Raw genomic sequence first — 72,089 nt, 5'->3', positions numbered from 1 at the left:
TCCGTTCCGACCCCTCAGACTCCATTTTGTAAACGGCATCCATCTTGTGTCTTGCCCTCATGATAAGTCAATTGAGTAAGGTCGAGCTTGATCTAAAAGGACACGTCCACCTCTCCCTGACTCCCCCCTGACCTGTCCCAACTGACTCCCTTGCCTCCAGCCAAACCTGTTTGGGCAGCTCCTCGCCCAGTGGCCGAATACGATAGCATCAATGCATAACATACCACAAACCATTCACCGCGTACAGATCATGTTTTCTACACACACACCTGTCCGCGTTCCTTGTTTATGGCCAGTTTTATGACTAGGAGGTGCCCTTCTTTATTGGGGTTTCATCGATATCTGATGGGAGTTCCGGGACTGGCTGGGTAATCTATCACGAACGGGACGTCCAAAATATAGGCTTGCCTACATGACTTCGCTCTTTGTATTATTGTAGAAATATGTGTACAGCCATATCATAAACTCAAGAATTCTTGCTTGCAGCTATTATTTCTGTATATAAGGAGAAGGCTTGTTCTGTAAAAACGAACAGTCTCCTGAGAACACACGATCCGCGTTGTCGTGCTTCTAGGACACATGTTACTTGGTAGCTGCCAATAAAACTTGATCTCTGACTGCGACTAGAAGACTCCGTGTTTCTGTGGTCCGGAACAAGGGAGAACTCAGAGGTCTTCGGGTGTTATTCCCTGGCACCACCGGGTTCTTAAAAACCCGGCACCTCAGTTGGCGCCTAACTCGGGGCGGTATCAAGCGGCGACGGTCCAAGCCAGATGTTCGTGAGGAGCTTCGTGTGAAAATTCCAGAGGACGGCCAGCCACTTCAGCGACCCCTGTATGTCGACGTGGTTCCGAAGGTCTTTGCTGCGAGGTTCCCCGCGTCCCGACGGCTACGAAGGACTGCTGCCCTGACTATCGCCTTGTTTTGGACCCAGTGATCCTTGGTAGAGCGAAACGATAGACGAGTCTTCTAGCGACGTCATCGATCTTCAAATACTTCAGTTAAGTATAAGTGGAGCGTCTCCCAGGCCTTAGTTTGATCCTTAGTTTTTGGTATCCTTGAGATATGCTTTGATTTGGTACTTGCAAGCCCCAAAGCCGAAGGACTCGTGTTTTCACGAGAAATATCGTAATCGATAATCCTTTGAAGTTTGAAGCTAAACGAGTGAGCAAAGATGCCTTGCTTTAGCGGACTTGGAAACTTGTTTTGTCTTGGTTGTAGTAAGGACTCCCGATTAGAGGATTCTTGTCCGGTTCCTCCGATTGGAACTCCAACGTATGAGCTCTATGTGAAGCATGGCGTAGGTCCTATCACATATAATGAAGTGTGGATAAAATACACCCGCAAGGATGGTGTTTTAAAGTGGCCCCAATATGGTAGTTTTGACACAGAAATCTTAGACAACCTAGAGGTCAAATTGTTCAAGAAAAAAGCCCGGCCGGCGATGTTTGACTCTTTTCGCTTATGGCGCAAAGAAGCCAAACAGAAAGAAATAAAATTAGCAAAAAGGACTAAAAGAGGTATGTCAATGGTGCAAGCTGCCGTTGCATACAGGGATAACGAGGAAGAGCAAGAAAGCGAACAAATACTTAGGAGCAAGAAACTAGCAGTAGATAAATGCTACCCGATGTTACCAAATGAGGGACGAGGTCAAGAGGAAAGATCCGTTAATGTCCCAATTATTGAGCTCACCTCCACCGTATGCGTTAGACGCTACCGCACCACCAAAGCATTTTACTATACTGCGCCCCGGCGCACGTAACCCAGCTCTTGCACGAACGCCAGCTCCTCTTCAGCTGGTTTCTACTTCTCCGGCGCAGCCTTCTTAAGGGCCGCCATCTTTGCTACATACTCCATCTACTTCTACCACTTTGCCTACAGCTCCAACTGTTCCCTATGATACTACGTCTGCCACTGTTTCAACTTCCTCTGCTATGGCCTCGATTTCTTCTTCGCCTCAGCCTGTCTTTTCTGATGCATTTGCCCCTCCGCAAGCTTCTCCTTCTATTAGACAAAGAGTGACAGGTACCGTCACTGGTCTGCTTTCACCTTTCTTCGGGTCGCCTAAAACGACCCCTAAAACAGAAGACAGACAGTTACGTAGTCAACTGCCTGATTACGAGGAAAGAAAAGTGCTGAATGAACTAGCACGCCAATGGATTGCGGATACTGTTAGATATGATGTTCAGTCTGTTATGGAAGTTTTCCGTCAATGGAATGCACCCACTCAGAGATACGTATTCGAAGAGATGTGTGTATATCTGTGCGAAGATTTGGAGACGAATGATCCCAAATACACAATGGACGAACTATGGCGTACGCGTTTTAAGTTCCATGAAGGTATGATTACAGGTGCAGATGTTGAGAAAGCGATAGAGTTGTTGTTCTCTTATAGGAGTAAGGGAAACGTCTCTAGATCATTGTACCAAGACGACGTATCAGGTAGGAAAAGAGCGAGACAGTACCCCATGAGAGAGGTTCCTCCGGTTTGGAGGGAAGGCGATGCAAATGTAGTACCGCCAATTCTGCCACATTTCCAGCGTGTATGGGTACATGTCCCCTGGAAAAGATCAGAAGTTTTAGCGCTCAAGCAGACACTACCTGATCCCCGTAAAAACCCGACTGGGTATTATAAGGAGTTATCGCAGACTGCAAACTCATGCATAATGAATTTAGCAGATGTAGACATGTTGTTTGGGAATGTTGTCCCACATCCTTTATGGAGTAAAATTCGTCATACGGACCATGACCAAGAACTAGGTGATTCATGGGCTAATATTACCGCTATAGATGCTAGACAAATTGGTGGTTCTAAACCTGAGCCGTTAATAGCCGAACTTCCCGGTAGAATTATCACGTACATGAAAACATTTAATGCCTGAGTTACGGGTAAACTGGGACAAGCTATCTGCGTGCAAGCAGAAGAAGGATGAGAATGTGTCTGACTTTTTCACGAGATTTGAGGAGACTTTCACCGATCATAGTGGTCAAGATATGGCTACCGAGGGTGGTCAAAGATTGTTTGTAGACAAATTCGTACATAATTTGCTTCCTGAACTGTGTACTAAACTAATAGATTCAGAGAGTGCTTGGGCTGTCTCTACGTCAGCGCAGATTTTAGCTACAGCCCAGTACTATGAAAATAGGCGCAAAGACGAGCTAGATAAGGTAGATAAAAAGACAAAAGATTTGAAAACTAAGGTTCTTCTCCAGCAGGCCTATCCGCCTCGCACGGCTAGTCAGCCCAATTATCAACCACAACAGCAGTATTCGAGAAACGCGCAAGGAAACGAGTTTTCCCATCAGCGTCTTCCGTATGGCCCGAATCAATGTGCGTATTGCAAGGAAGAGGGTCATTTTAAAGGTAATTGTCCGGCTCTTGCGCGACGTTTAAACGGTGTTTCAGGTATAAGGGGAAGAGGTGTTCAAAATGTTCATAAGGGTAGGGGCCGTGGAAATTTTTCCCAGAACACAGCTTCTTTTCCGCCTCAGAATTCCATGAACAGCTTTGACCAACAGAATATTGCATCATCTAGGTCAGCTCAGTACTATGCTGACGACTATTACACCGAACACGAAAATGAGGGTAATGATTGCTAGGACAGCCATGGACAAAGAGAGGGAGTCGTTTCAGTTCCAGTAGATCAGAATGGACCTTATGTCGAGGTGATTGCCTCAGGAGTGTCAGAGCCATTTCTGCTGGATACTGGTGCTACAAAAAGTTCTATTATGCACTCAAAACTTCCTGGCGCACCTTTGTCTGGCGAAATGAATGTCTCAGTAGGTTTCTCTGGCGCCCCTGTTAGAAACCCGATCTCTAGTCCCATGTCCCTTTCTGTTGGCCCATGCGAATTAGAAGCACCCCTCATTTTGACAACAGGTTGCGGTGAAAATTTGTTAGGTTTGGATTTACTAAAGAGGTTGTATGCGACTTTGTACTGTTCTCCCTTGGGAGTAAAGCTTACTTTAGGTAAGAAAGTCGTTTCTCCGATGTATGTGTCAAAAGAAAATATTGCAACTGAATTGTCGTGTCTTCCTGATGTACTCTGGGCTAATGGTTCTGATGATGTAGGTCGTTTGGAGATATCACCGTATGTCATAACATTGAAAGCCAACGTTAGGTTGCCACGTATTCCCCAATATAAAATATCCAGCGAATGTGAAAAGGCGTTATTGACGATTGTTTATGACCTGATTGATAAAGACGTCATCGAAGAAACAACAGGAAATGTTTGTAACAGTCCAGTTTTACCGGTCTTAAAGCGTACCGATCCTTCACAGCCCCCTGTGTACAGGTTCGTGATCGACCTCAGAGAAGTGAACAAGGTAGTTATCCCACAGTTTCCAGTTGTCCCCGACATTACTGACTTGTTGACGATGGTTCCAGCTTCAGCAAATTGGTTCTCGGTGATCGACCTGAAGAACGCTTTCTTCAGCATCCCGATTGCTGAGGAGAGTAGAGATATTTTTGGATTCAATTTAGGAGGACGAAGCTTCCGCTTCAAGTGCGCTCCTCAAGGCTACTGCGAAAGCCCATCAATATTCAGTCAGGCCCTGAAAACACAACTGGACACAATTGTTCTACCAGATGGGTCAACTCTGATTCAGTATGTAGATGATCTGCTGATCGCTGCAGACACTGAAGAAATTTGCAAACAAGCTAAGCTGTCATTATTGCATCACTTATGTGACATGAAGCACAAAGTCTCTCTCTCCAAACTACAATTTTGTCGACAAGAAGTTACCTACCTAGGTCACATCTTGTCGAAGGAGACTGACACCAGAAAGAATACAGGCAATAGCAGAGCTGAGTGCCCCAAGGACACAGAGAGAGGTTCGAGCCTTCTTGGGCATTACATCGTACTGTAGACAATGGATACCGAATTTCTCACTACTAGCCAAACCCTTGCTGGCACTACTCTGTAAAGACACGCCCAATCCTATGCCCTGGTCTGAAGATTGTCAGACGAGTTTCCACGAGTTGCGTGATGCATTGTGTTCGGCTCCTGTGTTGGGAAACCCCAATTACAGTAAGCCTTTTACATTATACGTCCATGAGAAGGAAGGTTGTGCATTATCAGTCCTAACACAACACTTTGGGGACAAACAGCGCCCATGCGCGTATTTTTCGGCAACTCTAGACCCTGTGGCTAAAGCCCTACCAAGTTGTCTGAGGGCTACCGCCGCAGCAGCTGTTTGCATTCGACAGTCTGCTGGATTAGTCATGAATAATACTCTGATCGTTATGGTCCCGCATGCAGTAGACATTTTGCTAAACAGGACGAGGACACAACATCTTACTAGCGCTCGACTATCCAGTTACGAACTTACACTGTTAGCAAGTCACATCCACATAAAGAGGTGTGATACACTCAACCCCGCTACGCTACTACCCATCCCGACAGAAACAGACGAGATTGATAAACATGACTGCTGCTCTAGGACAGAAGAAGAGACAAAAGGGAGAGTAGACTTACAGGACACTCCCCTTCCTGAATGCAATGATACTTTATGGGTTGATGGTTCATGTTTCAAGTTGCCAAATGGTGATACGACTGCAGCCTATGCCGTAACAACATTACACACCATTATAGAGACCGCGCGCATTTCCCACAATTCTGCACAAGCTGCAGAGCTAATTGCACTTACAAGAGCATGTGTGTTGGCGAAAGGAAAGCGAGTGAATGTGTACACTGACAGCCAATACGCCTTTGGTGTGGCTCACAGTTTTGGGAGATTGTGGCGTGAACGTGGATTCCTGACGTCACATGGTGCAAAGATACAGCATGGTCAGCTAGTTAATGAGCTCCTCGAGTCACTGACCTTGCCACTACAAGTTGCCATTGTGAAATGCAGTGCACACAAAAAGATTCAAGATGATGTTGGCCGCGGGAATGCATTTGCAGACGAGGTTGCGAAAGAGACTGCAAGGACCACAATGAGTCGGATGTATGTTGTAGGTCCCGCTAGATGGATTACTGATGTGGGAATGTGTGAGGACACCATCGAAAGCGTGAAATCTATACAAGCCGAGGCAACTGAGAAAGAGGTGAATGAATGGAGAGAAAGTAAGGGTAGGTTAGATGCGAATGGTTGTTGGGTCGAATTGTCAGAACACCAGCGATGGCTATTACCTAACGCCTACGTACTTGCAGTAGTAACAATGGCTCATGGATTTGCGCACATCAGTTCGAAAGGAATATGTAAGCTATTGGCCCCAGTATGGCAGAATAGCAATATCCCAAAATATGCAGAGAACGTGGTCAGAAAATGTATGGTGTGTTTGAAGCATAATCCCGGTAAGGGAACCCCAACTCCAGCTGGTCATTTTGCGCCTCCAACGTATCCGTTCGAGGTTTTGCAGCTCGATTTCATCCACATGGAGAGGTGCAACAATCTGAAGTATGTGCTCGTTGTTGTTTGCGCTTTTTCAAGGTGGGTGGTAGCATACCCCCTTAAGGACAATACTGCCCTGTCAACTGCCAAAACCCTTGTCAAAGAATTCTTCCCTAGATTCGGCATGCCTAGAATGATCTGGAGTGATAATGGAAGTGAATTCGTAGGACGTGTGATGAGGAGAGTGTGTGAGTGTCTAGGCATACGCCAAAAGTTCCACGCTGCAAACCACCCCCAATCAGCTGGATTAGTGGAGTGCTACAATGGCACATTGAAACTCAAACTAGCCAAGGTCCAAGCCAGCACAGGTCTTAAATGGCCTGACGCCTTGCCTCTAGCACTCCTGTCGACCAGAATGACCGTCCATTCTAGATTAGGACTTAGCCCCCATGAAATAGTGTTTGGCCGCCCAGCCAACGTCTGGGGCGTGCCAAGGCCAAAGAAACTCAGCGAAATAGAACACCCCATACTGCTTGACTATTTGTGCGAATTGACAACTAAATTGCGTGTTTTACACCAACAGGTTCACAGTTCCTCTCCACCAGCCTCTGATGATCCAGGTCACTCCATCGAACCCGGCACTTGGGTTCTGGTGCGGAATTTTCGGCGCACAAACAACGAACAACCCAGGTGGACCGGACCGTACCTTGTGCTTCTTTCCACGAGATCAGCCGTTCGGGTGGAAGGAAAGAAAAGTTGGATACACGGGACCCACTGCAAACGGGTCCCTCTGCCCCTTCCATACGACCGGTGGGTCAACGAAGGAATTGCCGACTCTGAGACAGAATCCATACCTCGCTTCATCCCTTTCAGCGATGCACGTTTAAAAGAAACTGGTACCGAAAAGGAGAGTGATCATATTTTACAAGGACTTGTGCCACCGTCAATGCAGTTGGACACTTCAGAACCTAAGACATTGTTTGAAGACCACACCGTACCTGGGAAACAACAATATAATCTAAGGTCAAGACAAAGAGACTAATAAAAAGCAAATTAATGTGATTTCCCTTCCCCCAAGAACTATTTTTGATTTTTCAGCTCTCTCACTCTCAGGGAACTTGGTCATTTTTGATTTTCGAACCGCCATGCGGTTCTGCTGCTAGGGTCGCGGTTGAAGTCTGGGGAGTGCAGCTGGGGACGTTTAGGTCAACGGTTCTGGTTGGTCCAAGGGAGTTACCCCGGACTGAACAGAGTGCACTCCCTGGCAGAATCAATCTACCACCGCGGGCAGCAACTAGAGGATGGAGTTTCCTAGGGTAAAGAGACCTACCAGATTCACGAACATTGAAAGACAACTATGCACTGTACTGGCCAAAAGAAGGTTTTTGATAACATGTATTTTAATGTTGTGTAGCATAACGATGTTTTTGACTGGTTATACTCTATTCGTATTCCAAGTTACTTTTTCAAATGACACCCGGCCACCACCTCCTCCTACTATCTCTCCACACTACTTTCACCCTCTACCTGAACAGGAGTCTGTCGGAAGACTCTAATTTGTAAATAACTCATTTATTCAACTCCTACACCAACACCAGTCCATAATGAACACATCGAACTGTTGGATATGTGGACTCATGCCACATACAACGGATAAGGGTATCCCATACTTCATCCTGCCATTCAGTTATTATGGTTCTCTGTGGGCTTTCCAGACCATGTTCCTGTTCGCCCTAGAACCATACCCGACCCGTTCCATTGAAAGCGATTCCAACAACAAGGCACTAGTGGCAGGGATAAGAAATATGAGTAGGGAGTTCGACACATATCAAACGATCCCCAAAGATGAACTCACTCCATACAGTCGTTGGAACATAACTAAGAATGGGATTTCCCTGAGTAAGGGACAGACAGCAAAGAAATCCCGCCCAGTTTGGATAGTGCCCCACAAAGGTCGCTTATGTCTACAAGGTATCGGCAGGGATCGAAAAGCACAATTAGGAAAGAGCATATACACGGAAACATATGTATTCGCTTCCCGAACTTCCCCCCTATTCTTAGCAGCCAAAGGCACGTATTTCGTCTGCCACGACCAAGCCTATACATGGTTTCCCCCTGACTTCTCAGGCACGTGTTTCATCTCATTTCTGCTGCCTCCCACCTACACGGCCAGAGCAGATTACCATCGGACAAGGACAGCTAGAGGTGTCGTGAGTAAAGACGACACCGCGGGTCAGGAATTTGCAGACTTCGCAAAGGGTTTTCTGCCATTTTGGGGGCCTATGGTGAACAGCAGGAATATTCGCCAGTTATCGAGGATAGTTGAATCCGCCGTGATTACAACGGCCGGAGCCCTTGACAACTTGACAACCGAGCTTCAGTCGGATCGACTTATGACCCTTCAGAACCGAGTTGCCCTAGATATCATACTCGCCGATCGTGGTGGTGTATGCAGAGTGATCCAATATAGTTGCTGTATTTTCATCCCTGATAATGCACCGACAGTGTACCAGGCCATCTCCAAACTACACGAAATATCTGGTTCCCTTCACGTGGAAAAAGGAGATTGGTCCCTTCTAGGGTGGTTCTGGGGCCTGATCACTGCCTGGGGATGGAAAACACTGATCTTCGTTGGGATGATCTTAGCGCTTCTGTTTATGTTCTGCCTGTGTGTACAGTGCGCTCCTGCACTATGTGGCCTCTGTGCTACCCCATGTGTAAGGAAGCCTGTGTCAAGGGATGAACTGAGCAACAGAATGATGCTACAGCAACATCTCCACAAATTCATTAATACAGATTTGGACTCAGATTAACATGAGTTATTGCCTTATCTGAGGGCAAAAGGAGGGGCTGTGGTTCTGAAATTCTGGACCCTACTGTCATCCCAGTATCGAGATCCAATGCCCGTGCCACAAAATATCAACATCCCATGACGAATTTGGTGTCAACGGACCGGTAATGATTATGACATCATCCCTGTATATTTGCGTCATGATTGAGGAATGCCAACACCCCTAAATCGTAGTTTCCGTTCCGACCCCTCAGACTCCATTTTGTAAACGGCATCCATCTTGTGTCTTGCCCTCATGATAAGTCAATTGAGTAAGGTCGAGCTTGATCTAAAAGGACACGTCCACCTCTCCCTGACTCCCCCCTGACCTGTCCCAACTGACTCCCTTGCCTCCAGCCAAACCTGTTTGGGCAGCTCCTCGCCCAGTGGCCGAATACGATAGCATCAATGCATAACATACCACAAACCATTCACCGCGTACAGATCATGTTTTCTACACACACACCTGTCCGCGTTCCTTGTTTATGGCCAGTTTTATGACTAGGAGGTGCCCTTCTTTATTGGGGTTTCATCGATATCTGATGGGAGTTCCGGGACTGGCTGGGTAATCTATCACGAACGGGACGTCCAAAATATGGGCTTGCCTACATGACTTCGCTCTTTGTATTATTGTAGAAATATGTGTACAGCCATATCATAAACTCAAGAATTCTTGCTTGCAGCTATTATTTCTGTATATAAGGAGAAGGCTTGTTCTGTAAAAACGAACAGTCTCCTGAGAACACACGATCCGCGTTGTCGTGCTTCTAGGACACATGTTACTTGGTAGCTGCCAATAAAACTTGATCTCTGACTGCGACTAGAAGACTCCGTGTTTCTGTGGTCCGGAACAAGGGAGAACTCAGAGGTCTTCGGGTGTTATTCCCTGGCACCACCGGGTTCTTAAAAACCCGGCACCTCAACATGCAGACATGGATGCTGGGGCATGGGTACACATCACCACGGAGACACAGGTATGGTCATAGACACATGAACATGCAGACATGGATGCTGGGGCATGGGTACACATCACCGCGGAGACACAGGTATGGTCATAGACACATGGACATGCAGACATGGATGCTGGGGCATGGGAACACAGTGACATGAATACACAGGAATGGACATAGACACATTGACATGCAGACATGGATGCTGGGGCATGTGGACACAATAACATGGAGAGACAGAGATGGACATAGACACATGAACATGCAGACATGGATGCTGGGGCATGGGAACACATCAACACAGAGACACAGGTATGGTCACCGACATGCAGCCATGGATGATGGGGCATGGGGACACGATGACACAGAGACACAGGTATGGACACAGACACATAGACATGCAGACATGGATGCTGGAGCATGGGCACACAAATACACAGACACACAAGTATGGTCATAGACACATGGACATGCAGACGGATGCTGGGGCATTGGAACACAATGCCACGGAGACACAGAAATGGACACAGGGACTCAATGACATAGGGATACAGATATGGACATAGATACATGAACATGCAGAGATGGATGCTGGGACATGGAGGCACAATGACACGGAGACACAGGTATGGACATAGATACATGAACATGCAGAGAAAGACTCTGGGGCACGCAGAGACGACATAGAGGCACAGGGATGAGCATAGCAAATTGACAGGCAAACATGGATGCTGGGACATGGGGACACAACAACACTAAGACACAGGTATGGTCATAGACACATGGACGTGCAGACATGGATGGGGGGGCATAGGGACACAACGACACAAAGACACTAATATGGGCATAGACACATGAACATGCAGAGATGGACGCTGGGGCATGAACTAAGGGACACTAACTGGGAATCGGACACAAACAGACAGACATGGACTCTTGGGCAGTTGGACACAACGACACACAGATAAAGCTGTGGACAAAGATTTGCAGACAAGGACGTTGAGGCAAGGAGAAACAACACCAAGACAGGAGTATGGACGGAGACACTTGGACATGTAAACATGGATGCTGGGACTAAGATAAGTACCCTGGGGCTTCACCCTAGATAGAAGGACAGCAGCATACATTGGCACTAGCACACAGAAAACAGACACCATGGCGTGGAAGCAAAGAGAAGGGGGGAAAGAGGACACAGAAGCATTGACACTAGGACTCAGAAAAGGAGCCTGGACAGGTGTACTGACACAAACAAAATGACACACACTAATGCAGGGACATGTAAACAAATTGTGGAAAACAGGTAATGAACAAGCATTGGTAAAGCAAAAGGTCTTCCCAACGCAAGCAAGAGCTATTAGCTTTGTCAACGTTTTTTTTGAGCCACGTTGTACAGCAGTGCGGCTGCTGTGCAGCGTGACTGAAAGAAAAACAGAAGGCTATGACGCCACCAGCGATCTGCCAATGCATGTTTTATTAACTTAGGGAAATGAGGGTGTGCAAAGCTAAACCCGCCCCCTTCCCCATCCTCCAAGCCAGGGCCCCTTCCCTGACAGAACCGACAGTTGATTGATATGTCCGCGAGGGCTGTCAGACCTTGCATTTGACCTTGCAACCAAAAGCACTATCATGCAGCTGCATCATAGCACTTTTAGGTCGAGCCTGGGCAGCGCTTGCGCTGCTCTGCGAGGCATGCTGTATTTGAGTATGGACTTGAAGCCCCGCCCACTCTCCACCCATATTTTTCATTGGCTTGTGTCATTGTCCTTTGTAAATGCTGGCTTCTGATTTCTTACTAGGCTTGTTAGTCCCTCCTTAGTACAGCCTTGTCTTCATTTGTAACCTCCCATGAGGACCCGCCGGATGTACGACGGTACAACGCGTGGTATTACCACGCGTACCGTTACAACGTGTTTTTTACAACGCAAGTCATTACCATGACTTGCGCTGTAGGGGTGCTGGACTTAGAATAGTTAAATGTACTACTCCAACAACAGCCTACGTACAGTAGGGAAGGTGTTGGAATAGTAAATCTACTATTCCTTGTCCTTGAGTGCCCTCCAGCGCAAGTCGTGGTTACGACTTGCGTTGTAAAAGACGCGTCGTAACAGTACTGCGGGGTAACATCCGCGTTGTAAAGGATGTTCCCCGGACCGGCCCTTTTACGTCTGTTGTCACACGGTATGTCTTATAATGAGTTTTTCCTACTGACGGCAAAACATGCTTTCCAGCAACAATCAGCACGCCATGCGTGCTTTCACTTTCCAAGCAGCCTGGGACAAAGGCGGCTGCTTCTTGGAAATGCAATAGGTCTCGCATTTCCAAGAGTTTGAGCTATTGGCATTGTAAATGACAATGCCTTTTATTTATGTGTTAATTATCAAAGCAGATAAATAAAACGCATTGTCATTTACAATGCCAATAGCTTTAACTCTCGCAAATGCGAGACCTATTGCATTGCAAATGCTTTTTTGTTGTGCTGGTGGGTGGGGGCCGAGTCAACGCAGAGAGCGGAAGTAGGGCAGGTGGATGAGGCAAGAAGCACAATGGACAGCAGAAGGAGCCGGGAGGGGCAATCAACATGACGGACAGTGGGAGGAGAGCAGGAGATGGCCAGCAACATGACAGACTGTGGAATCACATGCACTCTTATGGAGTGCTTCTATAACAAGACAAAAAGTAGCTCCGAAAGCACGAGCTGTGGAAGGACACTAGGCATGGAAGCTGAACTTGGAACAAACTCTGGAACATGAACACTTGGACACGGACACTGGAGAATCAACACTGGGGGACACAGAAATGCAACCTCAACAATCAGACACAATCACTTAAACACATAAACATGGGGTACACAGACACTGGAACATGAACAACTGGACATAGAGACTGAACATGAGCACTCAGACTTTGGAATATGAACACTAGGGGACACAGGCACTGTAACATGAACATGAACACTCAGACAGAGACACTGGGGCATGAACATGAACAATCGGACACAGATCCTACGGAAATCACATGCGGAGTCCCACAGGGGTCATCACTGAACCCGACCCTTTTCAACATTTACATGGCCCCCTCACAGCCATCGTCCGACAACACTGCCTAAACATCGTATCCTATGCCGACGACACCCAGCTCATTCTCTCCCTCACCTGAGACTCCACCACCACCATACTCAATTTCTAGAAAGGAATGCAAAACGTAGCAGTCTGGATGACCAACAGCTGCCTTAAACTCAATGCAGAGAAGACAGAAGTCCTCATCCTTGGAAGCACCTCGTCAGCATGGGACAACACCTGGTGGCCAACTGCCCTCGGAAGCCTACCTACCCCCTCAGACCATGCCAAGAACCTCCGCATCGTACTCAAAGCAGCACTCACCATGAACCAACAAGTCAACGCCGTTACATCCAGCTGCTTCAACACCTTCTGCATACTTTGCAAGAGCTTCAAATGGGTCCCCCTGAGTCAAGGAAGACGGTCACCCACGCACTCATCACCAGCAGACTAGACTCCGGAAACGCACTCTACGCCGGAATCAACAAGTCCCTACTCCGCAAACTCCAGACTGTGCAGAACACCACCGCCAGACTCGTCCTCGGCATCCCTCGGCACAAACACATCAGCCAACACCTATGAAAGCTCCACTGGCTCCCCATAGAGAAAAGAGTCACCTTCAAAATCCTCACTCACGCCTACAAATGCCTACTCAACAATGGACCCAAATACCTCAACGGCATAATCAACTTCTACGCACCCAAAAGAAATCTCCGATCTGCCAACCCCGCACTGGCCCAAACCCTGTGCATCGACAGGGCCAGAGCAGGTGGAAGATCCTTCTCTCACATTGCGGCCAAGACATGGAATGAGCTACCTGCAGACATCAGACGCGCCCCCTCTCTGAACACCTTCAAGAAGACTCTCAAGACCTGGCTTTTCAGTTAAATGGGCCTGCTGACCGCCCCCCCCCCCCCACACACCCCCACCCCCAGCGCCTTGAGACCCCCACGGGTGAGTTGCGCACTTACAATCCCCTGATTGATTGATTGAGAAACTGGAACATGAACACTTGGACACAGACACTGGAACACGAACAATCGGACACAGACACTGGAACATGAACACTCGGACACAGACACTGAACATGAACAATCGGACACAGACACTGGAACACGAAAAATCGGACACAGACACTGGAACACGAACACTGGGGAGACACTGACACTGGAACATGAACAAGCAGATCACACTAGAACATGAACACTTGGACACAGACACTGGAACACGAACAATCGGACACAGACACTGGAACACGAACAATCGGACACAGACACTAGAACATGAACACTGGGGAGACACTGACACTGGAACATGAACAAGCAGATGACACTAGAACATGAACACTTGGACACAGACACTAGAACACGAACAATCGGACACAGACACTAGAACATGCACAATTGGACACAGACACTGGAACACGAACACTGGGGAGACACTGACACTGGAACATGAACAAGCAGATGACACTAGAACATGAACACTTGGACACAGCCACTGGAACACGAACAATCAGACACAGACACTGGAACACGAACAATCGGACACAGACACTGGAACACGAACAATCGGACACAGACACTGGAACATGAACACTGGGGAGACACTGACACTGGAACATGAACAAGCAGATGACACTAGAACATGAACACTTGGACACAGACACTGGAACACGAACAATCGGACACAGACACTAGAACATGAACAATTGGACACAGACACTGGAACACGAACAATCGGACACAGACACTAGAACATGAACAAGCAGATGACACTAGAACATGAACACTTGGACACAGACACTAGAACATGAACAATCGGACACAGACACTAGAACACGAACCCTCAGACACAGACATTGAAGCATGAGCAGTTGGATACAAACAGTGGAACATGAACACTCGGGTGCAGACACTGAACATGAGACTTGGACACTGGAGCATTAACACCACAATACAGACATAACATGAACAGTGGGACACAGACACTGGGACAGAGCCACTGGGACACTGGAACACTGACACTGAGGCACAGCACCTTGAACATGAATCAGGGGACACAGACACTGAAACATGAACATTCGCACAAAGACACGGAAAGCCTGATGCTGGGAAGCAGACGCAGGTAGTGGGTGGGCATGGACATGAGGCCATGCATGTGGGGACAAGGGTACAGGGGCATAGATATTGAGTCATGGGCACAGACCCGGGAGAAGGAGAAGGGCACAGACACTGGAGCATGAACACCCACCCACATACACTGGAATACTGCCATATAGACTAGGACAGTAACACTGGGTCAAGGATACACACACGAGCGTGGATATGGTCACAGACACTGGTACAATAGGGCAACAACACTGAGAACTAGACACTGGGGCACATAAATAATCACACTGACATGTGACTGACTCTGCCCCAGCACTTCTATCCTTTCAGAGGCATAAACATGTTTTTCTCTGGGTCCCACTCCACCTTTGCAGGTGCATACACTCTCAGAAATTCCCAGTGTTCAATAATTAGAACAAAGTTGAAAGCAGTGCGACTGTGCCTTTACTCAACTATGTTAAGCATGTGACCTTTTCCCTCCCTCCCTCCTCCCTTCAAACCCACGGTTCATGTTCCCACGCAGCCCATTCACACACCAAAAAAAAGGTGGAAATGCGATTCCGGTACAAGAGAGGAAAGGAATGTCTCAATTTCTGCCCCGACTGCATTCCTCAGCATACCTGTGGAAAACTGAATGTGCCTAACCGTGCTAGCACCAGCCACAGCATGAACCGACACAAGGCAGTTCAGCCCACGCCCAGTCGCCGCAAACTCGAAGAGAGGCTGTTCGCTTATTTACAAACACGATTTGTTAAACTCCGCGACAACCATGTCGAAGGATGAACTCGTCATTCTTAAGGTGCAGATCTATAAGGCAATCAGATCCAAGATTATTTTGGTTGTGTGGGTACTTTTTCCTGTGCTTTTGAGTTTTGGGCCAACACAAAGATGTCTATAGAGATGTCCCAGCATGCTGGCTTTTGACAAGCCAGATGAGCAATCCTTGAAGGAACTTTTGAGTGCTTGGGTGGGCCACATGAAGATATTCAAAAGGCTTTCCAACTCACCTACAATAGGTTCCCTTTTCCAGCTTTGCCCTGAACATAAATGTAAATATTTAACTCCCCTCCCTGAGTAGCGACACACATCCCCACAATTGTCTCATCATTACATCTGGAAGATTTCCCTTTTTTGAGGGAAAAGAGATTCACCGATTTTGTTTGTAGCTTTTGTCTTAAAGTATGGGTTTATAATGCTGACTCACTTCTTACCATCCTCAGTTGCCCCATAGACGTAATTAGTCTCTCACTCTCGGTCAGTTGCATTGGCACCATATACATGGGTGCCTTTAACTAGGTCTCCTGGCCAGCTTAAACACATATGTAGACTTTAAAAGGCTCTGGACAGCCTCAAGCACCACATAGAGTTTAATGAACCAGACCCAATTTTGGAAATAACATAAATTCTTCTTGACAGCTTGTTATTCAAATCCTGGAATCGCTCGTCAAATAGTACTTTATTTGCTGCTAAAATCAGTTCGTATGTTTGGGGTCAACAGAGAAGGTGGTTTGTTTTACGCTTTCTTAGTGTATTACAAAAAAAGTTTTAGCCTCATATTTCTCGAGATACAGAAGAAGACATTTTATGCCTACATGGTCTCGGTCTCTGGTGTTTCACCCTATAGTATGTGGCTCCTTTTCACGTGGGGTGTTTTCCTTTTTACACGTTGAGCCCACAGTCCCCCACAGAAGGGGATTCCCTCACTTGTTTGATCCCCTGCCGCACTCTAAAATGGTTTTTTTTCTCTCAGGTTTTGAACACCCCTACCTGGGATGTTTTATTTCAAATTGCTGAGAAACCCCTTATAACCAGATTCACACGTACATTTTGTGCCCCACATGAGCTGCTCACTTTTATGGCCTTCTCTGTTATTTCCCTGTTATGTTGTGTCTGCTCCTCACAGGGCTATTTGCCCTTCTTTTAATCAGGCAAATATTTATATGTTGTGTTTTCCCTTCTCCTACAGTGCCCCCCCCCCCGGATATTATTAAAGGCCCTCCCAGTACCCCTGAACTTTGCATGCCCTGCACTTCCGGTCTTCTCTGTTATTTCCCTGTTATGTTGTGTCTGCTCCTCACAGGGCTATGTGGCCTTCTTTCAATCAGGCAAATATGGCAAATATTTCTATTTTGTGATTCCTCTTCTCTGCAGTGCCCTCCACCCCCGGATAGTATTAAAGCCCCCCTCAGTACCCCTGAATTTAGCATGGCCTGCAGTTCCGCAGAAGGGTGTTTCCTCTTTTTTTTCATCAGGCAAATAGTTCTATTTTGTGATTCATCCTCCCTGCAGTGCCCCCCCCCCCCCGGATATTATTAAAGCCCCCCTTAGTATCCCTTAGTACCCCTGAACTGTGCATGCCCTGTAGTTCCTCAGAAGGGTGCTTCCCCTTTTTTTGCATCAGGCAAAAATTTCTATTTTGTGATTCATCCTCCCTGCAATGCCCCCCCCCCCTCTAGATATTATTTAAGCCCCCCTCAGTACCCCTGAACTTTGCATGTCCTGCACTTCCTCAGAAGGGTGTTTCCTCTTTTTTTGCCTCAGGCAAATATTCCTATTTTGTGATTCCTTTTCTCTGCAGTGCCCCCTCCCCCCCCCCCCCCCAGGATATTATTAAAGCCCCCCTCAGCAATCCTGAACTAGGCAAGCCCTGCAGTTCCTCAGAATAGTGTTTCCCCTGTTTTTTCATCAGGCAAATATTTCAAATATTTCTATTTTGTGATTCCTGTTCTCTGCAGTGCCCCCCCCCCCCCCCCAGGATAATATTAAAGCCCCCCTCAGTACCCCTGAACTTTGCATGCCCTGCAGTTCCTCAGAAGGGTGTTTCTCCTTTTTTTTACATCAGGCAAATATTTCTATTTTTTTATTCATCCTCCCTGCGGTGCCCCCCCTCCTAGATATTATTATAGCCCCCCCTCCCCCCCTCAGTACCCCTGAACTTTGCATGTCCTGCAGTTCGGCTGAAGGGTGTTTCTCATTTATTTTTGCACCAGCAGCTCCACCTCGAGTTTTCCCTTCATATTCCCTTGCCTGCTGTCATGCAGCGGCCTCACCTCTCTAACCCCAGGCCCCGCCCCCTCTTGATAGTAGAGGAAGGAAGGATGCAAATAACCTTCCGCAGAAGGGCACCGTAGGTTTCCAGAGAAGTCATTTGCATAGGAGCGCTGCCATTGGCTGCCGGGCGCCGCCGTCACGCTCACGGCGCAGGGAGGGTTTGTTATGGTTCCCGTGTTGTGTTGTGTTGTCTTCTCGGCGGTAGTGTGGAAATTCCGCAGAACCGGCCGCTGATTGGCTGAGGGGCCCCGCGGGGGGCGGACCGCCGCCGCCCTGGCCGGGTAACCTAGGCGGCGGCGTGGGCCCGCGTCAGTTGCTCGCTCGCTCTCTCTGCGTCTCGCGCCTCACCGTCCTTCCAAGCCTCGCGCTCTCTTGAGTGTGTGGACCCGTGCGAGCGCGCGGACGCGGCGGCCGTTAGCGACCCTCGGGCGGATTATACCACGTGACCCTTCCACGCGCGGAGATGCTGACCAAGACCATCGAGGCGCTGTACTCCCCTCCTGGTAAGCACTATTTACAATATTTTAAAAAAAATCGGCGCCTTGTTCTTGCTATCCATTGGTGTAATAAATAATAAATAAGATTATAATACATTAAATTAATAAATTATAACAGTTTATTATTATATTATCATATAAGAAATAAGATTATAAGAAATTAAATTAATAAATTATAATAGTTTATTATTATATTATCATATAATAAATAAGATTATAATTTTACGAAATATCATTAATAATAAATATATGGTGGCTTGGGGGTCAGGGTTCACCCCATAGCCCTATAACCCGGGCACGAGTTGTGGACTGGTTTGGGCATCTTTCACAGACCAGGTTACTCCATTATTAATGTGTTGTTTATGTGTTAGTCCTGTTGGAGAGTGGCTGCTTGGAGGAGACCAGAGTAGTGTTTAGGGATGGATTATAATTAGGGCTCCCGGTTTTATGGTATTTATTTATGTTTTCGTATGTATTTATATCTGTATTCATTTTTTGCCATCTTATTGGTATTTATCCATATTTATTTTGTGTTTGGAAAACACACAAAGTCATAAAATGTGTGTTTTTCAGATTTATTTCTCATGCATTCATACTTTGAAGTCTGTTGAGTTTGAGCAAAGCATAGGTGTGTACTTGGGGGATTAGTGCATGGGTGTGTGCCTGGAGTATTAGTGCATGGGTGTGTGTCTGGAGTATTAGTGCATGGGTGTGTGTCTGGAGTATTAGTGCATGGGTGTGTGCCTGGAGTATTAGTGCTTGGGCGTGTGCTTGGGGCATTAGTGCATGGGTGTATTCCTGGAACATTAGTGCATAGGGTGTGGCTGGACCTTTAGTGCACGGGTGTATTCCTGGAGCGTTAGTGCACAGGTGTGTGCTTAGAGCATTGGTGCACGTGTGTGTGTGGTGTGGTGAAGCTGCATGGGTGTGTGCCTGGAGCATTAGTGCACGTGTGTGATGCTTTAGTGCACGGGTGTGTGCCTGGAGCATTAGTGCATGAGGTGCACTCCGAAGGGCACTGGCGCTTGTTTCCTTCTGCTGACGTGCGTTTCGCACCTTTACCTTATCTCACCAATGATGGATGTCATGTTCTACAACTGAATATATAATATAGGTCTTTTGGATCCCACATCACACATTGATAAGAGTTCACAGGAGTGGCATTAGTAGAGTTTGGGCTAAAGGATGGTGTGAGGTGAGACTGCTACAAAGTGTGTGACTGTGCACAGGTCCTTAGTTTTGTGTTTTTGGTGTCTAAGGTTGTTGTGTTGAAATTTGTTTTTTTAAATATATCTGACTGTGTGTTGGTTGATTTTTTTGATATTTGTAGGAGGTGTCCTTATTGTGCTGATTGATTTTTGAAGGTGGTGCTGGTGTTCTGTAACTGGTTGATATTTGGAGGTGGTGCTAGGGTTGCGTTGCTGGTGTTTTTTTTTTGTATATTTGAAGGGGGTGCTGTAGTTTTGCTTGATTTTTGATATTTGACGGAAAGTTTTTGTTATGGTGCTGGTTCATTTTTATGTTTAAAGAGATGCCAGTCCTCCGGGTTGAATTTTGATATGTAAAGTAGTGCCAGTGTGATGGTGCAGGGTGATTCTTGGTGCCAGAGTGGGCAGCTGGTTGTTGGCACGCAGGCTGACTTCTAGTACTAGCAGCTGTTGGATTTGCAAGTGTTGCAGCAGTACCAATCTTTGGTAGATTAGGAGCATCTCTGTACTTGGTTTGCCTGGTAGGGTGAGGTGGGACCCTTATGTGCCAGTCTGGCACACCGGGCACACGCTAGTACCTACGGCACTCTCGAAGAGTGGTGCCTGTTTGTAGTTCATCTGACACCCATGCTGTAGCCTGCTTGGGCGCAACATCATGGTGCGTGGGTAGAGGTGTCCAACAGCGCCCCTGGGGGTCACTCGGTGAAGCTGCTATAAATGGAAGAGTGCCAGTGTGCCCGATTCACAGAACTAACTTAAGACAAAGTCCTAAACTTACTATCATTTTGGTATTCACAGAAGGCACTTACTCATTTTGGTATTCACACAAGTTAGGAGTCCTAACTTTAGGGCTCCTAAATGCCTTCTGTGAATACCGAAAGTCTTAAAGTTAGAATATTTCTCAGTTTAGGAGTAGTAAAGTTAGGACTCCTAACTTTAGGACTTTTAAATGCCTTCTGTGAATACCGAAAGTCTTAAAGTTAGGATTTTACTCAGTTTAGGAGTAGTAAAGTTAGGAATCCCAACAAAATGAGTAAGTGCCTTCTGTGAATACCAAAATGGTAGTAAGTTTAGGATTTTGTCTTAAGTCAGTTCTGTGAATCGGGCCCATAGTGCCCAAACCCCAGCGTGCGACTGTGCGAGGTGTACTATAGCGCCGCTCCCTGCCTCTGGGCGCCTGCATGCAGAGCTGCTGCCTTGGCATCGCCCAGTGTGCATGTGGCAGGTCCGTGCTCCAGGGGTGTTGGCACGGTGCGTCACTCGATAAGTCGAAGGGTAAACGTTTACCTCTCCGGTGCTTTGTTTGCATAGCGCCTCTGCCCGGCCTGGCACTGTTTCTAGCCGGTGGTCCGTGTGTGCGCTGGATGGGGCAGCGCCCTCACCGCCCCTGAGTCATGCAGCTTTCATCCCACGCACGCACCTTCTCGCCACGCCCGGTATCTGTGTGCGTGTGCATACCTGTCGAGCTCCAGGAAGGCCGTGATCCTCGCCGTGACCCCCCAGGGCCCCCCTGCCCCAGTCAAAGAGGAACTAGTCAGTGGTGCCGGGAAGCGCCACCCGAGTTGTGCAACCGGTTCAGGGCCGGGCCATTGAGGAACACGGCCCCGACCCGCCAGAAAGACCTGTTTACCCCCCTGGGGCCAGTTTCACCTCACACCTGAATACTACAAGATCACACGGCTCTGGTGCAGGGCGGGGTGTGCTTTACTACTGTGCACGGGGTAGGAGGAGCTGTTGGCATAGCGCTTCCCGCCAAGCGAAATGGCTCTAGGCACTAGGAGATGGGGGTGTTTATTATTGACAAACTTAAAAGTGCACCTGTCGCTTTCAGGATGATGAAAGGCGGAGCCCTCCCTCCGATTGTGCAGGAACCAGGAAGTGCTCAGTCTATGAATCCATTGCCCTATGTTTGTTTGTCTCGTGCAGCACCTATAATTTCTGTGCCCTGCAAGCAATGGGTGGTGTCCAAGAGCACTGTCCTCAGTGGGGCACAGTAACTACCCGCTGGCATCCTGGGTGGCACATTTATGAAATGGTGAAAGGTGGTTCTCTGTCTCCTTCTGCATGCCCTGTGTTAGGTTGCACGGTTATTCCGTGTGAATGGCACAGTTACAGCACATATTTTTGTCTGCCTCAGGGCCCAGTAGGCTGTGCCCTCGAAAGGCTGGTGGAGTTGGGGCGCAGTCAGAGGGTGTCTGAAATAGCACTGACTCTGCCCAGCCCCGCCAGCCTCTTCAGTGGCACTGCCTTCTGCACACTCGTGTGACACATAAGGACTGACCCCCTAACGGAGCCCTGCTTCTCTCCCCCTGCAGGCAAGGACAAGGAGCCCTTCGAGAAGGTGTACCAGCTGGGGGCGCTGCTGGGCAAAGGCGGCTTTGGCACCGTGTACGCCGGGCACCGGATTGCTGATGGCCTCCAGGTGAGGAGTGGCGCTGAGTGTGTGTGTGGGAGGAGGGGGGGTTGGTTTGGGCCCTTCCCTCCAGTTTACAGTTTACTTCAATCCATTTTACAGGGGGGCATCACCCCCTTTCTGCTGTCTCCAGCTCTACTCTTTGCTGCCTCACCCCCAAGATCCCATGTGCCTTGGGATGGGGTGCCCGGGATGCCATGCCATGTCTGCCTTGGGGTGGGGTGCCCGGGATGCCATGCCATGTCTGCCTTGGGGTGGGGGTGCCCGAGATGCCATGTCTGCCTTTGGGTGGGGGTGCCCGAGATGCCATGTCTGCCTTGGGGTGGGGGTGCCCGGGATGCCATGCCATGTTTGCCTTGGGGTGGGGGTGCCCGAGATGCCATGTCTGCCTTGGGGTGGGGGTGCCCGAGATGCCATGTCTGCCTTGGGGTGCCCGAGATGCCATGTCTGCCTTGGGGTGGGGTGCCCGAGATGCCATGTCTGCCTTGGGGTGGGGTGCCCGAGATGCCATGTCTGCCTTGGGGTGGGGTGCCCGAGATGCCATGTCTGCCTTGGGGTGCCCGAGATGCCATGTCTGCCTTGGGGTGGGGTGCCCGAGATGCCATGTCTGCCTTGGGGTGGGGTGCCCGAGATGCCATGTCTGCCTTGGGGTGTGGTGCCCGAGATGCCTTGCCATGTCTGCCTTGGGGTGCCCGAGATGCCTTGCCATGTCTGCCTTGGGGTGCCCGAGATGCCATGTCTGCCTTGGGGTGGGGTGCCCGAGATGCCATGTCCGCCTTGGGATGGGGGTGCCCGAGATGCCATGTCTGCCTTGGGGTGCCCGAGATGCCTTGCCATGTCTGCCTTGGGGTGCCCGAGATGCCATGTCTGCCTTGGGGTGGGGGTGCCCGAGATGCCATGTCTGCCTTGGGGTGGGGGTGCCCGGGATGCCATGCCATGTTTGCCTTGGGGTGGGGGTGCCCGAGATGCCATGTCTGCCTTGGGGTGGGGGTGCCCGAGATGCCATGTCTGCCTTGGGGTGCCCGAGATGCCATGTCTGCCTTGGGGTGGGGTGCCCGAGATGCCATGTCTGCCTTGGGGTGGGGTGCCCGAGATGCCATGTCTGCCTTGGGGTGCCCGAGATGCCATGTCTGCCTTGGGGTGTGGTGCCCGAGATGCCTTGCCATGTCTGCCTTGGGGTGCCCGAGATGCCATGCCATGTTTGCCTTGGGGTGGGGGTGCCCGAGATGCCATGTCTGCCTTGGGGTGCCCGAGATGCCATGTCTGCCTTGGGGTGGGGTGCCCGAGATGCCACGCCTCCCTTGGGGTGGGGTGCCCGAGATGCCACGCCTCCCTTGGGGTGGGGTGCCCGAGATGCCATGTCTGCCTTGGGAAGGGGGTGCCCGAGATGCCACGCCTGCCTTTGGGTGGGGGGTATCCATGTTGGTTCCAGGGCCCGTCCCTGGATGGGGAGTGTTTTGTTTTCTCTGTTTCTCCCGTGAGTTGACTGACTCCGCCTCTTCTCTTCCTGCAGGTGGCCGTGAAACACGTCACCAGGATCCGCGTCACGGAGTGGGCCGCACTGGTGAGTGCCCTTTAAGCAGTGCTGTGCTTGTTGCCCTCTGGGGGGTCTCGGGAGTGACCTCTCTTGGCCTCCAGGGGGATCAGCGTGTGATGAGGTCACAGGGTGCGTGTGTGCGTGTGGTTCCAGAGGGTGCTGGTGACGCCCTCTTTAAGGCAAGCACATGCTAGTCACTGTATACATCATCACTTAAACCCCACAGCCCAGGGCGGCCATCTTTTCTGCCGCACTCACTTTACGCCACATCCAACGCCCTCCTCTTTCAGCTGCCCCGTCGCCGCAGATCACACCGTGGTGTTGTCTCTGGCGGGTTGCGTTGTCCCCGGTGACCAGTTCGTGCCCTCAGCGGCCCAGGGCAACCAGTTGCCACCAAATATTTGCCTGCGTGTGTTTGGGTCAACACGGAATTAATACCAGCAACAAAGCGGGCAGCTCGCTGCGGGTTGACTCTCCACCCACCGCACACGGAGTCACACGCCCGGCCCTGGGATTCCCGACAACCCGTGGCTTGTTTACGAGGTCAGTGGGCCAGCCCCGGGCCACCACAGACCCGTGGGTGGGGCCGACACCTGCACGCCCATCTGGGCGCAGTGATAGCCTTGTGTGACTCCGCCAGCCTCCCCTGGAGCCAGAGAGAGCCCGGGTGGGTACTACCTGGGAACGCCCTGCTTCCGGACACCCCTCACCTTGGCAGGTAGAAGGGAGACTAGGTGAGCTGCCCAGGATCACACAGCTTGTCGCCTCCTCCTCTGGAACTCCCTGCCCCTTGAGATCAGACCCTGCTCCAATCTCTTGAGCTTCCGTAAACTGCTAAAAACAGGGCTATTCAAACAGGCATACTAGTGACATCTCAGCCTAACCCTTCAGAGAAGCGCCAAGAAACCAACCTGGTGAACGTGCGCTGTACAAGTCCATTTTAACATAACATTCACTCCTCTGCAGCTGCCTTGTTGTTGTGAGCCGCTTGGGCCCACGCCAGGGACGGCCGGGACCGGCCTCAACTCTTGCCTGTAGGAAGACTTCCACAGACGCACAGTCGCACTTCTCACTTTCTGCGGCCTCCCCCGGAAACACACGCCCCCCACGAACACACTCAGAGTCAGACGCGAGTCACAGGGGAACCTGCTGTTTCCAGAGTAAAAAACACCCTGACTTCCCAAAGGCTTACGAAGAGTTTCCCTTCCTCGCGTCACTTCCTGGCGGGGGTTGGCTGTTCCTCTAGGTTCCAATAACAGGATGTGAGCAGTCAGCGTGGTCTTGTTTGTGTGACCTCAGTCTTGTATTGTTTTGGAATGTTTTATGGATAATTGTCTTAAAAAACTTGTTTTCGTACTTTGCGCTGTGGTAGTCGGCACAGTCTCCTCTGTGGTGACCACCTGTAGAATATCTTTGGTTTCCCTTGTTTCACCTGCCTCCTCCTCCTCTTCCTCCTGTCCCGCAGGGCAGTGCCCAGGTCCCCCTGGAGGTGGTGCTGATGAAGAAGGTGTGCTCCGGGGGCGGCCACCGAGGGGTGATCCGCCTCCTGGACTGGTACGAGGTCAAAGATGGCTTCTACCTGGTGCTGGAGAAGCCCGAGCAGATGAAGGACCTCTTCGACTTCATCACGGAGCGGGGGCCGCTGAAGGAGGAGCTGGCCCGGGGCTTCTTCGTGCAGGTGGTGGAGGCCGTCCGGCACTGCCAGAGCCGCGGCGTGGTGCACCGCGACATCAAGGACGAGAACATCCTGGTGGACCTGCGGACCGGCGACCTCAAGCTCATCGACTTTGGCTCCGGGGCCCCCATGAAGGAGACCTTCTACACAGACTTTGATGGTAAGAAGCCCCCTGGTCTTGTCTGGGTGAGGGCTGCCACTCCCTGGGTAGGGGCCAGAGACAGGCTCAGTGCCTTAGGAGCGCAGACTACCCCAAGGTCCAGTGCCTTGAAGCCCAGGGGTGATTTGCAGCGCTCTACAAATCCTTGATTGACTGACTGTTTCGCTCACTAGGAAGGCTTTCTCCCTGTAGCCCATCTTCTTGCTTGCCCCCCCCAGCAGCCTGACAGATTTCCAGATGGGTTGGTGCCTCTTACAGGCCAGAAGGGCAAGACAGCTCATTACAGGCCAGAGGTGTCTGGTGTGTGAGTGACTTTACTCTGGGGGCCTTTCAACTGCACTTGCTTATTGGAGAAATGGCTGGAGGCCAGGGCTCTGCACTTTACGGGATCACCTGTTGCACCCGTGTTCCTCTGTGGCAGTGTGTCAGAATGGTGCGTGACCTCAAGAGTGACTTATGTGCCCCACAAACGAAGACACACATGAGTGTTGTATGTACGGTTAAAGGCACCCCTCCGCCTACACCCCTTGAGTGAATAGTAGACCTGCCTGCAGCCAGAGCGCAAGATCCGCGACTGCTCCTCTAATGGTAGTCCTTCTGTCCACCAGGTACGAGAGTCTACAGCCCACCCGAGTGGATCGCCTTTCACCGCTACCACGCCCGGCCGGCCACCGTCTGGTCTCTGGGGATCCTTCTGTACGACATGGTGTGCGGCGACATCCCCTTCGAGCGCGACGAGGAGATCCTCCAGGCCCAGCTCGAGTTCAGGACCAAGGTCTCCAAAGGTGAGCTTCGCAACTCGCGGAGTAAGAAGAAGGCGGGTGGAGGATGTGGGCCTTTACAGAAAGTTCTGCCCTTGTAAGCAGGGTCTTGCATATATGGAGGACAGGTTTGCCCACATGATATTACGTTGTGTACTAATGCGAGCCAATCAATTGCTCTACTCCAGCACCAGGGATCAAGTCAAACTGGTTGGGCGCCAATCCATCTCAGCTGAGATACAGCGCCTTGATACCCTCAGGTTTAGGGCACTATGTAAATCTTTCTTCATTCACTCATTCATACCTACTACAAAAGGCCTTGGCACCCCTTTCTCTATAACCTTTATAATGCAGACTTCAGTCGAGCTCTGGACAACACACATTTTACATTCTGTGACTGTGATAAGCCCAAGGCCAGAGTAGGGTTTGAGCTCCAGGAATTGGTCAGCAGGGGTACTTGAAAAAACGTGATACGGTTTCTGACCTGTTACCATGGTTATTCAGTCCTGGACTCATGATTGGTGTAATGATTCCAAGCGCTGGGGGTGAAGATGCTCCTTCAGCAGTTTGGATTTATTCCACCAATCCTGTGAATTTAGGGAGATGACGTTGCAGAATAGCACAATTTTGGTTACTAACAGCTTTACTCACCTTTTTCTTGGTTTTTATCTCTACAGATTGTCAGAACCTGATCCGCCGCTGTCTTTCGACGCGACCTTCGGAGCGGCCCACCCTAGACCAGATCCTGGCGCACCCCTGGATGAAGGGTGACGTCTGCCGTCAGCTGAGCGATACCATCCCCACTGACCTACCTCAGTAGCCTCTGGAGATCTCCTAGGACTTTCCAGCTGGGACAGTCAAGGAGGCCGCAAGAGGCCTCCACCACCTCCCGTCTGGGGCAAGAACACAGGCGTGGGCCTTCTGAGAAGATGGAAGCCACACTTTTCACGCCTAGAGACGGACAGTTATCAATTTCCCAGCAGGACTTTGGGAAGAAATGGTTACAGAGCCTGGTTCTACAGGTTTTTAAAACATGGGAGATGCAAGGCAGCGTCTTCACAGAACTCTGGGAAGGGGGGGGCCCTTCTCGAGATGTGGGAGGGAGTGGGCATCAATGGGGGAACCTGTTTTGTGAAAATGTCTATTTTATTGTTGGGGGGAGGGACAGAAGAACAGAGTGTAACAGAGGTGGGCATTAACGGCAGTATCTGCCAGAAGTTAGGATATTGTGTAATAGCAGAAGAAGGCTGGTGGGGTGTGGGGCTATTACCCTTGTACCCACAAACCAGCCCACTCATCTCCACATGTCCTCGTTGACCATGGGCTCCTCGGAACAATGGCAGCCATCTTGGGGTTGGAACTTATAGTCCATTGTCGAAAGAACTTTACGCCTGGTCCTTAATATTCCAAAGGTACGATGAAGGGCACCTTCGCGTATTGCAGGGATACTCTCGCAGCGAGTCGGGGTTACTCAGAAAACGCCCTTTCTGATATTCTTCTTTCAAACTTTCATAAGCAAATGCTAGGTTGGAATTTTGACCTGAAGAGTCATAAAGTATCGTCTGGTACGTAGTATGGGCCCAAGGTGTATTGTGCGCTAAGCGCCCTGCGGATGTGCTCTTGGACAACACCTACGCACACTGTCCAGAGCCGGTCCGCTTGTAGCATCATCCATGAGCAAGACTTCTCTTCCATCTGGGCTCACCCCTTACACCCAGGTCTGACCTGGCTCCTTCATAAACCACCTTCAAGAACTCTCGCTGGGGGTCCCAAGAGTGGGGTGAATGGGGCCCCATCCATCTAGGCTGGGAGGGACAGTGGTTCCCTTCTGCTCTCTGCAGGTTTGACTCTAACCGCATCAATGCTCCAGTGTGGTCGCACAACCAAACTCGCACTGCTTCCACGCAGCAAGCGAGCACGTGAAGCGGCCTTCCCGCCTTCCTGGTAGTTGGAAGAGCAACACAAGTGAAGCGGCAGCAAGCATAGTAGTCTTTGAGCGACTCGTAATCTAGAATTAAAAGAACACCGTGGACTGAGGGCGAGGCAAGAGTCCGCTTTTATAGACCATGGCTGCCCCTACGGATGGGTGGGTGGCTGTGATGCTGCTTGCATCATGGCAGCCTGGATAGGGTGGGAGGGAGTGGCTAAGGCCATGGTTTATGTATCACAGACAGCGTGGATGGGTAAATATGGCCGCCATCTTGGAGTGGGGAGTATCTCCTGCAGCCTTAGATCTTCTACCTGTGCCCTACAATGTACTCCTCTCTTTAGCTGACTCCTGCCTCTTTTCCGTGCTGTCTTTTGGATTTCCTCCTTGTCCTTCTTCTTTCCTGCACCCTCTTTTATCTCAAGTCCCAACCGCTGAAGACATCTCCACTGTACACCCGTGCACCCCGTGGGGGTGAGATTCTGGTTCGCGCCAGGATTGTGCGGCAGTAAATACTTGTGTATTGTTTACGCGTTGTGCAGAGACGGTGGCCGGCCCCTGGGGGGTACCCTCAGGACCGGCGGCCCAGCACACACCTATATTTTATTCCTATTTAACGACCTTGGAAGTAAGATCCTGGGACGACTATCTATTTAATAAATTCTAATATTTATATGATGGGCTTCCTGCTTTCTTACCAGACTTGTGTTACGCTGTTGTGTGGTGTGTGTTTGCGAGCAGGTGATTGTCTGTTACACTATGCTTTACTTAAACACTTAGGGCCATATGTATCAAGCAAATTTGCATTTGCAAAGGACGAAATTCGCAGAATTTCGGCCTTTGCGAATGCTAATTTGCTAAATGGTATGTATGAAACATTTTGGCTGCAAAATAAGGAATCGCAAAATTTGCCATTCCTTATTTTGTGATTGCACTTAAGGAATCGCAAATTTTGCGATTCCTTAAATGCAATGTATCAAAGAAAAAAGAATTCAAAAATGCCCATAAGGATTCGCAAATTACCACCAACTTCTAGTTGATGGTAAGTTGCAAATTCTTTAAAAAAAACAATTTTTTTAAAATCCAAAGGTGCCATATGACGCCCATACATGCCCTTAGGGCATGTATGTGCGCCACATGCCCCCACATGTCATTTTCAGGGGTGCAGCAGGGTGTTCTTGAGACACCCCTGCACCCTTGAAAATATTCCTAAATTGCGATTAGCAATTTGCTATTCGCACATTTCCCCTTCATTCCTATTGGCCTCCTGGGCCATAGAAATAAATGGGAAATTATTCCTTAATTGCGATTAGCAGTTTGCTAATCGCAATTTAGGAATGTTAAGGAATCGCTAAAAATAAGCAATTTCCTACATACATACCATTTTGCGATTTCTAAATAGCGATTCCTTAAAAATCGCTATTTAGAATTCGCAAAACGGAACCATGATACATATGGCCCCAACTGTAGGGTGGACCTGGGCTGCCTGAGCACTAAAAACTTTACAAACAGAAGAAAGGAGACCATCAAAGCAGTGAAAACGAAACTCTTGAAGGATTAAGGAAAGAGCTAGGATGCAGCATCCATTCTTTCCAAAGATACCACTCCTCATTCTCCTCAGAACACTCAAAAATAAGGCACATGGAAAAAACAAAAATCGAAAGTGTGTGATATTTAGTCAGAATATTGGTCTACTTCGGCTCTTTTCCAAAGAAAACAACCATTGGCAAAAACATTGACAAGTGCATTTTTTCCAAACATAGGATAGGCAAATAAAAATATAAAAATAAAAGAGTGCCCGGCTGCTCGGGCACCCCAGCACTAACATGCTTTCAATTTAAGGCAGCTGTGCACGTGTGATCTGGCAAACTGCTGTCACTCGTAGTCTAAGAGCAGTCAATGGATGAAGTGGGTGACACACTGCCCCATACTGTATATTTTACTGGTTGGAATCCAAAGGTGAATGGCATTTAAACAGACCAATGAATGAGCAGGGCTGATCAATTCTCCTGTATGTACATATCTTTATTATGACTTTTTGGAAAACGCGAGACAGCAGAAGCGGTCTCTAGGTTAGAGCTGAAAGAGAGTGAGGCAAATCAGTGGCCCTCAGTTGTAAAACTGGCCTCCAAGGGTGGGACATGCTTGGTTACAGCCTTTTTTTTATTTAGACATTGGGCTCTCCAGAAGAAATGATTGGGAACAGCTTCAACTTCTCACAGACCTGGGAGGGGGATAGGGTGGGCTACCGTCTACACAAAACAGCAAGCCTCATACTCGGCCTGCAGAAAGAGGCGGCTTGGGTATACCTATGGGGAGCGGGCACATTCGGTCCAACCCTTTACACCCAGACTACGGTGCTGACTTCAAAGTGTGCATAGAAGGTCTGCCAGAGGTGCACTGACCCCATCAAGGATGCAGAGAGGGTCTCCTGCCAGAGGTGTTACTCTGGAGTGAGCGGGCGTGGAGAGAGTGGCGGTGAGGTCACATGAGCTCCTCTGGAGTGAGCGGGTGCAGAGAGAGTGGCTTTGAGGTCACATGATCTGCTCTGGAGTGAGCGGGCGTGGAGAGAGTGGCGGTGAGGTCACATGTGCTCCTCTGGAGTGAGCGGGCGTGGAGAGAGTGGCAGTGAGGTCACATGTGCTCCTCTGGAGTGAGTGGGCGTGGAGAGAGTGGCGGTGAGGTCCCATGAGCTCCTCTGGAGTGAGCGGGTGCAGAGAGAGTGGCTTTGAGGTCACATGATCTGCTCTGGAGTGAGCGGGCGTGGAGAGAGTGGCAGTGAGGTCACGTGATCTGCTCTGGAGTGAGCGGGCGTGGAGAGAGTGGCGGTGAGGTCACTTGTGCTCCTCTGGAGTGAGCGGGTGTGGGGAGAGTGGCGGTGAGGTCACATGTGCTCCTCGGGAGTGAGCGGGCGTGGAGAGAGTGGCGGTGAGGTCACATGAGCTCCTCTGGAGTGAGCGGGTGCAGAGAGAGTGGCGGTGAGGTCACATATGCTCTAGAGTGAGCGGGCGTGGAGAGAGTGGCGGTGAGGTCACATGTGCTCCTCTGGAGTGAGCGGGTGTGGGGAGAGTGGCGGTGAGGTCACATGAGCTCCTCTGGAGTGAGCGGGTGTGGGGAGAGTGGCGGTGAGGTCACATGAGCTCCTCTGGAGTGAGCGGGTGTGGGGAGAGTGGCGGTGAGGTCACATGAGCTCCTCTGGAGTGAGCGGGCGTGGAGAGAGTGGCAGTGAGGTCACGTGTGCTCCTCTGGAGTGAGCCGGTGTGGAGAGAGTGGCGGTGAGGTCACTTGTGCTCCTCTGGAGTGAGCGGGTGTGGGGAGAGTGGCGGTGAGGTCACATGTGCTCCTCTGGAGTGAGCGGGCGTGGAGAGAGTGGCAGTGAGGTCACATGAGCTCCTCTGGAGTGAGCCGGTGTGGAGAGAGTGGCGGTGAGGTCACATATGCTCTAGAGTGAGCGGGCGTGGAGAGAGTGGCGGTGAGGTCACGTGTGCTCCTCTGGAGTGAGCCGGTGTGGAGAGAGTGGCGGTGAGGTCACTTGTGCTCCTCTGGAGTGAGCGGGTGTGGGGAGAGTGGCGGTGAGGTCACATGTGCTCCTCGGGAGTGAGCGGGCGTGGAGAGAGTGGCGGTGAGGTCACATGAGCTCCTCTGGAGTGAGCGGGTGCAGAGAGAGTGGCGGTGAGGTCACATGTGCTCCTCTGGAGTGAGCGGGTGTGGGGAGAGTGGCGGTGAGGTCACATGAGCTCCTCTGGAGTGAGCGGGTGTGGGGAGAGTGGCGGTGAGGTCACATGAGCTCCTCTGGAGTGAGCGGGCGTGGAGAGAGTCGCCGTGAGGTCACATGAGCTCCTCTGGAGTGAGCGGGCGTGGAGAGAGTGGCAGTGAGGTCACATGAGCTCCTCTGGAGTGAGCGGGCGTGGAGAGAGTGGCAGTGAGGTCACGTGTGCTCCTCTGGAGTGAGCCGGTGTGGAGAGAGTGGCGGTGAGGTCACTTGTGCTCCTCTGGAGTGAGCGGGTGTGGGGAGAGTGGCGGTGAGGTCACATGTGCTCCTCTGGAGTGAGCGGGCGTGGAGAGAGTGGCAGTGAGGTCACATGAGCTCCTCTGGAGTGAGCCGGTGTGGAGAGAGTGGCGGTGAGGTCACATATGCTCTAGAGTGAGCGGGCGTGGAGAGAGTGGCGGTGAGGTCACGTGTGCTCCTCTGGAGTGAGCCGGTGTGGAGAGAGTGGCGGTGAGGTCACTTGTGCTCCTCTGGAGTGAGCGGGTGTGGGGAGAGTGGCGGTGAGGTCACATGTGCTCCTCGGGAGTGAGCGGGCGTGGAGAGAGTGGCGGTGAGGTCACATGAGCTCCTCTGGAGTGAGCGGGTGCAGAGAGAGTGGCGGTGAGGTCACATGTGCTCCTCTGGAGTGAGCGGGTGTGGGGAGAGTGGCGGTGAGGTCACATGAGCTCCTCTGGAGTGAGCGGGTGTGGGGAGAGTGGCGGTGAGGTCACATGAGCTCCTCTGGAGTGAGCGGGCGTGGAGAGAGTCGCCGTGAGGTCACATGAGCTCCTCTGGAGTGAGCGGGCGTGGAGAGAGTCGCCGTGAGGTCACATGTGCTCCTCTGGAGTGAGCGGGTGTGGGGAGAGTGGCGGTGAGGTCACATGTGCTCCTCTGGAGTGAGCGGGTGTGGGGAGAGTGGCGGTGAGGTCACATGTGCTCCTCGGGAGTGAGCGGGCGTGGAGAGAGTGGCGGTGAGGTCACATGAGCTCCTCTGGAGTGAGCGGGTGCAGAGAGAGTGGCGGTGAGGTCACATATGCTCTAGAGTGAGCGGGCGTGGAGAGAGTGGCGGTGAGGTCACATGTGCTCCTCGGGAGTGAGCGGGCGTGGAGAGAGTCGCCGTGAGGTCACATGTGCTCCTCTGGAGTGAGCGGGTGTGGGGAGAGTGGCGGTGAGGTCACATGTGCTCCTCTGGAGTGAGCGGGTGTGGGGAGAGTGGCGGTGAGGTCACATGTGCTCCTCGGGAGTGAGCGGGCGTGGAGAGAGTGGCGGTGAGGTCACATGAGCTCCTCTGGAGTGAGCGGGTGTGGGGAGAGTGGCGGTGAGGTCACATGTGCTCCTCTGGAGTGAGCGGGTGTGGGGAGAGTGGCGGTGAGGTCACATGAGCTCCTCTGGAGTGAGCGGGTGTGGGGAGAGTGGCGGTGAGGTCACATGAGCTCCTCTGGAGTGAGCGGGCGTGGAGAGAGTCGCCGTGAGGTCACATGTGCTCCTCTGGAGTGAGCGGGTGTGGGGAGAGTGGCGGTGAGGTCACATGTGCTCCTCTGGAGTGAGCGGGTGTGGGGAGAGTGGCGGTGAGGTCACATGAGCTCCTCTGGAGTGAGCGGGCGTGGAGAGAGTCGCCGTGAGGTCACATGTGCTCCTCTGGAGTGAGCGGGTGTGGGGAGAGTGGCGGTGAGGTCACATGTGCTCCTCTGGAGTGAGCGGGTGTGGGGAGAGTGGTGGTGAGGTCACATGAGCTCCTCTGGAGTGAGCGGGTGTGGGGAGAGTGGCGGTGAGGTCACATGAGCTCCTCTGGAGTGAGCGGGCGTGGAGAGAGTGCTGGTGAGCTCACATGTGCTCCTCTGGAGTGAGGGGGCGTGGAGAGAGTGGCAGTGAGGTCACATGAGCTCCTCTGGAGTGAGCGGGTGTGGGGAGAGTGGCGGTGAGGTCACATGAGCTCCTCTGGAGTGAGCGGGTGTGGGGAGAGTGGCGGTGAGGTCACATGAGCTCCTCTGGAGTGAGCGGGCGTGGAGAGAGTGCTGGTGAGCTCACATGTGCTCCTCTGGAGTGAGGGGGCGTGGAGAGAGTGGCGGTGAGGTCACATGAGCTCCTCTGGAGTGAGCGGGCGTGGAGAGTGGCGGTGAGGTCACATGAGCTCCTCTGGAGTGAGCGGGCGTGGAGAGAGTGCTGGTGAGCTCACATGTGCTCCTCTGGAGTGAGCGGGCGTGGGGAGAGTGGCGGTGAGGTCACATGTGCTCCTCGGGAGTGAGCGGGCGTGGAGAGAGTGGCGGTGAGGTCACATGAGCTCCTCTGGAGTGAGCGGGTGCAGAGAGAGTGGCGGTGAGGTCACATATGCTCTAGAGTGAGCGGGCGTGGAGAGAGTGGCGGTGAGGTCACATGAGCTCCTCAGGAGTTCATGGGAGGGCGTGGAGAGAGTGGCGGTGAGGTCGCATGAGCTCCTCTGGAGTGAGCGGGCGTGGAGAGAGTGGCGGTGAGGTCGCATGAGCTCCTCTGGAGTGAGCGGGCGTGGGGAGAGTGGCGGTGAGGTCACATGTGTTCCTTTGGAGTGAGGGGGCGTGGAGAGAGTGGCGGTAAGGTCACATGTACTCCTTTGGAGTGAGCGGGCGTGGAGAGAGTGGCGGTAAGGTCACATGTACTCCTTTGGAGTGAGCGGGTGTGGAGAGAGTGGCGGCGAGGTCACATATGCTCTAGAGTGAGCGGGCGTGGAGAGAGTGGCGGTGAGGTCACATGAGCTCCTCTGGAGTGAGCGGGCGTGGAGAGAGTGGCGGTGAGGTCACATGAGCTCCTCTGGAGTGAGCGGGTGTGGAGAGAGTGGCGGTGAGGTCACATGAGCTCCTCTGGAGTGAGCGGGCGTGGAGAGTGGCGGTGAGGTCACATGAGCTCCTCTGGAGTGAGCGGGCGTGGAGAGTGGCGGTGAGGTCACATGAGCTCCTCTGGAGTGAGCGGGCGTGGAGAGAGTGGCGGTGAGGTCACATGAGCTCCTCTGGAGTGAGCGGGCGTGGAGAGTGGCGGTGAGGTCACATGAGCTCCTCTGGAGTGAGCGGGCGTGGAGAGAGTGCTGGTGAGCTCACATGTGCTCCTCTGGAGTGAGGGGGCGTGGAGAGAGTGGCAGTGAGGTCACATGTGCTCCTCTGGAGTGAGCGGGTGTGGAGAGAGTGGCGGTGAGGTCCCATGAGCTCCTCTGGAGTGAGCGGGCGTGGAGAGAGTGGCGGTGAGGTCCCATGAGCTCCTCTGGAGTGAGCGGGCGTGGAGAGAGTGGCGGTGAGGTCACATGAGCTCCTCTGGAGTGAGCGGGCGTGGAGAGAGTGGCGGTAAGGTCACATGAGCTCCTCTGGAGTGAGCGGGCGTGGAGAGTGGCGGTGAGGTCACATGAGCTCCTCTGGAGTGCATGGGAGGGCGTGGAGAGAGTGGCGGTGAGGTCACATGAGCTCCTCTGGAGTGAGCGGGCGTGGGGAGAGTGGCGGCGAGGTCACATGTGTTCCTTTGGAGTGAGGGGGCGTGGAGAGAGTGGCGGTAAGGTCACATGTACTCCTTTGGAGTGAGCGGGCGTGGAGAGAGTGGCGGTAAGGTCACATGTACTCCTTTGGAGTGAGCGGGTGTGGAGAGAGTGGCGGTGAGGTCACATGTGCTCCTCAGGAGTTCATGGGAGGGCGTGGAGAGAGTGGCGGTGAGGTCGCATGAGCTCCTCTGGAGTGAGCGGGCGTGGAGAGAGTGGCGGTGAGGTCGCATGAGCTCCTCTGGAGTGAGCGGGCGTGGGGAGAGTGGCGGTGAGGTCACATGTGTTCCTTTGGAGTGAGGGGGCGTGGAGAGAGTGGCGGTAAGGTCACATGTACTCCTTTGGAGTGAGCGGGTGTGGAGAGAGTGGCGGCGAGGTCACATATGCTCTAGAGTGAGCGGGCGTGGAGAGAGTGGCGGTGAGGTCACATGAGCTCCTCTGGAGTGAGCGGGTGCAGAGAGAGTGGCGGTGAGGTCACATATGCTCTAGAGTGAGCGGGCGTGGAGAGAGTGGCGGTGAGGTCACATGAGCTCCTCTGGAGTGAGCGAGTGTGGAGAGAGTGGCGGTGAGGTCACATGAGCTCCTCTGGAGTGAGCGGGTGTGGAGAGAGTGGCGGTGAGGTCACATGAGCTCCTCTGGAGTGAGCGAGTGTGGAGAGAGTGGCGGTGAGGTCACATGAGCTCCTCTGGAGTGAGCGGGTGTGGAGAGAGTGGCGGTGAGGTCACATGAGCTCCTCTGGAGTGAGCGGGTGCAGAGAGAGTGGCGGTGAGGTCACATGTTCTCCTCTGGAGTGAGCGAGTGTGGAGAGAGTGGCGGTGAGGTCACATGAGCTCCTCTGGAGTGAGCGGGTGCAGAGAGAGTGGCGGTGAGGTCACATGAGCTCCTCTGGAGTGAGCGGGTGTGGAGAGAGTGGCGGTGAGGTCACATGAGCTCCTCTGGAGTGAGCGGGTGTGGAGAGAGTGGCGGTGAGGTCACATGTGCTCCTCTGGAGTGAGCGGGCGTGGAGAGAGTGGCGGTGAGGTCGCATGTGCTCCTCTGGAGTGAGCGGGCGTGGAGGGTGGCGGTGAGGTCACATGTGCTCCTCTGGAGTGAGCGAGTGTGGAGAGAGTGGCGGTGAGGTCACATGTACTCCTTTGGAGTGAGGGGGCATGGAGAGAGTGGCGGTGAGGTCACATGAGCTCCTCTGGAGTGAGCAGGCGTGGAGAGAGTGGCGGCGAGGTCACATGTGCTCCTCTGGAGTGAGCGGGCGTGGAGAGAGTGGCGGCGAGGTCACATGTACTCCTTTGGAGTGAGGGGGCATGGAGAGAGTGGCGGTGAGGTCACATGAGCTCCTCTGGAGTGAGCAGGCGTGGAGAGAGTGGCGGCGAGGTCACATGTGCTCCTCTGGAGTGAGCGGGTGTGGAGAGAGTGGCAGTGAGGTCACATGTGCTCCTCTGGAGTGTGTGGGCGTGGAGAGAGTGACGGTGAGGTCACATGTGCTCCTCTGGAGTGAGAGGGCGTAAAGAGAGTGCTGGTGAGGTCACATGTTCTCCTCTGGAGTGAGCGGGAGTGGAGAGCGTGGCGGTGAGGTCACATGTGCTCCTCAGGAGTGAGGGGGCATGGAGAGAGTGGCAGCGAGGTCACATGTGCTCCTCTGGAGTGAGCGGGAGTGGAGAGAGTGGCGGTGAGGTCACATGTGCTCCTCTGGAGTGAGCGTGTGTGGAGAGAGTGACGGTGAGGTCACATGTGCTCCTCTGGAGTGAAAGGGCGTAAAGAGAGTGCTGGTGAGCTCACATGTGCTCCTCTGGAGTGAGCGGGCGTAGAGAGAGTGCTGGTGAGGTCACATGTTCTCCTCTGGAGTGAGCGGGAGTGGAGAGCGTGGCGGTGAGGTCACATGTGCTCCTCAGGAGTGAGCCGGCATGGAGAGAGTGGCAGCGAGGTCACATGTGCTCCTCTGGAGTGAGCGGGCGTGGAGAGAGTGACGGTGAGGTCACATGTGTTCCTCTACAGTGCGTGGGCATGGAGAGAGTGGCAGTGAGGTCACATGTGCTCCTCAGGAGTGCATGGAGGGGGTGGAGAGAGTGGCGGTGAGGTCACATGTGTTCCTCTACAGTGCGTGGGCATGGAGAGAGTGGCAGTGAGGTCACATGTTCTCCTCTGGAGTGAGAGGACATGGAGAGTGTGGCGGGCATGGAGAGAGTGACGGTGAGGTCACATATGCTCCTCTGGAGTGAGAGGGCGTAAAGAGAGTGCTGGTGAGGTCACATGTTCTCCTCTGGAGTGAGCGGGAGTGGAGAGCGTGGCGGTGACGTCACATGTGCTCCTCTGGAGTGAGCCGGCATGCAGAGAGTGGCAGCGAGGTCACATGTGCTCCTCTGGAGTTAGCGGGCGTGGAGAGTGGCGGTGAAGTCACATGTGCTCCTCAGGAGCGAGCGGGCGTGGAGAGCGTGGCTGTGAGGTCACATGTGCTCCTCAGAAGTGAGCGGGCGTGGAGAGAGTGGCAGTGAGGGCATGTGTTCCTCTGGAGTGAGTAGGCATGGAGCGAGTGGTGGGGAGGTCGCATGTGCTCCTCTGGAGCGAGCGAGTGGGCGTGGAGAGAATGGCGGTGAGGTCACATGGGCTCCTCTGTAGTGAGCGGGAGTCGGGAGAGTGCTGGTGAGGTCACATGTGTTCCATTAGAGTGAGTGGGCGTGGAGAGAGTGGCGGTGAGGTCACACCTGTTCTTTTCGAGTGAGCGGGCGTGGAGAGAGTGAGATCACATAGTGCCTATATAGGCAACACTCCCCGCCCTTTGCAAGGTTAGCATGCACAATGCAATAGATAAGTACACAACACAATTCTTTGTTGGGAAAAGATTGCTGCAGTTTTATTCGATACAAAAGTATGCAACGTGGTGGGTTAACTTACGGGCGAGCCAAGGGCAGGCAGCGGTGACTGACCTTCGCTGCCCTGCCCGCCTGAAGAGCCCAGTTGCACCGTGGCCAATCCAATCGGTGCTACCAGTTATGAGGGGAATACCCCCTTGAATACCGTGAACCACTGGTCTACGACTTTTCCCAAGCCCCTTTCAGGGCGGAGTGTTGCAAGGCAAGCCCCCTGTTGCTCAGCCTTCCAACCGCCCAAAGGACTAGCAAGCCGACAATTCTTTCTCCAGGGTCCTGCCATAAAGACTCTTGGGGTTTTGCACAGGCACCCCCATTGTGCTCCTGAAGGGGTACCCTTCTGTACCCTTCCACCTCCGGATCGCCCTGTAACTCCGCCTGCAAAACAATCAAATCATAAATTAATCCTACCTAACCATGCTCTCCAGCCAACATGCCAGGTTTGCGGTAGGGCGGGAGACGGCATTTCCGGCAGCAAAGAGGGCACCCGAAAGGCGGGGGCAGGTATAAGTACCTTCCCCCAACCCTCTGTGCGCCAGAAATGACGCGGCTCGCATGTCGGGCTGTGGGACTCCTCCCGGGGTCCCAATATTTGAGGGGGTGTTGGTGGGCCCGATTCACAGAACTAACGTAAGACAAAATCCTAAAGTTACTACCATTTTGGTATTCACAGAAGGTACATACTCATTTCGCTATTTACAGAAGTTAGGTGTCCTAACTTTAGGACTCCAAAATGCCTTCTGTGAATACTGAAAGTTTTAAAGTCAGGATTTTTCTCAGTTTAGGAGTAGTAAAGTTAGGGCTCCTAAGAGAGAGCGGAGAGCAGCTAGGACCGGCAGGGAGCAGTGGAAAGTTGCGAGCAGAGTATCGCGAGCCGCTCTGGTCTCCAAGCGGCATTCCACACGTTGCACGTTGCAGGGCAGAGGAGGCGAGTCACGGCCGAGATCCCCGTCCTAGCATCCAGGAACCGGGCATCCCGGCACCGGGCAGCCGGTGCCGGCAAAAAAAAAGTCCTCAATCCCGGCGGGGCACGGTGGAAACCGGAAAGACTGCGAGAAAGTCTGCGAGAAAGCCTGCAGGGGCGGCTCAGCGCCCCAGTGCCCTGCCCTGCCCAGCACTGGAGACCGGCACTTGAGACCTGCCTGGTGTCCTGCGTCCTGCGACGGTTCCCGCGACGGATCCGAGGCGGCAGGAGCCGCAGTGGCAAGAGGCAAGGGGCTGAGGCAGGCCTGCAGAGGCGGCTCGCAAAGGAAGCAGGAGGCAGGGACCCACTCGAATATCGAAGCATATCGGAGCTCGAAGGTTGGTGAGAGCGCTGCGGGCTGTGGCTGGCGGGAGCATCCCAGACATTATTACCTACATCGGGAGGGGGGGTCTCAAGCACTGCTGGTTACCTTCAGGTGTGCACGGTTGCTAGCTTGCTTCCAGGCTCCCCCCTTCTCGTCCTCGCCCCAGCACTCACAATTCGCAACTGCCCCCTTTTTGCCACCAGCTACTTCAGCATCCTGAGCCCTGAACCTCAAGTCAACCTCAAACAGGGCAAGAGGAGAAAGGGAGCGGGGAGGAATCCGTGGAGGTGTGACAGCAGCGGCAGAGGTGTTCAGGACACTCTCAACTAGTCCACAGTACACCTAACCTCCCTAATCAGCCCTCCCTCTTGCACAGTTCTTCTTTCAACATACTCACCCATTTTCAGCAATATCTGCTTAGCCTCACCACATTTGCCCGGGCCTACCTGACTCACTAGACTCATCTTGCCAGTTTCTACTAGTTTCTACTAGACTCAAACACCGAATCTGAGGGGATCAAGGACCCCAAAGGAATCTGCGCAACATTGTGACGTCATGCGGACAAAGAAAGGGAAAGGGCAATTCCCCGTGGAGAGAAAGGAGAAAGGAAACGAAAAAAGAATCTAAGAGTAGGAATAAAAGTAGGACACTAAATAGACCATTATGAGGTCCGGGAGATCCAGGGATCCCCACGCAGCCCAGAACCCTACCAAAAGATCTAGGAGAGCTAATAAGGGCAAAAATAAATTAAATATAGACTCCGGGAACACCAGCATAGACGATCTGGGAATCGGGGAGGCAGAGGGCCCAAGGGAAGGGGGAGGAGACGAGCGGCTGATCCCCCTAACCCCCTTTCTCCCAGGTTACTCAAGCTCCGAACTCTCACGAAACCCCAAAGGGCCAAGCTATCAACCTAAAATCTACACGAAATTCTCATTTATAGAGGACGCTGGCTCAGTCCTCTGCTTGAATACCCGGCAACTTATCAACCTACCAACTCCACTACTTCCGGCAACTCCACTACTTCCGGTTTCCCACGCATCGGATCAAGGGTTTCAAGGGATGCAGGCAGAACAACTGAAGGAGCCGATAAGAGGGAAGAAGAGAAAGCCCCCCCAGAGGCGTTGAAAGTCAGTACCGACGATGAAAATGGAGCTGGTGGAGGGGGTGGGGGAGAAGAAGAAGAAGGTGGTGTTGTCAGGGAATTCAAGGCCACTGCACGTAATTGCCTACTGACTTATGACAGTTTCCATCCGAGACATCTGAAACAGAACCTTCCCTTTGGACAGTTCCTAAGGTTAAGGGGAAACTGTTCCAACAAGGAGGACTATCTATCACGAGCAGATGATCTGAGTAAAAAAACTACAGGCAAGAAACTATCCAAACAAGTTAGTAAAAAATGCAAAGAAACGAGCATCAAATAACCACAGGGACGCTCTCCTGGAACCAAAAGTGAAAAATCCAACTGAGAATACAAGACCCATTTGTATCACGACATTCACAAAAGTATCGGACCAGGTGACCAAAATAGTCAAGAAGCATTGGCCCATCATCAACAGTGGAGAGTTGAACATACCTATCCCAATGTTCAGCCACCGTCGTGCGAGGAACTTACGAGATCATTTGGTCCATACCCGTCCTAAGTCCAACTATGCACCTTCCAGACAGCAACCTTTGCCCATGGACCACTACCCGTGTAATAACTGTAGTGTTTGTCATCTTACAACCGGTACAAAAAGTGTGGCATTTAACAACGGAACTAAATGGGAATTGAGACAGATGTCCAATTGTAACACTAGTGGAGTAGTGTATATGATTACTTGCACTTGTAATTTACATTACATCGGAATGACCACACGTAAAGTAAGCACAAGAATAGTGGAGCATAGGAGTACCATTAGGTGCAAAAGGACAACTACACGAATGACAAACCATTTCATTGAAATGAATCACACTCCCAACGATATGAGATGGGTAGTGTTAGAAACTGTCAGAACCAGAGAAAATCAAGAAAAGATCCTTCACGAGCGTGAACAAAGATGGATGTTCAAACTACGCACGAACTCCCAAGGTCTGAACGATGATATCCCTTGGGGTGCATTTATATAACTCTTTATGCTCAAAGAAAACTGTAGCAGAGACCTAAGTCTGGAAAGGATCGGAGAAATACCGTATTGACTTAGAACACTGATCACGAATATTGTCTGTACAACCAGAATCTCTCTATCTTGTTCACAACAATTCTTCCTGATGACTTGATATTTTTTCAAAAAATCTATATTCAAAAAACCTATTTGAAAAGGTTTTTTTCTTGAAATATTTTTTTCCCCTTTGAGCCACAGGGGTACTCTAATTTTCTGACAACCAAGGCATCGACTGCACGTTTGAAACCTCGGTATCCAATGATAGTAACCCCAATGCTTTTTGCCATAAATGCTATATGGGAACTCTCACTGCCATCAGTTTCAATCACCATAGTACCAAAAGATTCCTAAATAAACTTATCGTTTTCTGCATGGTGTCCACGCAACATTAATTGTATTTATTATTTATTTTTTATTGTTTTTCTCCGTAGTATTAAATGAATGGAGAACAGATATAAAAAAACATAATGACCCAACGAGAGCTAAAGTTTCCCCCTTTTTTAATCGCCACAAAGTCATATTTCTGTGTAAACTCTCCGAGTAAGCACGGTTTTGTCAATACTTTATTGAACACCCGAATTACATACTTCCAAGATGGCCGCCGCAACGGTACAGTCTAGCGGTCATAGGCTTTTTCCCAGAAGTCACCGAGGATTAAAACAGCATACGAACAGTGGACGGGTAAGATGCGGTCCGGGGGAGGTTTCCGAGTAGGAACTTTCGTGCAATTTCACCAGCTAGGAAGTAAGTACATTGTGGGTGTCAATTACGGACGAAGCAGGTCCTATATATGGCTAAACTGAAACGAGTTCGAACTTTATAACTATTTGATTATCGATCTAACCGACAATACATCTGTCCATCATTTCACAGCAGTGTGTCCCATAAGTGAAATTGACCCCCCAGCGAGACCATGAAGTGTCATTTTACACTTTACTAAGTAAATATTGGAAACTTTTTTATTTTTTGTGTACTTATTATATGTTATGTGTGTCTAGTGGCTTGGTCACATTAATTCCTGTCTTGTTTCTGTGTGTGAATTCACGAACATGCTGCACAAAGTATATGGACTAAGTTTGGTAAGCCTGCACGCGCCAATATGGTGAAAACCATCAATCTAAGCACAGAATGTGAGCGGCATGCGAATACACTATGTGTCCCTTCCACTAGGGAAGGTATGTTACTAACGATATGCTTTATTTTGCAGCACCATCTATTTAAGAGGAACGTATGTATTTCTAATATGAATGCATGCTAAGATTGTTATTTAAATTATTGTATATTCACAGTTCCCAGATTTTGGGACATAGGAGTGGCATATACAGGGCTGGTTCCTGTATGGTCCCGAAGAAATGCTAGGGGTAGCATGAAACATGTCGACCAAATCGTTCACTGAATCAACCGCATTATTGGTTGACCTACAGTGACACTAACCCCACTTTTAACATACCTGCATAGGAGCTAAATAAACTGGATAGGCCCACTAAGCACGGTATTTTTAAACTCACACAACCCACTCCACCACTATTTTTCTGCACCACACATAGTCATTCACTCTTAAGTGCTCCTGCGTAGTTCGTGAGTCGCAGCACGCCCCTTTTCGTAGAGAACTGGGAGGGCCCCAATGACGAAGCATGTCACCGTGGGGCAACCCCGGTGAGTGAGGGGACACTAGAAAGAAAGTTTTCTTTCCTGAGAGGTACACTGATCCAGGGAAGTCACATACCTACACTAGAGCTAGGTCCAAGGATCCTAAACATGGGATCCACACTTTTGTTTTGTGTTGTCAGGGACCGCCCAGACCCCACTCGGACTAATTCAGAATGCAGAAATCACAGTGAGCTCCATAAGTCGTCTATCAGGAACTGGGTCCCCGATCTGGCCCCGGTATGTGAACTAAAAATTAAGACATTCACGAGCAAGCAACAAGATCCCTCCCAGAACGCCCAGGGTATGGGCTCAAAAACAAACTGGACCCAGAAGGACTCCTCCATCCCTTCGGGAGCTAAATGCTCCCTAGAACACTGGTACAATTCCATCAGAGCCTCTGAGGATAATCGAGGGTCTCAATTTGCCCCAAAGGACCTCAGAATGCCTGATGTTCCAGAAGCCCTCGGTACACCTGCATCAGTACCCAGCACTTCAAACAACTCGGACCCCCGGACCTCAGGTCGGGCAACATCGAAGGGGAAAGGTACCCCAGGCTTCAAACAAGCCTCTATGTCAGAGAAAAACATACCCTCACCCTCACCACAAGTCCCCAGGCAATTGCAACTAGAATCTAGTAAGTGTACCAAGACGGTCGCAGATCATGATATTGAAACAAAGGGGCAAGCACGCGCTGGGTACACCTTTGAGGAACAGGAGTCAATTGTGATCAGAGCCCAAGTCCACCATCAGGCAAAGTCTGCGCAACCACTAACTCCCCCTCGAGGCCACCTTCCCGTGCAAGACAACTTAGCCCCCACTTCACCAAATGCTCCGGTCCCAGAGGCCATGTATCCCACACAAGAAGAATGGGAAGAATTGGTCGCCCTTTGCACCTCACCACCCCAAGCGGACCAAAAAACATCGACAATAAGCCCAAAATGTAATCCCTCGCAACCTACCATCACGATTCCGACATCGCGACCAAAGACAGACATTTGGGAATCTCTCTTGCACACAATGCAACTGTCCGTCAATGCCATCCAATATCAATCAGACAAAATGGACCTCCAGTTAACAGTTCTACAATCACTATCAGTCTTTGTCTCCAACATGGACAACAAGCTAGCCGAACTGAATAAGCTGGTTAAAAGGGCCCAAGAGGAGACAGCACTGATACAAACAAACTGCCCCGGTATAGCAATCGTGGATAAGCTGGCTACACTCCCGGGAGCAATGGATAATCTCCTCACTGGAATCAGGGAGGCAGTTAAAAACAGTACATCAACGGGCCAACCTGAAAGGACAAACTGTTCTTGCCGTACAAACAGCAGGGAAACTCTGCTTCATCCAGAGGAGCCTCTCCCTCAAATACACAAAGGAAAAATGGCAAGTGAATACGATAGTGCAAGGGCACCAAGAGCCCAAGGACTCTCCAGTGAAGGTGAAGCCCCTCAGCCAGCAAATAATGACCTAATACCCTCTCTGGAATCCAATCAAAAGGACGTCCCGCGGGGACATGGGCATTCCCCAAAGCGGGGTAGAAAACAACGGAGGAAAGGCCGCAAGCTAAAGCTAGGCTCACTGACCGATGGCAAAGCTAGGAACATCCAAGTCAGCATTCAGCTCGTAGGCTCAACGCTTGTTAAGTCCGCTCGAACGAGCCCTGACACAGACACAGAATCGGACTTATGCTCCTCCCCCAATCGGGATCAGAGGCATTCATGTCAAAGGAAAAAGAACAGTAAAAAACAGACTTCTAACACAATGTCCCCAAAAAAAGCTGTCAGCCCTGCCCTGAGCAGCTGCTCTAAAGTTACAATAACCAACACCAGCGAGGGCCCGAACGAAGGCGGGGAAAAATCCACGTCTAATCTGAGGGCCTCCAGAAACAAAAAAACATCTCCTAATGTTTGTAATGAGACACAACTAGACCATTTTCCAGCAGTCTCGTTAATAGGAAGTCCTCCAAACCAGGTACAAACTAGAGCAGATGACCCAAAGGCTCCAGTCCAGCGAACGCCAGTAGAGGACCACATTAGGGCTGAGACTACCTCTACATCCCCGCCGAGTGGCTCAAACAGGATAAAGGTGCATTCAGGTAACCACGCAATTTTATTGATTCCGGAATATACTTCAAGGGGCTCCTTTGAACACTTCCTCAACAGGGGCAACATTCTACGCCTATTAAATTCCATAGACAGCTTAAAGAACATCTCTACCAAGGATCTGGCCTCAGTGGAGTTTATAGTCTTACCGGAACACCCAGGGGTGGAAGTTACTAAAACAGTATGGGCCTCAACTGATTTGACTGAAAGCGTGCTGAACGAACAAGCAAAACTCAACAGCTGGGGCATACTACTTCGCCCGGTCACACAACCGAGATACCCAGATCCCTTGGCAAGCGATTTCCTGCATCAGATCGCACAAAATCAGCCAAATCATGTCCATAATTCGCTATCTGTACTGCGAGGGGCCCTTAGTAATTCCCCGGTCAGCCAAGAACAAAAAGAACGGGGTGCCAGAAGGCTTAAGCCCGTAAATGAGCAAACTAACTTACACTGGACATGGTTGAGCAGGTCCATAAATAACAAGCCGGAAAAAAACTGACAAGACAACCAGACAACCGGGAAATCGTCCAAAAGCTTCAAAATCTTCTCCTGGAACATCAATGGCATTGGGGACAAACTTATGGACGCAGATCTAAAACTCTACGTGCAAAGCTTCGATATCGTAGCCCTCCAAGAAACTTGGTCAGTCTCCCCACCACTACTTCCAGGCTTTTCCTTGAACTTCGTTCCTCCAACTCAGTCCGCAAGATTTGGTCACAAAAAAGGAGGCCTAGCCATATATAGTTCATTAAAAAGCACAAGCTCTGTTTCTGTCTGCTAACAGTTTTTATTTGGCTTAGGCGCCTTGACGCCCATTGGGCATAGTTGCGCATGACAAATGATATTTCACAAGTATAGTGGAACCACTTCCACACAACCTAGACTCTCCGAACGCAATCTAAGCACTACGAATTTCCATTAGAAACCAGGAAAAGAGGGAGGTGATAATTTTAATAAATGTTTATCTACACCCCTGTGGTACGAAGCAAGGAGCTCGACAGTTGGTAGAAGAGCTGTCAAAGTTATTAACCGCAGAGCACACTAACAGCTTGATTGTCAGCGGTGACTTCAACTAGAATATGCTCAACAATCCTGCAACGGAAGCCTGCATCGTCGACGACTCTCTTGCTTTGGAACAATACTCACAGGACAATTCTTCAGGGGGTAGAACTACAAACGCATCACTCCGACTTCTAGGAGCATTGGAAGATCTGGGCCTCAGAGCACTTAATGGGAGGTTCCCTGGGGATCGACCCCAAGCAGCCACAATCCACAGCACAAACTCTAGCTCAACAATTGACTTCACCTTCCTCTCGGGTAACTTGTTCCAAACAACTATTGATTTCCATATTGGCTCACTTGATTACAGTGATCACTTACCACAAGAAGTGACACTAGAAGCCTTTACAATACAAATTTCGGAACGAGCTATCGGTTATGAACAAGCTTTCACAGTAAAAGACAGGCGTATAAAGTGCAGAACAGATGATCCCGTGGCCCTTCTGCTTTACGCCAAGCAAGTATATGGCGAAAACCAAAATGAAACAAAGGGCCTTATAGCCAGCTGGGAGACATTTACAGAAACTTTGCGAAAAAAATATGGGAAAAACACAGAGGAGAAACCAGCTCGAAGGAGGGAGTAATACCGCCAACCACATGCAGTACTGTAACCTTGCTTTGACAAATAATGCTCGCCTAAAAAATCTAAAAACTCTGATCGGCCAGACTTTAAGAAGAGTAGGGAAAGATCCCGATGCCAAGGATGAACTGAGGCTGCTAAAGCGTGACCGTAGGAGGTTGGTATGGCGACTCAAGAGGGAATCAGAAGAGGCCCTCTGGGCCAAACTTTTACATGACGGCAAATCAAACAACAGTACGCAATTCTGGAGGAAGCTTAATAATCTGTCCAAGGTCCAGAATTATGGAACTAATTCTTTTGTCCAAGAAGACGACTGGATAACCTTCCTTAGCTCACACTTTGGGGGCACTGATATCAACATCCAAGGTACCTCCACACAAATAAAATGCACCATGGACTGTTCAAAACTCACCTGTGATTGCCACAAGTTCCAGCAGTTAGACCAGACTATTGCAATTAAGTGTGCACTGATTTGTGACAGAATTTCAAAGGGGAGGCGCGAGAGGGCTCCGGGCCCAAACGGGATCCCACCCCTACTATTCAAGCAAGACCCAGCGTTTTGGGCAGCTGCCCTTAAACCAATGTTTGTTAAGATCTTGCAAACTTCTTTAATTCCATCATCGTGGAGGGGAGCCATCATTTCACCGATCCTCAAAAAAGGAGACCAAAGCGATCCAAAAAATTACCGGTTAGTGGCTCTGCTCGATAATGAGGCAAAATATTTTGCGGGCCTCCTTCTGCAGGAACTGTTATCCTGGGCAGCCGTTGTCTCAGCAATCCCATACAACCAAACAGGCTTCTGCAAAGGTACGGGAACCTCTTCTAACATCTTAGCACTATCTTTATTAATTGATGCAGCACAAGAAGCGAACAAACCACTCTATCTGTGCTATATTGATTATAGTTCGGCTTTCGATCATGTCGACAGGAACCTTCTGTGGGAAAAGTTATTCAAACTGAACATTCCTCCGCTGCTCTTAAAACAATAATTCTCCTTCACAGCGACACATGGGTGCAAGTCAGGCTGGGCACCGGTGACCATCTTTCAAGAAAGATTCCAACTTACACCGGAGTAAAACAGGGCTGTGTTCTTGCCCCAACACTTTTTAATCTTTTTATGGGAGACCTTTCCAAATTGCTGAATGACTGCAACTCACACGCTCCAAAGCTAGGGGGCTCACAGATTTCCAACCTTCTCTATGCAGATGATTTGTTACTCATCAGCCGGACCCCGGTTGGCCTTCAGCGGCTGTTGGATATCACTTCAAGATACTCCCCTGTTAACAGACTCTCCATCAACCGGGAAAAATCAAAAGTTATGTGTATCAACCTTTCCAAAAAGAAAGCAACTAGAAACTGGCTCTTGTCATCTAGCAAGCTAGAAAAGGTCAGTGAATATCGATATCTGGGGGTCTTTATATACCATAAGGGCAACTTCACTCCGCAATGTGAAGCCATAAAGAGAAGAGGAGTATCTGCGACAGTGACACTCAGAACCCTAAAAAACACAGTTTCCGGTCCAAGTTTTCTTCCCCTAATAAAGGTTATACAGGCAAAGCTAATTCCGGCAATTACATATGGCAGTGAAGCTATAAGAGGGAGGGATGCTCCCTTATTAGATAGAACTGTGGCAAAAGCACTTCGTATGATCTTTGGCTTACCAAGGTATTCATCACCGGCTCAAATGAGGCTAGAGTTTGGGCTACAAAAAGAAGAGCTGGCACGTAAGGGAGCCTACATAAAAACCTGGCATAAATTAAGCAGGGGTGAACCGAATACCTTAAATGCGCTCCTGTGGAAGGAACTTCAAAACAAACCAACATGTCCAGCAAGGAGGTATTTGGAGGGAGCAATTGAGGATCTAGGAGTACAGCAACTTTGGTCACTCCCAGTCTCCGCAGCAGTCTTTAAAAAGGTGGTCAACAAGACAGTCCGGAAGGAATCAGTACTGCAGGACAAAGCCACCCTAATCGAGCGGGCTCATGGTTGGCTTACAGTTCAATCATACACCGCGCCTTCGCCCCAATCCTATCTGCAGATTGGTTTTACCCAAAAAATAAAAGAGAAATTCCTGAAATTTCGCCTGGGGCTACTGCCTTCCGCTGCCCATCTACCTCCATGGTTACGGCCACCCTCACCTACAAGATGTCGACTTTGTGGGGAAGGAAAGGAAAACATAGTCCACCTGATCACCGCCTGTTCCGAGCTCACTCACGAACGAAGAGTCTTCCTGCGTCCGCTTTTTAACTTTCACAAGATTCGGACTTGTAGACAAGCAGTCCTGACTTGCTTCAGAGGGGATAACATCCAACTGAGCTGTCGAATGGTAACATTTCTTGAAAGAGCTGAGGCCCGCTATAAAATCTTGAAGGAACCAACTAAAACGAGCAATACCTTAAACAGCCCAAAGGATGACCCTAACGGTACCCCGGAAGCCCAATTCATACATTGACTTTTTGACTCTCATACTTGATCGTTTTAACAAGACGTTAAGCCCCTTCCATTTGTGTTGTTGATTTTCTTATCCAGTTTCCCTGTTTACTTGTTTTATGTACAGAATTTTAGTTTTTAACTCGTCTAATTCAGACAAACATCTTATAAACTGGCGCTTCTTTGTTTTATTAACATTGTAAAGGTTTTAATTAACCATGTACAATAAAGTAATAATTTGTCCCTGACTCCTAAACTGAGAAAAATCCTACTTTTAAGACTTAAAGTTAGGTTTTTTCTCAGTTTAGGACTAGTAAAGTTAGGACTCCTAACTTTCCTACTCCTAAACTGAGAAAATCCTAACTTTAAGACTTTCGGTATTCACAGAAGGCATTTAGGAGTCCTAAAGTTAGGACACTTAACTTCTGTGAATACCGAAATGAGTAAGTACCTTCTGTGAATACCAAAATGGTAGTAAGTTTAGGATTTTGTCTTAAGTTAGTTCTGTGAATCGGGCCCAGTGGGCCCGATTCACAGAACTAACTTAAGACAAAATCCTAAACTTACTACTTTTGGTATTCACAGAAGTCAGGATTTTGTCTTAAGTCTGTCTTAAGTCTGTCTCAAGACAAACTTAAGACAAAATCCTAACTTCTGTGAATACCAAAAGTAGTAAGTTTAGGATTTTGTCTTAAGTTAGTTCTTTGAATCGGGCCCAGTGAGCCTAAGTGGCACTAAGGTGGCCGCCCTTTTAGGTGGCCCACTGCGTGAGCCGCGGGCAGCCGCAAAGTAGCTCTGGAGGGCTCAGGGTCAAGTAGGAAGTGATGCAGTCACTGGGATAGAACAATGTCGCAATATCCGCTTCCTGGTCCCTGGCTGCCATTGCAGTTGAAGTCACTCAGGGGAAGTAAGGGGAGGGGTGGGGGTGGAGAGGGTGTCCCGGATATCCAGCTAACATTGGGACAAATTTGCAACTTCCGGTTCCTGTCAAAGCATTGCAACACGCCGTCGTCAACAAACTACAAACTGTACAAACAATTTGGACACTTTTCGGGTGGGTTAAGGGTTCTGGTTTGTCCTGGTCCTAGCGTCCGCCACGGGTGGTGTGAGGGCCTGGCTCACCTGGGATGGGGTCGAGTCGGGGTACCACGCGGGTGGACGGCGTCCCCCCACTTATTTTACCGGGAGCTCGATAACTGGAGCAAATGGAGCCACACATTCACTTTTTGGCCTCTCTGGGGCGAGATCGGAGCTCATTCAGCACGCTGCTCACGCGCTGGCTTCTCTGATGCAATCGCATCTAAGGGGTGAGCGAGGGGAGGCAATGAGTCTGATGGGCCAAGCCACCTTTCGTGATGTCACTTCCTGTCGTGACGTCAGCATTCCCCCACTTATTTTTTCAGGACTTGTACCCTGCACCTGGGCCGCTCACTGGTCAATAACCGGGAAGATCCCCACATACTGGGATCTCCCAGAATCGCACTCGACTAGATCCGATAATATCTCAGCCAGGGCTTTAAGTGGGCCGGGTCTCACCGGGCCTGAGCACCGGCAGTTTTTTTTAAGGAGGCCTCGAAACGGGTCTCTATCGGGCTCTGTTTTGTGCCCTGACACAGGTGGTCCATTTTTTCGAGCTTTGTAGGGGGAGGGAAATCTTTTAAAGAGAGTCATTTTCTCTCTGGATTTCCCTTCTGTTTTTTTAAAACTCAGGAGCAGGAACATTGTCGTGGTCTCACCAGGGCTTTAATTGGAAGTTTTTTCAATATTAATACAACTCATAGTTGCTGCTCATTTATATTATCAACTAACAACCATTGACAAAGCCAATAGTCCTGACTTCTTGTAGGTATGATGTTACTTGTTGTATTATATATCTGGATGCAATGACAGAAACAGTAAAATACCAGTCGGGCCGCACACTATGCTAAGCACAGATTTTTGGTTTACGTGTTTTTAAGCTACACCCTTATTTACATTGGCCCCGCCCCCTTGAGAGTACCCCCTCAGTTTTTTCATCCCACTTAAAGCCCTGGCCACAGCTACAGAACGAACACATCGCCCCCAAGCCGGGCCCTCTGGCCGCTGGTTGTGTAATACAACACAACAATACCTGGACCCCGGCGTCACTGCACCCGCTGCACCATTGATAGCTGCGCCCCTGCCTCGGTAGGGATTTACAGTAAATAGGGTAGGAAGGGAGGCACTTCGGGTCACCTCGAGTCACCCTCGCACTCATGTCAACTGTCGGGGTCAGGGGTCACCCCGACCTGATGGAGCTCACACGTGCTTGCGGCTGGCGGTCTGGGGTGCTGTGAGGGCACGCGCGGGGGCAGTGATGCCCGCTGCAGCCCCCTCCTCCGCGCCCTCCGCCTCACAGCGCCCACCCCCTGCTCGGGGTACCTCGGGGCCCCCAGCAGATCCCCGGCGCTCAGCAGCTAAGTTCACACTCTATAAATACCCGTAAGTACAATATGTACCCTGTGCCAGCCGGCCGGCCTGGCATGGGCGCCAGGCACGTGCCCTCCAGAAGGCAGAGAGCGCACGGGCCTGCCTACGTGACCGGGCGCGCTGCCTGCGCCACATCCGAGCACCTCCGGCCCGGGGGGAGAGCGGGAGCCCGGCTGCTGGGGTCCGGGGGGAGCGGGGTGGGCTCCATGGCACTAGTGCTTCACGCATAGTGCCCAACCGTGCACGTGGGCACCCATGACGGCAATAGTGCTTCATGCAGAGGGCCCAACCGTGCACGTGGGCACCCATGACGGCAATAGTGCTTCATGCATAGGGCCCAACCGTGCACGAGAGCACCCATGACGGCAATAGTGCTTCATGCATAGGGCCCAACCGTGCACGAGGGCACCCATGACGGCAATAGTGCTTCATGCATAGGGCCCAACCGTGCACGTGGGCACCCATGACGGCAATAGTGCTTCACGCATAGTGCCCAACCGTGCACGTGGGCACCCATGACGGCAATAGTGCTTCATGCATAGGGCCCAACCGTGCACGTGGGCACCCATGACGGCAATAGTGCTTCATGCATAGGGCCCAACCGTGCACGTGGGCACCCACGACGGCAATAGTGCTTCATGCATAGGGCCCAACCGTGCACGAGGGCACCCACGACGGCAATAGTGCTTCACGCATAGTGCCCAACCGTGCACGTGGGCACCCATGACGGCAATAGTGCTTCATGCATAGGGCCCAACCGTGCACGAGAGCACCCATGACGGCAATAGTGCTTCATGCATAGGGCCCAACCGTGCACGAGGGCACCCATGACGGCAATAGTGCTTCATGCATAGGGCCCAACCGTGCACGAGAGCACCCCTGACGGCAATAGTGCTTCATGCATAGGGCCCAACCGTGCACGTGGGCACCCATGACGGCAATAGTGCTTCACGCATAGTGCCCAACCGTGCACGTGGGCACCCATGACGGCAATAGTGCTTCATGCATAGGGCCCAACCGTGCACGTGGGCACCCATGACGGCAATAGTGCTTCACGCATAGTGCCCAACCGTGCACGTGGGCACCCATGACGGCAATAGTGCTTCATGCATAGTGCCCAACCGTGCACGTGGGCACCCATGACGGCAATAGTGCTTCATGCATAGGGCCCAACCGTGCACGAGAGCACCCATGACGGCAATAGTGCTTCATGCATAGGGCCCAACCGTGCACGAGGGCACCCATGACGGCAATAGTGCTTCATGCATAGGGCCCAACCGTGCACGAGAGCACCCATGACGGCAATAGTGCTTCATGCATAGGGCCCAACCGTGCACGTGGGCACCCATGACGGCAATAGTGCTTCATGCATAGGGCCCAACCGTGCACGTGGGCACCCATGACGGCAATAGTGCTTCATGCATAGGGCCCAACCGTGCACGAGGGCACCCATGACGGCAATAGTGCTTCATGCATAGGGCCCAACCGTGCACGAGAGCACCCATGACGGCAATAGTGCTTCATGCATAGGGCCCAACCGTGCACGTGGGCACCCATGACGGCAATAGTGCTTCACGCATAGTGCCCAACCGTGCACGTGGGCACCCATGACGGCAATAGTGCTTCATGCATAGTGCCCAACCGTGCACGTGGGCACCCATGACGGCAATAGTGCTTCATGCATAGGGCCCAACCGTGCACGAGAGCACCCATGACGGCAATAGTGCTTCATGCATAGGGCCCAACCGTGCACGAGGGCACCCATGACGGCAATAGTGCTTCATGCATAGGGCCCAACCGTGCACGAGAGCACCCATGACGGCAATAGTGCTTCATGCATAGGGCCCAACCGTGCACGTGGGCACCCATGACGGCAATAGTGCTTCATGCATAGGGCCCAACCGTGCACGTGGGCACCCATGACGGCAATAGTGCTTCACGCATAGTGCCCAACCGTGCACGTGGGCACCCATGACGGCAATAGTGCTTCATGCATAGGGCCCAACCGTGCACGTGGGCACCCATGACGGCAATAGTGCTTCATGCATAGGGCCCAACCGTGCACGTGGGCACCCATGACGGCAATAGTGCTTCATGCATAGGGCCCAACCGTGCACGTGGGCACCCATGACGGCAATAGTGCTTCATGCATAGGGCCCAACCGTGCACGTGGGCACCCATGACGGCAATAGTGCTTCACGCATAGTGCCCAACCGTGCACGTGGGCACCCATGACGGCAATAGTGCTTCATGCATAGTGCCCAACCGTGCACGTGGGCACCCATGACGGCAATAGTGCTTCATGCATAGGGCCCAACCGTGCACGAGAGCACCCATGACGGCAATAGTGCTTCATGCATAGGGCCCAACCGTGCACGAGGGCACCCATGACGGCAATAGTGCTTCATGCATAGGGCCCAACCGTGCACGAGAGCACCCATGACGGCAATAGTGCTTCATGCATAGGGCCCAACCGTGCACGTGGGCACCCATGACGGCAATAGTGCTTCATGCATAGGGCCCAACCGTGCACGTGGGCACCCATGACGGCAATAGTGCTTCATGCATAGGGCCCAACCGTGCACGAGGGCACCCATGACGGCAATAGTGCTTCATGCATAGGGCCCAACCGTGCACGAGAGCACCCATGACGGCAATAGTGCTTCATGCATAGGGCCCAACCGTGCACGTGGGCACCCATGACGGCAATAGTGCTTCACGCATAGTGCCCAACCGTGCACGTGGGCACCCATGACGGCAATAGTGCTTCATGCATAGTGCCCAACCGTGCACGTGGGCACCCATGACGGCAATAGTGCTTCATGCATAGGGCCCAACCGTGCACGAGAGCACCCATGACGGCAATAGTGCTTCATGCATAGGGCCCAACCGTGCACGAGGGCACCCATGACGGCAATAGTGCTTCATGCATAGGGCCCAACCGTGCACGAGAGCACCCATGACGGCAATAGTGCTTCATGCATAGGGCCCAACCGTGCACGTGGGCACCCATGACGGCAATAGTGCTTCATGCATAGGGCCCAACCGTGCACGTGGGCACCCATGACGGCAATAGTGCTTCATGCATAGGGCCCAACCGTGCACGAGGGCACCCATGACGGCAATAGTGCTTCATGCATAGGGCCCAACCGTGCACGAGAGCACCCATGACGGCAATAGTGCTTCATGCATAGGGCCCAACCGTGCACGTGGGCACCCATGACGGCAATAGTGCTTCACGCATAGTGCCCAACCGTGCACGAGAGCACCCATGACGGCAATAGTGCTTCATGCATAGTGCCCAACCGTGCACGTGGGCACCCATGACGGCAATAGTGCTTCATGCATAGGGCCCAACCGTGCACGTGGGCACCCATGACGGCAATAGTGCTTCATGCATAGGGCCCAACCGTGCACGTGGGCACCCATGACGGCAATAGTGCTTCATGCATAGGGCCCAACCGTGCACGAGAGCACCCATGACGGCAATAGTGCTTCATGCATAGTGCCCAACCGTGCACGTGGGCACCCATGACGGCAATAGTGCTTCACGCATAGTGCCCAACCGTGCACGAGAGCACCCATGACGGCAATAGTGCTTCATGCATAGTGCCCAACCGTGCACGTGGGCACCCATGACGGCAATAGTGCTTCATGCATAGGGCCCAACCGTGCACGAGAGCACCCATGACGGCAATAGTGCTTCACGCATAGTGCCCAACCGTGCACGTGGGCACCCATGACGGCAATAGTGCTTCACGCATAGTGCCCAACCGTGCACGTGGGCACCCATGACGGCAATAGTGCTTCATGCATAGGGCCCAACCGTGCACGAGAGCACCCATGACGGCAATAGTGCTTCATGCATAGGGCCCAACCGTGCACGTGGGCACCCATGACGGCAATAGTGCTTCATGCATAGGGCCCAACCGTGCACGAGAGCACCCATGACGGCAATAGTGCTTCACGCATAGTGCCCAACCGTGCACGTGGGCACCCATGACGGCAATAGTGCTTCACGCATAGTGCCCAACCGTGCACGTGGGCACCCATGACGGCAATAGTGCTTCATGCATAGGGCCCAACCGTGCACGAGGGCACCCATGACGGCAATAGTGCTTCATGCATAGGGCCCAACCGTGCACGAGAGCACCCATGACGGCAATAGTGCTTCATGCATAGGGCCCAACCGTGCACGTGGGCACCCATGACGGCAATAGTGCTTCATGCATAGGGCCCAACCGTGCACGAGAGCACCCATGACGGCAATAGTGCTTCATGCATAGGGCCCAACCGTGCACGAGGGCACCCATGACGGCAATAGTGCTTCATGCATAGGGCCCAACCGTGCACGTGGGCACCCATGACGGCAATAGTGCTTCATGCATAGGGCCCAACCGTGCACGAGAGCACCCATGATGGCAATAGTGCTTCATGCATAGGGCCCAACCGTGCACGTGGGCACCCACGACGGCAATAGTGCTTCATGCATAGGGCCCAACCGTGCACGAGGGCACCCATGACGGCAATAGTGCTTCATGCATAGGGCCCAACCGTGCACGAGGGCACCCATGACGGCAATAGTGCTTCATGCATAGGGCCCAACCGTGCACGTGGGCACCCATGACGGCAATAGTGCTTCATGCATAGGGCCCAACCGTGCACGTGGGCACCCATGACGGCAATAGTGCTTCATGCATAGGGCCCAACCTTGCACGTGGGCACCCATGACGGCAATAGTGCTTCATGCATAGGGCCCAACCGTGCACGTGGGCACCCATGACGGCAATAGTGCTTCATGCATAGGGCCCAACCGTGCACGTGGGCACCCATGACGGCAATAGTGCTTCATGCATAGGGCCCAACCGTGCACGAGAGCACCCATGACGGCAATAGTGCTTCATGCATAGGGCCCAACCGTGCACGAGGGCACCCATGACGGCAATAGTGCTTCATGCATAGGGCCCAACCGTGCACGAGGGCACCCATGACGGCAATAGTGCTTCATGCATAGGGCCCAACCGTGCACGTGGGCACCCATGACGGCAATAGTGCTTCATGCATAGGGCCCAACCGTGCACGAGGGCACCCATGACGGCAATAGTGCTTCATGCATAGGGCCCAACCGTGCACGAGGGCACCCATGACGGCAATAGTGCTTCATGCATAGGGCCCAACCGTGCACGTGGGCACCCATGACGGCAATAGTGCTTCATGCATAGGGCCCAACCGTGCACGTGGGCACCCATGACGGCAATAGTGCTTCATGCATAGGGCCCAACCGTGCACGAGGGCACCCATGACGGCAATAGTGCTTCATGCATAGGGCCCAACCGTGCACGTGGGCACCCATGACGGCAATAGTGCTTCATGCATAGGGCCCAACCGTGCACGTGGGCACCCACGACGGCAATAGTGCTTCATGCAGAGGGCCCAACCGTGCACGAGGGCACCCATGACGGCAATAGTGCTTCATGCATAGGGCCCAACCGTGCACGAGAGCACCCATGACGGCAATAGTGCTTCATGCATAGGGCCCAACCGTGCACGAGGGCACCCATGACGGCAATAGTGCTTCATGCATAGGGCCCAACCGTGCACGTGGGCACCCATGACGGCAATAGTGCTTCATGCATAGGGCCCAACCGTGCACGTGGGCACCCATGACGGCAATAGTGCTTCATGCATAGGGCCCAACCGTGCACGAGGGCACCCATGACGGCAATAGTGCTTCATGCATAGGGCCCAACCGTGCACGTGGGCACCCATGACGGCAATAGTGCTTCATGCATAGGGCCCAACCGTGCACGTGGGCACCCACGACGGCAATAGTGCTTCATGCATAGGGCCCAACCGTGCACGAGGGCACCCATGACGGCAATAGTGCTTCATGCATAGGGCCCAACCGTGCACGAGGGCACCCATGACGGCAATAGTGCTTCATGCATAGGGCCCAACCGTGCACGTGGGCACCCACGACGGCAATAGTGCTTCATGCATAGGGCCCAACCGTGCACGAGGGCACCCATGACGGCAATAGTGCTTCATGCATAGGGCCCAACCGTGCACGTGGGCACCCACGACGGCAATAGTGCTTCATGCATAGGGCCCAACCGTGCACGAGGGCACCCATGACGGCAATAGTGCTTCATGCATAGGGCCCAACCGTGCACGAGGGCACCCATGACGGCAATAGTGCTTCATGCATAGGGCCCAACCGTGCACGAGGGCACCCATGACGGCAATAGTGCTTCATGCATAGGGCCCAACCGTGCACGAGGGCACCCATGACGGCAATAGTGTTTCATGCATAGGGCCTGTTGGACAGGCCACATGAAGGGCCGCTCTCCCCCGGCCCAACCAGGCCCGAACCAGCCACGCAAGTACCACACACCACCATTGCACGTCCACCGTCCCCGCAGGGACCCCTACACTCGAACCTGTTGACCGCGTAGGCCGACCCACTACCGGCCTGCGCGCCCATCCTGGGCGCCATCTTGGACACTCCACCACGAGGCCGCCTGGCCCCCGATCGACCTCAACCCTGGGCCTGGCCAGGCCTCAGACATTCCGGCACCAACATCCACCCAGGAGGTGAGCGGGCTACTTGGTCAGTCAATGGGAGCAGGAGGTGTCGATGGCTCTCCCCCGCCAAGTGCCGCTCGCCCATCGCCTCCCCGGGCGCTGGCTCCACCCCCCTGCTGGGTGTCTGAACCCCCTCATCCCGGACCTCCCGACCTCCAAGTGCGAGGGTCCGGACATCAAAGCACACCAGCCCTATAACTGGGGCAGCTCCAGAGCAGGACGGCAGTTGTATCTTGGAGTCGAGAGACGCAAAGAAGAACTCATCCTTGACGGACTACTGGCGCTGCCGTAGCTCTGTCTTGTGCACCCTCGTCTTGCCTGCTGGCGCTGCCGCGGCTTTGGGAACCACCCTATCCTTCATCATCGTCGGGACCTGCTGGCGTGGCCGCGGACCGTTTGTAACCACCACCTTCATCGGGACCTGCTGGCTCTGCCGCGGACCGTCGTCTTCCTTCATCCATCTCGGGACCTGCTGGCTCCGCCGCGGCCCGTTCATCTACGCCACCGAGCTCGAGGATTGAGAGCTATTTTCCATCTTTTTGGTAACAAGACTGTCCCGCTACCCTTTTCCCAAAAAGAGACCAGAATAGAGGGGACCCCTGAGTCCAGACCTCCTTGTACCATTCTACCGTACTTGAAGAATTGTCTATAAAGTATCGTTGAACTTTATCCTTGTGTGGTGTCCGTCTGTGGGGGGGAAGTTACTTGTCTATACGATTCACTGGAGACGGCTCTCCCCGGAGACCTCTCCCCGTATCCTCGGCCGACCCTCCCGGTCCGTCTAACATTGGTGGCCAGCGACGGGATCCGAATCACCGCATAAACCGTACAGAGAGTAGCTCACCCCACGGCGAATCACGATGTCAACTAAAGACAGCGGATCAACGGAGAAATTCCAGATGGAGAAATTGGGCGAGTACAGCCATCGTGAACTTAAACAGTTCTGTATCGAATTAGGTATCGCTACCACCGGACTAAATACCAAAGATGACTTTACGCAGGCCCTGGAATCTTGGGCAGAAACCGGGGCTGCCGGAACCCCCGATCAAGACATCGCAGCACAAACCCCCATGGCCCCTGAAGAACGAAGAACGGGTCTCTCGCCAGACGAGATCCAGGAACGAGAAAGAACCCGACTACACGAGCTGGAAATGGCCCGGCTCAAAATGGACGTTGAACTAAAGTTGGCCGAACAGAAAATCAACTTAGAGCACCTGCGTCTCCGAGAAGAAAGAGAGGAGAAACAGAGACAAAGGGAGCTCGAGGAAAAGAAACTGGCATATGAACATGAGCGGAAATTAGCTGAAATCGACCTACGCAAACAGAATAAAGAAACAGGGGTGCCCGAGCAACCCCACACTCCAGGGGCAACAGAGAAGAAGGTACACATCCCCAAGGATGTCGTTCGAGAATACTTCCGAGAGGACGACATCCAGCAATGGTTTAAGGCCTATGAAATCGCTATGACTGCACACCGGATCGATAGAAGCGATTGGGGGGCCGGTCTGTGGGGGAGATTCCTCAATGAGGGCCGCGACGCCCTGCTGCAACTCCCGGACCAGCAGATGACCTCCTATGACCATATGAAAGCTGCACTCCTCACCCGCTATGGCCTCACACCCGAGATGTACCGACAGAGGTTCCGAGACTGCACCCGCATCCCAGGTACAACTTGGGTGGACTATGTCAATTACTTTAGCCGAGCCTTCGAGGGCTGGATCAAAGGAAGCAAGGTCACAACCTACGAACAACTGTTCAATCTTATGGTATGGGAGCATCTGTCGAACAATTGCTTCATTGAACTTCGCCAGCACCTCCTCGACAGCAAGTTAACGGATCCCCGGCAGCTCGCAGCCGAAGCAGACCGGTGGGAGATCACCAGAGTGAGTCGAAATGGGTCCTCCGAACAGAACCGGAACAACAATGGTCAGCACCGTCCCCGAGGAGGTGGAGGCCAAGGACGCGGAAGAAGCAACGCTCCGGTCACCCCCACTACCAGCCCCACCCCCCCGGCCAACCGGGGCCGCACCCCAGCGCGACCGGGACATCGAGCCAATGTTACCTGCCATCGATGTCAACGAGTCGGACACTACGCAAACGACCCAAACTGCCCCCAGTACCAGAGCCCAAGACCCCGCCAAGTAGCCGCTGCTGCTCTGGGGGAGGAACGGATCTCAGAGGAACAAGAAGAATATGAACAGGAACACCAAGAATGGGAGCCAGCCGCCATGGCTCTCGCCTGCCTAGGGGGGAGAGACATGGTCCCGCGGGTCCCCCTACCCGCTAATACCCAGAAGTACAGCCAATGGGTGGGCATCAATGGACGCCGGGCTGAAGCCCTTCGTGACACTGGGGCCAGTGTAACAGCCGTCCGCTGTCACCTGGTGACCCCCGAACAATACTTACCAAACATTCTCTGCCCTGTACGTTCAGCTGATAACTCAGAAAGTCTGTGTCGGATGGCCTGCGTCCCCTTCGAATGGGGAGGGGTCTCCGGCATGTTGAAGGTGACGGTCCGAGATGATGCCCCCGTAGACTGCCTCCTGGGTAATGACCTGGAAAGCTCTCCATGGGCAGCAGTCGAACGAAAGGAGCACCTGGGGATGCTGGGCGTCCCGGACTGGGCGTGCGTCACCACCCGGTCCATGACCGCCCGTGCCAACACCCGCCCGGAGGAACTCGAATGGCCGGCGCCACCGCCTCCGGTCGCCCCCGCCGAAACCACCGACCGTGACGTCCCCCCCGAACCAGCTCAACCTCCAGACCTTGCTAACCTCGACCAGTGGCCTCAAGAGGGGGGGCCCACGCAGGAACAATTTCGCCAAGAACAAAAGACCTGTCCCTCCCTCGAGGGACTCCGCCAGCAAGCGCTAGCCCAAAGCGCAGGGGATACCTCCGGAACTCACTGGGTCTACTGGGACAATGATCTGCTGTACAGTGAGCAAAGAATCGCGGAGCTGGGGGCCAGCCGAGTCCTAGTGGTACCCCTCCGTTTTAGAGACTTTCTGCTAAACCTGGCCCACGATGTCCCCCTGGCAGGACACTTGGGTCAAGACAAAACCTATAGCCGCCTGGTGACCCACTTCTTCTGGCCCAAAATGAGGGACAATGTACACCAGCATTGCCGATCTTGCCCCACGTGCCAAGCCAGTGGGAAGAGCGGCCGCAAACTGAAAGCCCCCCTGCAACCTTTTCCCGTGGTCACCACCCCGTTCGAGAGGGTCGGAATCGATATCGTAGGGCCCCTGGACCCGCGCACAAAACAAGGCCATCGATTCATCCTGGTGCTAGTGGACCACGCCACCTGCTACCCGGAGGCTGTTCCCCTGCGGACTGTGACAGCCCCGGTAGTCGGCCGGGCTCTGATGGGGATCTTCTCCCGGGTGGGCTTCCCCCGGGAGGTCGTCAGTGACAGAGGCACGAACTTTATTTCGAAATATATGAAATCCCTCTGGCAACAGTGCGGGGTTACCTACCGGTTCACGACCCCCTATCACCCTCAAGGAAACGGACTCGTTGAGCGGTTCAACCGCACGCTCAAAGGGATGATCGGGGGGTTGGAAGAGCCCCTCCGTCGCCAGTGGGATGTACTGTTGCCGTGCCTTCTCTTCGCATATAGAGAGGTTCCCCAGAAGTCCCTGGGCTTCAGCCCATTTGAACTGCTATATGGACACCCCGTGCGCGGGCCGCTCAGCCTAGTTAAGGAAGGCTGGGAGATGCCCCCTCTAAAGAACCCACCAGATGTTTTCCGCTGCCTCCTAACACTCCGCAACCAGACCCGGCGATTCCGAGAACTAGCAAAAGCCAACCTAGAGGCCAGTCAGGAGGACATGAAAAGGTGGTATGACCGGAATGCCTCCTCCATCGAATTTGAACCTGGGCAACAGGTATGGGTGATGTCCCCCACCGAACCCTGCGCCCTACAAGACAAGTGGACAGGGCCCTTCAAAGTGGTCGAGCGCAAGGGTCCGGCTACCTATCTCATCGACTTGGAATCTTCCCGGAACCCCCTCCGGGTCCTCCACGCTAACAGACTGAAACCGCACTTTGTACGGACAGAACTCAGCCTCCTGATGGCCACAGACAATGGGGCTGAAGAGGACTCCGAGCCCCTCCCGGACCTCCTACGAACGCGGGAGAAAGACGGTTCCGTAGATGGGGTCCGACTCTCAGAGGCCCTCACCCGAGAGCAACACCAGGAGTGCCAAGTTCTCCTGTCACAATTCGCCAGCCTGTTCTCCCTCACCCCAGGTGTCACTTCCTGGTGTACGCACGATGTGGACACGGGGGACAGCCCCCCTATCCGCCACCGGGCCTACCGCGTGCCAGATCGGGTGTGGGCCTGCATCCAGGAGGAAGTAGCCAAAATGCTCACGCTCGGGGTCATCGAGCCCTCAGACAGCCCCTGGGCCAGCCCTGTAGTACTGGTCCCCAAAGCAGCTGCCCCCGGCACCACACCAGAACTCCGGTTCTGCGTCGACTACCGGGGCTTGAATGCGGTCACCAGGACAGACGCACATCCCATCCCCCGGGCAGATGAACTAATCGACCGCATGGGAGCTGCCCGCTACCTCAGTATCTTCGACCTGACGGCGGGCTACTGGCAAATCGGCCTCACACCCCGGGCACAAGAACGTTCTGCCTTTTCCACGCCCGATGGCCATTACCATTTCACAGTCATGCCCTTCGGCATGAAGAATGCCCCAGCAACGTTCCAACGGCTCGTCAATCAGGTCCTGGCGGGGCTCGAAGGATTCAGCGCCGCCTACTTAGACGACATCGCTGTATACAGCAACCAGTGGTCCGAGCACCTCCACCACCTCCGAGCAGTACTGCACGCCCTTCAGCAAGCTGGCCTCACGATCAAGGCCAGCAAATGTCAAATTGGGCAAGGGTCTGTAACCTACCTCGGGCACCAGGTGGGAAGCGGCCTGGTAGCCCCTCTGCAGCTAAAAATTGCCGCCATCCAGTCCTGGCAGCCCCCCACTACCCAGACCGAGGTACGAGCCTTCCTGGGCCTCACGGGCTATTACCGAAGGTTCGTGAAAGACTATGGTACTATCGTGAGGCCCCTCACAGAGCTCACGTCAAAAAATCAGCCCCAGAAAGTCAACTGGACCCCAGAGTGTCAAGCTGCATTTGAACAATTGAAAACCGCCATGTGCTCCACCCCTGTGCTCCAGGCCCCCGACTACAGCCGGGAGTTCATCGTCCAGACGGATGCCTCCGACCATGGCATTGGGGCAGTCCTGTCCCAAGTGAACACCGAAGGCCATGACCAGCCGGTGGCCTTCATCAGCCGGCGACTCCTACCACGGGAACAACGCTGGAGCACCATAGAGAGGGAGGCCTTCGCGGTGGTATGGGCCCTCAAGAAGCTCCGGCCCTACCTTTTTGGCACACCCTTTCGGGTACAGACCGACCACCGACCCCTGCAGTGGCTGATGCAGATGCGGGGGGAAAACCCGAAGTTACTACGCTGGTCCATCTCCCTACAAGGGATGGACTTCACAGTTGAACATCGGCCTGGGCCCGATCACGCCAACGCAGATGGCCTGTCCCGGTTCTTCCGCCTCGACGAGAAGAGTCCCCAAGAGAATGGGTAACTCTCCCCGCCTTCAGCTGGGGGGGACGCATGTTGGACAGGCCACATGAAGGGCCGCTCTCCCCCGGCCCAACCAGGCCCGAACCAGCCACGCAAGTACCACACACCACCATTGCACGTCCACCGTCCCCGCAGGGACCCCTACACTCTGTTGACCGCGTAGGCCGACCCACTACCGGCCTGCGCGCCCATCCTGGGCGCCATCTTGGACACTCCACCACGAGGCCGCCTGGCCCCCGATCGACCTCAACCCTGGGCCTGGCCAGGCCTCAGACATCCCGGCACCAACACCCACCCAGGAGGTGAGCGGGCTACTTGGTCAGTCAATGGGAGCAGGAGGTGTCGATGGCTCTCCCCCGCCAAGTGCCGCTCGCCCATCGCCTCCCCGGGCGCTGGCTCCACCCCCCTGCTGGGTGTCTGAACCCCCTCATCCCGGACCTCCCGACCTCCAAGTGCGAGGGTCCGGACATCAAAGCACACCAGCCCTATAACTGGGGCAGCTCCAGAGCAGGACGGCAGTTGTATCTTGGAGTCGAGAGACGCAAAGAAGAACTCATCCTTGACGGACTACTGGCGCTGCCGTAGCTCTGTCTTGTGCACCCTCGTCTTGCCTGCTGGCGCTGCCGCGGCTTTGGGAACCACCCTATCCTTCATCATCGTCGGGACCTGCTGGCGTGGCCGCGGACCGTTTGTAACCACCACCTTCATCGGGACCTGCTGGCTCTGCCGCGGACCGTCGTCTTCCTTCATCCATCTCGGGACCTGCTGGCTCCGCCGCGGCCCGTTCATCTACGCCACCGAGCTCGAGGATTGAGAGCTATTTTCCATCTTTTTGGTAACAAGACTGTCCCGCTACCCTTTTCCCAACCAGAGACCAGAATAGAGGGGACCCCTGAGTCCAGACCTCCTTGTACCATTCTACCGTACTTGAAGAATTGTCTATAAAGTATCGTTGAACTTTATCCTTGTGTGGTGTCCGTCTGTGGGGGGGAAGTTACTTGTCTGTACGATTCACTGGAGACGGCTCTCCCCGGAGACCTCTCCCCGTATCCTCGGCCGACCCTCCCGGTCCGTCTAACAGGGCCCAACCGTGCACGAGGGCACCCATGACGGCAATAGTGCTTCATGCATAGGGCCCAACCGTGCACGTGGGCACCCACGACGGCAATAGTGCTTCATGCATAGGGCCCAACCGTGCACGAGGGCACCCATGACGGCAATAGTGCTTCATGCATAGGGCCCAACCGTGCACGTGGGCACCCACGACGGCAATAGTGCTTCATGCATAGGGCCCAACCGTGCACGAGGGCACCCACGACGGCAATAGTGCTTCATGCATAGGGCCCAACCGTGCACGAGAGCACCCATGACGGCAATAGTGCTTCATGCATAGGGCCCAACCGTGCACGAGGGCACCCATGACGGCAATAGTGCTTCATGCATAGGGCCCAACCGTGCACGAGGGCACCCATGACGGCAATAGTGCTTCATGCATAGGGCCCAACCGTGCACGAGGGCACCCATGACGGCAATAGTGCTTCATGCATAGGGCCCAACCGTGCACGAGGGCACCCATGACGGCAATAGTGCTTCATGCATAGGGCCCAACCGTGCACGAGGGCACCCATGACGGCAATAGTGCTTCATGCATAGGGCCCAACCGTGCACGAGGGCACCCATGACGGCAATAGTGCTTCATGCATAGGGCCCAACCGTGCACGTGGGCACCCACGACGGCAATAGTGCTTCATGCATAGGGCCCAACCGTGCACGAGGGCACCCACGACGGCAATAGTGCTTCATGCATAGGGCCCAACCGTGCACGAGGGCACCCATGACGGCAATAGTGCTTCATGCATAGGGCCCAACCGTGCACGTGGGCACCCACGACGGCAATAGTGCTTCATGCATAGGGCCCAACCGTGCACGAGGGCACCCACGACGGCAATAGTGCTTCATGCATAGGGCCCAACCGTGCACGAGAGCACCCATGACGGCAATAGTGCTTCATGCATAGGGCCCAACCGTGCACGAGGGCACCCATGACGGCAATAGTGCTTCATGCATAGGGCCCAACCGTGCACGAGGGCACCCATGACGGCAATAGTGCTTCAGGCAACGTGCCGAACGGTGCACTGTTCTTTTTGGGTTTCGCCTGCCGAAGGCTGCGCTCTGCGCAGCTCTTCAGCGCAGGTGAAATCCTATGTCGTCAATAAGGACTCCTGGAACGTCCCCCGGCTCTCATTGGTTAGCTCCATAAATGGAGGCTAGCCATTGAGTGCCGGATCTGTCCATCAAGGCTGGACCAGATTCGGGGGCGTTCCGGAGATTTTTTCCCAGGGCGGAGTTACGTTTTTTCCGTTCCCTCCCCTTTCACTGAAAGTGAATTCAGATGCGCTGTCCATTCCCGCCCCCTCCGTGTGCCTTTCCGCCCCCCTTGCTGTCCTGTGCACGTTTCCCGCCGTCCGTGTCCTCTCCCGCCCCCTCCCGCCGTCCGTGTCCTCTCCCGCCCCCCTCCCGCCGTTCGTGTCCTCTCCCGCCCCCTCCCGCCCCCTCCCGCCGTCCGTGTCCTCTCACGCCCCCAGCGAGTGCCCACCTCGCGATTTCTGCCCGCCTGCTTGCCTAGCGAGGGCCGCCGCGCTGCCCGCGGCGACCCGGAAGTACCTGGCCGGCCGCCCAATCCCTTCGCGGCCGGCCGGAAGTCCCGCACCCGCAGCCCGGGGGAGGGAAAGGGAAGCCTTGCTGTTTGCCGCTTCCCCCTGCCTGGGGGAAGCCTTTGCCGGTGTTGCCGGTCTTCCATGCCTGGAGGGAGACCGGAGAGGAGCCTGACGAGGGTGGAGCGGAGGGGGCGCGGGGCACATTGTGGTGCCCGCCCCCACCGCAAATCCGTACCGGCAGCAAGGAGGAGGGCAGCAGCGATCAGGTAAGGATCAGCGGAAGACGATCTCACCACCCACGGAGCACGGCTCTCCTCGCGGAGGCTCCCTTCCCCCACCGCCTGGGCCTGCCTTTAGTCACGGCGCTCACCACACGCTCGGCCGGCTGCAGCCCCTGCACTGCTGGTGCCCCCCTGGGGCCGAGGTCTGACACACCTCCCTGAGTCGGAGCCCCGGACCCTCAAAAACTTCCCTGGGCTGGATTACTTAACCTAATCTCAGTGCCACACAACTGGATTCCTGGAGAGTCGCACTGCTGGACCCTACACCCAGTCTAGATTCCACATCTGGGTTCCCGGGGCAGCTTTAGAACAGCCAGAGCTGGACCCTTGAGTCTCGACCTAGCGCCCTGACTGGTTTTTTTTGTTGTGTCGACTGGAGTTCTCTGCCTTTTTTGGGTGTGTGGTGCAAATGGTGTCTACAGGCCACACTGAATGACAATTTGAGGGTGAATTTCTATTCTATAGTTGAAGGACCTACCCTCAATTGAGTTTAGCTGAGTTGTGTGTATGTACATTTGGAGAGATGATACTTTTCTCCTCCACTTTAGCCATACGTACGACATAAACTCTCCATGTAACTCGTTTACTTTTACCTAAATAAATGACATAATCTGCTCCAATTAATTACTATTCCCCATCCCTGGCTACCCATCACAATATTTGCCTCGGATTACAATTTTGTGCCGTGTAAAATCTCTTCCAACACTGGCTCGTTGTTGGTAAAGTGGTCATGCATGGCGTGATTATGTAAACTAACGAGGACGGCTTGCAAGTTACTAATGAATGCAATGTCTTGGTGTCCATTTTATTTTTTTCTGAGTACATATACATGCAGCCCACGTATGCCACATAAAAGTACGGGCAGAGAAGGAAATATCTGAGCTGTCCCTACGCCCGCGGATAGCCCGAAAATGATTACCAATTTACACTTTTCAGTTGATTGAGAAAATGCAGTTTTCAGAAGTGACTACCAGTATGAGTTCAGATTCCTATAAAAAGTGTAATGTACATTTGATGCGGGTTGGCTCCATGCAATATAATCACCTGCAAGTTCCTATGTGGGTGTCGTAGTCCTGAAATATGGAAGGACTAACCAAAATTAAATGGCTCTGTAGTGGTGAAAAATAAAACGTGGTGTATGGTGCTACAAAGGCATCCACACCAGAGTGGGTATGTTTAATGGTCCATTTAACTGTGGTTGGTTTTCAGTGGTGCCTGTATTTACAATTGGAAGTACTATTCCGTATGTTTCACGGAGTGAACAAAGATGTAGCAACTGACTTAAGGTTCTTGTGAGATGTATATAAAAAAAAGTGCCTTATTTTATGTTTGGGGGTTGAGGGGTCAGTTTGATTTAAGTGAGAATATAATTGTCCAATTCATGTTTGAAGTTGAGTAGTGTAACAGACTAAATGCAAATTTTTCGTATAAGCGACCATCTCCAAGTTAGGATTATGGCAATTCATATAAGTTCGAGATCTTTATTATCCATTAATGATGGCTGAGATTTTCTCCAGTCTAGCCTCGTTGATCAGGATGTTCCATATCATTTCACTTTTTTATTGCAATCGTTGCTCTCAACTACTAATCGGATCATGGTGTTTGAGATGCCACCAGGGCTTTGGCAAGGCAAAAGAAGGCTCTTGTATTAAAAAAATGAATGCAATCCATTTTTATTTTGGGAGCCTGGCAAGTGTGATGGGTCTCTGCCTAGACCAAGAATGTTACAGATGGACCCAGGAGGGCTGAAACAAAGTTGGATTTAAAGGATGGCGATATGTAAAAGAGCTCTGTTTAGAATTGTATGCAAAGTTGTATTGTGAGGATAGTCTAAAAAAATGCAGCATGGGTTGGGTTTGGCTCGTATGGCCCTATTTTTAGCACCTTCGATTCATAAGTTGTCCAGCTGGAATTTATTGCTACTTAAATCGACACCAAGTGGCAGCAGAGTTTATTGGGTACAGATTAATACTGATTTAAACCACACAGGGCTGTTGCCCAGGAACAATGATACTTGAAGTCCTGTGCTTTAGCTACTGCCTTTTAGATTGTGCGCCTCCATATTCAGCTGTACAAATGCAAAGAGTAAATTCTCACACGTTCCAGGATTTACTAATCAGTGTGCATTGAAAGAAGCCACCTTTTTTTAGGCAAACTGAAGGCTGGCTATCTTGAAAATATAATTCATTCATTTGTTGTCTCCTGCTTGGTGACAACTATATCCCAATTATCAGTGTTTTAAAGTTAATTCCATGCCCTTAAAAAAGCTACAATACCTTAGATTATTCTATACAATCCATCTGGTGGGCAGTAGACAATAACAAAACCATTCCCAGATAATGATTTGACAGCCTCCTCAGTAACCGATGCAGCATAGGAGAGAGATGGTGCCTGGTAATTGCATTTAAGAAAACTCGCCCAATGGAAGTTGAAAGTTCTAGGCAACAGTTTAAAGCATGTACATCTGCCTTTCTTAACCCTATTTAAAGTAGTAAAAATGCACTTCCTTAAATGCTGATCCGAATGTCAAGTTCTGAGTTGAATGTTTACTCATGCAGTTCAGTCATGCGAGTGTCAGTCTGTAAAAGCTAGGAAGTTACATCAGAGGAAGCGCTGCTGGTAGTGTGTGGTGCTAGTCTGTGAGGGGTGTGACTGCTACTCTCGGAGGGTTGTTAGCGCTGCTGGTAGTGTGTGGTGCTAGTCTGTGAGGGGTGTGACTGCTACTCTCGGAGGGTTGTTAGCGCTGCTGGTAGTGTGTGGTGCTTGTCTGTGAGTGCTTGTGATATTGTGACTGCTACTCTGTTAGACTTTTAGTAGAGTAGGGTTGCTGGTCTTTGAGAGGTGGGAAAGTGCTATTGGTAGAGTAGAGAGAGTGCAGAGTAGAGAGAGTGCAGAGTAGAGAGAGTGCAGAGTAGAGAGAGTGCTTGGGAGTGCAGAGTGACTAGGGAGTGCTAGGGACTGCAGAGTGACTAGGGAGTGCTAGGGAGTGCAGAGTGACTGCAAAGTGACTGCTAGAGATTAAGCTAATGGCAATGTAAATGACAATGCCATTTATTTATCTGTTTTCAAAACCAACACATAAATACAAATTTTGTCATTTACAATGCCAATAGCTCTAACTTTTCCAAAGGCGAAACCATTGCATTGTAAATGCTTGTTGCATTTGTCACCCCGAGTGGGACGGGTATGCCCAGACGTGGGTCCCGTGCTCTAAATGCCACTGGAGTCAAGCTGTCGTGGCTGATGACGGCTGACAGCAAGAAACCGGTCCCAGGAGGCTTGTTTCCAGTCCAGGGAGGACCTGGCTTGGCAGTTAGGGCTGGACTGTTCCCATGGGGAACAGGGTCAAGACTGATTTGCATATGGCTGGGTTCAAACTGGAATGGCACGGGGAGCAAAAAAACAATGGATTTAGGCCCAGATCTCTGTACTGGGGTGAATGTATGACATTGTTCTGCATTCTGTCCATCAACTGTTCTTTTTGCAACAGGGCACGGCATGACCCAGCCGGCAATAGCGCTTCATGCATAGGGTCTATCTGCACGAGGGCTTGACAATAGTGCTTCACACATAGGGCCGAACCGTGCACGAGGGCACGGCAAAGGGCTTCACACACAGGGCCTAACCGTGCACGTGGGCGCTGCAATAGTGCTTCAGGCATAGGGCCTAACTGTGCACGTGGGCACGGCATGACGGCAGTAGTGCTTCAGGCATAGTGCCTAATTGCACAAGGGCTCGGCTATTGTGCTTCACGCATACGGCCTCAACGTGCACGTGGGCACGGCATGACGGCAATAGTGCTTCATGAATAGTACCTAGCTGTGAACGAGGGCACGCATGATGGCACCAATGCAAAAAGAACAGCTGATGGACAGAATGCAGAACAATGTCATACATTCACCCCAGTACAGAGATCTGGGCCTAAATCTAGCGTTTTTTTGCTCCCCATGCCATTCCAGTTTGAACCCAGCCATATGCAAATCAGTCTTGACCCTGTGCCTCATGGGGACAGTCCAGTCCGAACTGCCACACCAGGACCTCCCTGGACTGGAACAAGCATCCTTGGACCAGTTTCAGGTTTTCAACCCTCAACAGGTAGGGTAGCTTGACTTCCAGTGGCATGGAGAGCACGGGACCCACGCCTGGGCATACCCATCCCACTCGTGCTTCAGGCATAGTGCCTAACGTTGCATGTGGGCACGGCATGACGGCAATAGTGCTTCAGGCATAGTGCCTAACCATGCACGAGGGCGCGGCATGACAGCAATAGTGCTTCAGGCATAGTGCCTAACTGCACGAGGGCTCTGCAATAGTGCTTCACGCATAGGGCTGACCCGTGCATGAGGGAGCAGTAAAGGGCTTAACACACAGCACCTAAACCCACACATGGGCGCTGCAATAGTGCTTCATGCATAGGGCCTAACTGTGCACGTGGGCACGGCATGACGGCAGTAGTGCTTCAGTGTTAGACGGACCGGGAGGGTCGGCCGAGGATAAGGGGAGAGGTCTCCGGGGAGATCCGTCTCCAGTGAATCGTACAGACAAGTAACTTCCCCCCCCACAGACGGACACCACACAAGGATAAAGTTCAACGATACTTTATAGGCAATTCTTCAAGTACGGTAGAATGGTACAAGGA

The 72,089-nt window shown here is 52.4% G+C and overlaps 1 protein-coding gene across 1 annotated transcript; it reads left to right on the top strand.

The window, feature by feature from the left end:
* Positions 1-18,623: 18,623 nt before the first annotated feature.
* On the top strand, positions 18,624-29,185 carry PIM2 (Pim-2 proto-oncogene, serine/threonine kinase). The gene is made up of 7 exons (XM_078664653.1): positions 18,624-18,837; positions 22,355-22,461; positions 23,966-24,016; positions 25,455-25,824; positions 26,433-26,609; positions 27,263-28,389; positions 28,456-29,185. Exons 1-6 carry the CDS (start codon positions 18,798-18,800, stop codon positions 27,403-27,405), a joined length of 888 nt encoding a protein of 295 aa, XP_078520779.1. The 5' UTR covers positions 18,624-18,797; the 3' UTR covers positions 27,406-28,389; positions 28,456-29,185.
* Positions 29,186-72,089: the final 42,904 nt, after the last annotated feature.

Source organism: Lissotriton helveticus, chromosome 10 (assembly GCF_964261635.1).
Source record: "Lissotriton helveticus chromosome 10, aLisHel1.1, whole genome shotgun sequence".
NCBI lineage: Eukaryota > Metazoa > Chordata > Amphibia > Caudata > Salamandridae > Lissotriton > Lissotriton helveticus.
The sequence above is the reverse complement of the archived record's forward strand: the minus strand, read 5'-3'. Positions and strand labels throughout refer to the sequence as shown.

What these genes read in the sequence shown, in the direction of transcription:
- PIM2 (XM_078664653.1), top strand. Translation starts at nt 18,798, where the DNA reads ATGCTGACCAAGACCATCGAGGCGCTGTACTCCCCTCCTG. An exon ending in GGATTGCTGATGGCCTCCAG is followed by an intron (nt 22,462 to 23,965) that starts GTGAGGAGTGGC and finishes CTCTTCCTGCAG; the next exon opens with GTGGCCGTGAAACACGTCAC. An exon ending in TCACGGAGTGGGCCGCACTG is followed by an intron (nt 24,017 to 25,454) that starts GTGAGTGCCCTT and finishes CCTGTCCCGCAG; the next exon opens with GGCAGTGCCCAGGTCCCCCT.